The sequence below is a fragment of the Mytilus galloprovincialis genome, chromosome 14 (assembly GCF_965363235.1).
Source record: "Mytilus galloprovincialis chromosome 14, xbMytGall1.hap1.1, whole genome shotgun sequence".
NCBI classification, from domain to species: Eukaryota; Metazoa; Mollusca; class Bivalvia; order Mytilida; family Mytilidae; genus Mytilus; species Mytilus galloprovincialis.
In genome coordinates, this window is record NC_134851.1 from 3,591,037 (window position 1) to 3,663,125 (window position 72,089).

Genomic DNA, 72,089 nt, shown 5'->3' on the forward strand with positions numbered 1-72,089 from the left:
GTCTGTGGCACTTGTTTTTTTAATGTCACACCACTTAGCACTTCTGTGTGGGTTATTATGTTACTGAATAGGAGTAATAGTATATCTCTCTGTGTTATTACAGTAACAATGTATAAGTGTCGTTGACGTCTGTGGCACGTGTTTTATTAATGTCACACCACTTAGCACTTCTGTGTGGGTTATTATCTTACTGAATAGGCGTAATAGTATATCTCTCTGTGTTATTACAGTAACAATGTATAAGTGTCGTTGACGTCTGTGGCACGTGTTTTATTAATGTCACACCACTTAGCACTTCTGTGTGGGTTATTATGTTACTGAATAGGAGTAATAGTATATCTCTCTGTGTTATTACAGTAACAATGTATAAGTGTCGTTGACGTCTGTGGCACGTGTTTTATTAATGTCACACCACTTAGCACTTCTGTGTGGGTTATTATCTTACTGAATAGGTGTAATACTATATCTCTCTGTGTTATTACAGTAACAATGTATAAGTGTCGTTGACGTCTGTGGCACGTGTTTTATTAATGTCACACCACTTAGCACTTCTGTGTGGGTTATTATCTTACTGAATAGGAGTAATAGTATATCTCTCTGTGTTATTACAGTAACAATGTATAAGTGTCGTTGACGTCTGTGGCACGTGTTTTATTAATGTCACACCACTTAGCACTTCTGTGCGGGTTATCATCTTACTGAATAGGCGTAATACTATATCTCCCTGTGTTATTACAGTACCAATGTATAAGTGTGGGTTATTATCTTACTTAATAGGCGTAATAGTATATCTCTCTGTGTTATTACAGTAACAATGTATAAGTGTGGGTTATTATCTTACTTAATAGGCGTAATAGTATATCTCTCTGTGTTATTACAGTAACAATGTATAAGTGTCGTTGACGTCTGTGGCACGTGTTTTATTAATGTTACACCACTTCGCACTTCTGTGTGGGTTATTATGTTACTGAATAGGAGTAATAGTATATCTCTCTGTGTTATTACAGTAACAATGTATAAGTGTCGTTGAAGTCTGTGGCACGTGTTTTATTAATGTCATACCTCTTAGCACTTCTGTGTGGATTATTTTCTTACTGAATAGGCGTAATAGTATATCTCTCTGTGTTATTACAGTAACAATGTATAAGTGTCGTTGACATCTGTGGCACGTGTTTTATTAATGTCACACCACTTAGTACTTCTGTGTGGGTTATCTTCTTACTGAATAGGCGTAATACTATATCTCTCTGTGTTATTACAGTACCAATGTATAAGTGTGGGTTATTATCTTACTTAATAGGCGTAATAGTATATCTCTCTGTGTTATTACAGTAACAATGTATAAGTGTCGTTGACGTCTGTGGCACGTGTTTCATTAATGTCACACCACTTAGCACTTCTGTGTGGGTTATTATCTTACTGAATAGGCGTAATACTATATCTCTCTGTGTTATTACAGTAACAATGTATAAGTGTCGTTGACGTCTGTGGCACGTGTTTTATTAATGTCACACCACTTAGCACTTATGTGTGGGTTATCATCTTACTGAATAGGCGTAATACTATATCTCTCTGTGTTATTACAGTACCAATGTATAAGTGTGGGTTATTATCTTACTTAATAGGCGTAATAGTATATCTCTCTGTGTTATTACAGTAACAATGTATAAGTGTCGTTGACGTCTGTGGCACGTGTTTTATTAATGTCATACCTCTTAGCACTTCTGTGTGGGTTATTACAGTAACAATGTATAAGTGTGGGTTATTATCTTACTTAATAGGCGTAATAGTATATCTCTCTGTGTTATTACAGTAACAATGTATAAGTGTCGTTGACGTCTGTGGCACGTGTTTTTAATGTCACACCACTTAGCACTTCTGTGTGGGTTATTATCTTACTGAATAGGCGTAATACTATATATCTCTGTGTTATTACAGTAACAATGTATAAAAGAGGGACGAAAGATACCAAAGGGACAGTCAAATGTATAAGTGTGGGTTATTATCTTACTGAATAGGAGTAATAGTATATTTCTCTGTGTTATTACAGTAACAATGTATAAGTGTCGTTGACGTCTAAGAGGATTACTTTAGGTTTTTACTCATTTCAAACTTACACACAATGTATTGTCTCCTTTATCGTAATATTTGTTTGATCAAAAAGTTCTTTACATATTACATGTTATTCTCATGTTCTCGTGTTTACTATATTAATATGATTATAATATCTTGTGTTTAAAAGGTCAAAGGAAAATAAATGCAGAGAGTTGAAACTTAATACTAGATGAGTAAATTCCTTGATATGTATTCAGTCATCGTAAACATTTTTTGGGGGGTGGGGAGGGGACAAGGGGGGGGGGGGGGGGGCTTCTTCATGACTAATGTGGAACTACTGATGGTAATCTGTTATCATGATCATTTTTTATGAGGGGTGTATTCAAAAGAAATATGGAATTCTTAAATGAAATAAAATTAATCGAGAAAAAAAATTGTCGGGCAAAAATGATAAAATGACAAGTCATTATAAAAATCCAGAGGTTAACTAGAAATGGCCAAGCCCGGATTTCTGTAACTGAAGACCAAACAAACCATAATTCAGACTTACTCATAAAGCAATGATTAGTAGGCCAAGCTAAACATATCAACTACACGTCGTTTCAATTAACCTAAGAGGAGAAATGTGCTGTGTTACATTAAAATATATTGTTGATATATTCGATAAGCTGTCCCCTTTACGGATAATTATAATATTTTACGTATCACTTATTATAATTAAAATGTACATTTCTATTTATTATCAGAAACAATCGAAGTGTATTAAGTATAAGAAGCCCCGTCATACAGATGGTCATTTGCAATTAGAGATATCTTTTACAATATTCGTTCTGAGATTTTTCATGTTAGTAAACACTACAGTGGTTACATTTAAAATAATAAACTAAAAGTTTTACAGCAAAAGAGAAAATAAAAGAGTTGTTATTCCTACTTTTTATGCCCCCGCCGTAGCAAAAAAATTGCTGTATTTTTCGTTTCCGTTCTGTAGCTTTAGTTTGCCTCAAACAAATGTTATGAAACTTATACACAATGCTTATTTTCGAAAAATTCAGATCAGGTTTGAATTTTGATGGTGTCACTTTAACCGTTCTACAGTTAATATGCTCCTTTACAAATGGAAAAAATGCTGATTTTTTCGTTTCCGTTCTCTAACTTAAGTTAGCCTCAACCAAATGTAATGAAACTTATACACATTGCTTATTACCACAAAATACAGATCAAGGTTGAATTTTGGTGGTATCACTCTTACTGTTCCTAGAGTTATGCCCCTTTACAAATGGAAAAATAACTGAATTTTTCGTTTCCGTTCTCTAACTTAAGTTTGCCTCAACCAAATTTTATGAAACTTATACACAATACTTATTACCACAAAACTCAGATCAAGTACAAATTTGGGTTGCGTCACTTTTATAGTTCTTCAGTTATGTCCCTTTATAACTGTCTATGATATGCAAGCGGGGGCGTCATCTGTGTCCTATGGACACATTCCTCATTTTCATTTTTTTTTTTAAATTTTAACGAACATTACATAGTTTGTCCTATTGCAGAGAATCTTAGCGATAAAGGTTCATTGTTCAGCGTTCATCTCTTTTCATTCACATGTACACGTATATATAGCTAGTCCAAAATATGCACGAACTATTTGCCACTGGACGATAATCAGACTTTAATCATCCATTTATAAAGATCTGGGCGCGTATGCATAAAGCTGCTTAAGTTAAGATTTGTTCCAAACGGAGTTTTTTTTTCTACATGTCCGACGACAAATAAGTACTACGATTACTACGTATATTAACTTACGTAGTTTTATGCAAATCAGCCAATTAATGTACATGTAACACTTGTCGATACAATCAGTTTCGGTAAGGCGAAAAATGATTTAAACAAATCTATAGTTTTACATGCCTTGAAGAATTTCTAAAAGTTAATATCTAACTTAGTATTCTGTTGCGATTTAGATGATTTTGTTTTCCTCTTATGAAAGTTTAAATGAAGAACAGAAGAAGTCTGAATGTGCCTGTAGAAAACTTATTTCAAACGGAATAGTACATCTTAAATTAGAGTGATGTTGTTAACCGAGCCCGGAAATTAAGATACGATCTCGGTAAACTTATCAATCCTTTAAATAAACTTATTCTAAAGGGTTACCTATTCAACAATGCAATTAAACCTTTGAAAATTATTTTTATTTTTATAAATATTAAATTTTTTATCAGTAAATTAAAATCATACTTAATATTACAAAAATGTACTTTGACGGTACTAGATCTGTCGATACCTATATTTCATCATTGCATTAGGTCATGTTTCTTCTCTCACTGTCAATGACCTCTTTCAAATAAATCTGTTGGATATTGGATGTGTACTGATTAATATTTTAGTCTTAGATATATGATTCTTTTTATAATTTGTTATTGGCTTTGAACTAGCTGTCAGTAATGCAAGTACTCTCAGATCTGTACTTAGTGTCTTTTTTCTTGATAGGATGAGGGATGGATATATAGTATCTAAACACATTATTCTGATTAGTACTAGACCGACACGCAGACTATTAACGTGCTAGTTCACTAGGTAACAGTCTACTGGTAAACATGACATCCTATCTGAACACATTATACTGATTATTACTAGACCGACACACAGACTATGAACGTGCTAGTTCACTAGGTAACAGTGTGCTGGTAGACATGTCATCATATCTGGACACATGATACTGATTAGTACTAGACCGAGACGCAGACTATGAACGTGCTAGTTCACTAGGTAACAGTCTGCTGATAGACTTGTCATTCTATCTTGACACATGATACTGATTAGTACTAGACTGACACACAGACTATTAACGTGCTAGTTCACTAGGTAACAGTGTGCTGGTAGACATGTCATCCTATCTGGACACATGATACTGATTAGTACTAGACCGAGACGCAGAGTGTTAACGTTCTAGTTCACAAGGCAACAGTCTGCTGGTAGACATGCCTTCCTATCTGGACACATGATACTGATTAGTACTAGACCGACACACAGACTATTAACGTGCTAGTTCACTAGGTAACAGTGTGCTGGAAGGCATGTCATCCTATCTGGACACATGATACTGATTATTACTAAACCGACACACAGACCATTAACGTGCTAGTTCACTAGGTAACAGTGTGCTGATAGGCATGTCATCCTATCTGGACACATGGAACTGATTAGTACTAGACTAGAGGCAGACTGTTAACGTGCTAGTTCACTAGGTAACAGTCTGCTGATAGACATGTCATCCTATCTAGACACATGATACTGATTAGTACTAGACCGAGAGGCAGACTGTTAACGTTCTAGATCACAAGGTAACAGTCTGCTGGTAGACATGTCAACCTATCTGGACACATGATATTTATTAGTACTAGACCGAGACGCAGACCTTTAACGTGCTAGTTCACAGAGTAACAGTCTGCTGGTAGACATATCAACATATCTGGACACATGATACTGATTAGTACTAGACCGAGACGCAGACCTTTAACGTGCTAGTTCACAAGGTAACAATCTGTTGGTAGACATGTCAACCTATCTGGACACATGATACTTATTACTACTAGACCGAGACGCAGACTTTTAACATGCTAGTTCACAAGGTAACAGTGTGCTGGTAGACACGTCATCCTATCTGGACGCATGATACTCATTAGTACTAGACAGACACGTAGACTTTTAACGTGCTAGTTCACAAGGTAACACTCTACTGGTAGACATGTCAACCTATCTGGACACATGATACTCATTAGTACTAGACCGAGACGCAGACCTTTAGCGTTCTAGTTCACAAGGTAACAGTCTGTTGGTAGACATGTCATCCTATCTGGATACATGATACTGATTAGTACTAGACCGTGACGCAGACCTTTAACGTGCTAGTTCACTAGGTAACAAAAGTCTGTTGGTAGACATGTCATCCTATCTGGACACATGATACTGATTAGTACTAGACCGAGACGCAGACCTTTAACGTGCTAGTTCACAAGGTAACAGTCTGTTGGTAGACATGTCATCATATCTGGACACATGATACTTATTAGTACTAGACCGAGACGCAGACCTTTAGAATAGCGTGCTAGTTCACAAGGTAACACTCTACTGGTAGACATGTCATCATATCTGGACACATGATACTTATTAGTACTAGACCGAGACGCAGACATTTAACGTGCTAGTTCACAAGGTAACAGTCTGTTGGTAGACATGTCAACCTATCTGGACACATGATACTTATTAGTACTAGACCGAGAAGCAGACATTTAACGTGCTAGTTCACAAGATAACAGTCTGTTGGTAGACATGTCATCCTATCTGGACACATGAGACTTATTAGTACTAGACCGAGACGCAGACCTTTAACGTGCTAGTTCACAGAGTAACAGTATGTTGGTAGACATGTCAACCTATCTGGACACATGATACTTAATAATACTAGACCGACACACAGACCTTTAGCGTGCTAGTTAACAAGGTAACACTCTACTGGTAGACATGTCAACCTATCTGGTCACATGATATTTATTAGTACTAGACCGAGACGCAGACCTTTAGCGTGCTAGTTCACAAGCACTAGTAACCCGAATTTTACTTGATCGGACAAAAACGTGTTAACGCTATTTAAATGAGATTGATCGTTATTTGATAAAGATTGACAAAAATTAAAAATTATATTTAATTCATTTCAATTCATATCAATTCACTTTAACGCCAGTCAAATAGATTTCTCTGCAGTCGATCAATTGAAATCAAGTTAGTGGTTAGTTGCGTCAAACTAATAGGCCACGCCCCTGTTAAGCTATTTCAAACATGCATTAATTCGTTTTAAACATGGATAAGACCCGGGCTTTTTACAGGTAAATCACTCAAGCAAAACGACCTCGATGTATCTATCGTTTGGGCAGAATCAATTTGCGCCAATTGCAGTTTTTTGTTTCAAATTTTAAATGCGTACAGTCTTAGTAAAGTCGCATGTTTCACAATTTAAACAAGCGAATGAATAATAGGGCGCCCGAATAATACACGTGACATGTTCATATATAAGGAATTGAAATAAAACATTAAAATATATATGCACACGCGGTTTAAAAATGCAAAACTTGTGAATCTGTTGAAAATAAAATAGTTAGATATATAACATGATTTTGATTTGCTCAAATGCACTAGATCTTTATCGCATATATACATGCGTTTCAAAAATTGCCAAGTTCTATGAAAACTCGTGGCATGTAAGTTACGTGTGGTCCTTTGCAACTTTTTACAAAACTTTATGTATTCCTGTATATTTACCGTTTCTCTTTTTTCTGTTTTACTGTAATAATTCTTTATTCCGTAAGAAAATATACAGCTCATAGGATCAAATACATACACAAATTATACAGTTTACTATATTGTACTCGTATGTAAATGTATAACACGGAAAACTACACAGAAATTATTTATTGTGTACATAATTTAAAGTCATAAGAAACCTCAAATCAAAAAAAATAATGCATATGTTTATTTATAACTTAATGGATAGTTTTTATTATAAATCTTGTGTTCATATACTTTTTTCTGAAGCAAATTCTTTAATTTATTCATATTTAGAAGAAGTTTACTTTATTTTAATTGCTTCCTCAGGAGGCAATTCCCCCGACATATTTTCCGTATGCAAAGTGACCTCAGTGTGACACATCTCGTAAAAATCCGGTGATCACAATACGCATGGATGTCCTTAAAATAAACTATTATCTGAATTAAACATGTTAAACAAGTGCTTTTTTCTATGCTTTTTGTTGATTTTTTGCCGATTGTTGACAAACAGGTGACAATCGTTAAACTTCGGCTTCAAAACACGAACTTTAATTACCTGCTATATTTTCACAACAACACTGTCCAATTGAGAAAAAAATTGAGGATTATACGCAATTTACACAAACAAAATGATGAATTCGTGCACAGAAGACTTAAGTTTATTATGTTTGTATGCATTGGTTCATGAATTGGAAGAATATTATTTTTCACCGGTCACTCGTTTGTTATGACTTTAAATCGATGTATTTCATATTTTCGGTATTGACTGTAAAAAGTGCTTGAGTGCAGTATGAGTAAAATACAGAATTAACCGTCTACCTTTTTATATTTCTTTATTTTAGAGGTAAGCTGCTGGCCAAGTTTCACTTATTCTGTCGTAAATCATTTACTTCAATAACCAATCAATTGTATTCTGAAAGAAGTTGATTTGTTCTCTGTACGAATACATGAAATATTTCTCACTGAACGTTATGTTTGCAATCGATGATCAAATACAAATCTTCAGTATTTATATGAAAGAGACTTAATAATATATTTTTTTTATTATTATTCTACATATATTTGAAGGATCGAAATAATCAGTTCTACAAATGGATGTTATTTAAAGACTTGAAATTTTACAATTATCAAGTGCATCCATGAAATTTTTATCGACGCACCAAACTTTTCCCTTTCATCGTGCATAGCTCATTTTCCGATTCACTTAAGGTTTCTAACGATCTTCTTACTTGTTCATTGCATTCTAAAATTAAAACCCTACACAAATTGCAAAAACTTTTATTCTCCGGCTAGACTGCGTAAAAGATAAATATTGCTTTGTTTATGTATACACAATGTTTTGAAGGCCGATATCCAGTTTGGCTAAAAAAGAATAAATTTGCGCCACAAGCTAATTACGCGAATTCTTTTTTTTTGTATCACTTTATCATAAAAACTGCAACATTCATTTGGGCCAATAAATTTAAACACTCATTTAATTGTGCAAATATTATAGACTTGTTTTCAAATGTTTCTTCTTAGAGCACTGAGGAGGTCCTTTTCGGTATTTACATGTAGGTTCAGAATTCGCAAACTGAAAGGGCCTCCTTAGTGCACTTAGACTGACAAAAAAAGTGCACAATGGACCTGATGGAAAGATAGAATTGACACAAAAAACATGGCATACGGAAGGAGAAGTACATAATTTCGAATTTTAGTAATTATAAAGTTATTTAACAGTTGAAGTACGTATTATAATGTTACATGTACGTGTAAATATGTTAATAGTTTGGGCAGAGACATATAATACATGTATTATATGTCTCTGGTTTGGGCAATAGTTTCGAGGTAAATATGACACAATTAATAAAATTGAGAATGGAAATGGGGAATGTGTCAAGTTCCATTTGTTGGCGCAATTAATATTATAAAACAGAAGAGATGAGCGCTATTTAAACGTTTACAATATGACAAATTACACCTAACCGTTTTCACAAATCAGTATTTTTTTCGCCCGGGGATATACACCTGCCAGTAATCTACCTTCAGTAACTTTACAATACCCAGCCGTGTCATTTCCGTATATTGTACATGTAGATATCACGTGTTATACATGTATATACACCAGAAATACCCATGCAAGTGATTTTTAATTTCAGGAGAGCTCCATATCGGGTACATAAACATAAAATTACAATAATATGAAGAAAAAAAAATGTTGTTTTAGTAAATGCACCTATGTATGTATTTGTAAACTTTTGTTAATTCGCTATTTCATGTATCTTTTTTTTTTGCTTCAATTACTTTTTTTTTTATCTTATTGACTTATTCGTAAATCGAAAAAACGCACAAATCTGAAATGAATCGTATGCATGGCATTGAACATGTTGAATGATTTCTCTAACTCAAAACTAGTTATACATGTACATGTAGATGCCTCTGAAATTATATTTTTCTCGTTGGGTTGCTTGTCCATTAATTGACGTTTACGCTATATTCTTATGTTCGGTATTTGGGAAAACCGCTCATCTATCAATTTTACAAGAAATATAATACTTGTAAGTCATGAACATTAAAGTTTAACTTGCTATCATTTTTTCGTATACGCACAAACATAAAATAAAATGAAACACCTTAAAGCGGTTTAAATTATGCAGTGCATTTTGAAAATATAGTTTTGAAAAACCGGTTATTTTTTTTTCCACTTTTTTCTATCCCTTTTTTAAAAATTAAGACACGTGTCACTGGTTAATATAGAATAAATTAACGGTACAAATTTTCTTGCACCAGATGCGCATTTCGAAAAAACATGAAAGTGATTAGAATTTGAGCTGTTTTATAAGTATATATGATGGTGCCTCATTTTTAAGGGATTGGAATTCTTTAAAATAAATTTATCTAATTCATCCATAATTTTTTTCTGTTAGAATACACTATAATTTTTTTTCTTCAAATGACAACTTGTAATTACCGAGAGATTTGCAGATATTGACCCCCGTGCGTTTGGATTAGCATTTAAATGTTCCTGTATTTTTATAAGAAATACTTTATAACACAATCTTGGACTTGTACACGTATATATATGCATCTATAAGTCCAAGCATGTGCATACAATAATGTATGTATGTATACGCATGAGTTTCTCGCTACATTGAAGACCCGTAATATAGGCCGTCCTCTTTTGTCTGCTCTATAGTGGTTTTTGTCTCTTTTACACATTCCCCATTTCCATTCTGAATTTTGTAATATACGACGGTATATTGGGGAGCGTCTAAACACCACCTAGGCCGCCTTGGTGCACTAAGCTCAAGAAACTGCACTAAGCCCATGATGGGATGGTGCTATGAATGTAAAAAAGATACCATCGGACGCTGTTTTTCATGAAGATGATGTATCTGATTTTTTTAGTCATTAGAAATTGTAGTTAAGTTGTAATTTTGATTTTTTCTGTCATCAAAGGTTTTGTCCGACGACACGTGCCAGTAATTAACCAGGTAATAAAATCACTGATTCATGCAGAAATAAAGAAAGATAACAAACACACGGCTTCCACCTTTTTGTTTGCCGTGTTATATAATTGTTTGTTTTTGTAGGATTTAAAATAAAACTTTGTATTTCTTTCTTTTTTGTGTGTATTTTTTTTTATAGGTTAATTATTTTGACGTTATGATACTTTTTTGGGGTTTTTTAGTCCAACTTCATTGTAATTCGAAGTTGATGATTTTTGTAAAACGATTGTTTTAGGTGGTGTTTGTTTCGTTGTATTTGCAATTTGTATGCAAGATTGGTTTGTCCTATAATAGAATATGGAGCAGGTATATCATATTCCTGTATTAACTCTATACATTATAGGGCTTGTAGATTTTTTTCTCGGAGTACGAAAATATGCACCAAATGCTGCAGTTACTAGAGACTTAGGAATACCACCTATTTTTGATATAAACAGTGGAAAAGTATTATTCGTTTGTGGTGTAGATTAAATAACATGAGCTCAAATCGGTTAAATGCAAAAGTTCACAAGTGGGCTGATAGTGTGAGTATTAAGCATAAGTGTGTTAAAAACTGGATTTTCTTAGAAACAAAACCTTCTAGCTAAATTCAAGTCATTTATCGTGACCTGAAAATATGGACACTAACTTTGTAATTTTTTTTATGTCAAAATTGTTCCTGTAACAAATACCATGTACATGTACATATATGAGGCTATGAAAGTAAATAAATGGAGTTTACAGAAATAAAGATGATAATGGGATAAGCACTTCAAATTACAGAATAAAGAGATGAAAATATAAAGAATAGATTAAATGATTCATGGTTGCTTAACGACCAGTTACAAATATTACACCCTATACCCCTCCATGTTTTTGTCCATCTGATGAGTTAAGCCTATTTAAACTGATTCTTATAGTTCGTTTTTATGTTGTACATGTACTTTTATACCACTGACCGAGACTAGGGGGAGGATAGGGAGCCCGCTTACAATTTTAACCCCGCCACATTATTTATGTATGTGCCTGTCCCAAGTCATGAGCCTGCAATTCAGTAGTTGTCGTTTGTTTATGTGTTACATATTTATTTTTCGTTCATTTTTTTTGTTTGTTATATAAATAAGGCGGTTAGTTTTCTTGTTTGAATTGTTTTACATTGTCATATCGGGGCCTTTTATAGCTGACCATGCGGATTTGGCATTGCTCATTGTTGAAGGCCGTACGGTGACCTATATTTGTTAATGTCTCTGTCATTTTGGTCTCTTGTGGACTGTTGTCTAATTGGAAATCATACCACATCTTCTTTTTCATATTCCTGTGCTTTTAAAATGCCCATTATAGACATATCATGATACATTAAGCTTAAAATTTTAATCTATAAATATCAAATAGCGAACAATTTATATATTTATTCAATAACGACAATGTTGCTGCAATAGGTGCCAAAAACATCAACAATATTTTATTGAAAAGAAACGGCATTTTATTTCACTTGTTCTTAAAGAAAAAGATGTTTAATTTCATTTAGTATACGGACACTGTAAATTTTGAATTTAAATGAGTAAAAAATTGTTTATATTTATATATTGTGTCTTATACGGCTCTTATTTATCTTTTTAGATAGTTGTTTAGTTCTGTGATTCTCATTTTATGTTTGTATGTGGTGAGACTTTGAAATAATAATAATGATAAAATATTGAATCTAAAAATATTCAGAAACTATAAACTTTTCTTAAATTTATACTTGAGTCAGAAAATTAAAACCAGCAGTGTCAAAAATATTTTTTTAAGCTGACAAATATTTTACACTCAGCGGCATTCAATATCATTGACATACTATATAGCACTAATCGCAATATACATGTAAATATATTTTGGAAATCTTATTAGTAATCTCTCTATTGAAGATGTTGAAATCTATATGTATTATAATTATTCGCTTATTAGGCAAATTCATATTCTACAAAGATATTTTCAATCGTTTTAGTTGTGATAAATACCATTACAAATAACATATTTGTCTCAGTCTCCTGTGTGAGGATATTCGATTGATAAAAAAACAATAAACAATTTAAGGTCGTCAGGTAAATGTGGATTACAGATTAAGATGTTAGAATCAAATCAAATCAAATCAAATATTTTATTATAGTCTCACCTCTCTACATGTACAATACAAACATGAATACAATATATACAACATGTTTTAATTAAAAGTACAAAACAATCTTAAAAACATTCGAGAGCCACTCTCAAAAGAGTTATGAGAGACTTTTACATAAAAAGGACAGCTCGATAAAAATACAAAACATTTTTTATCTATATAAAACATTCTTCCTTTGAATTAAAATATCATTGCAGATTTTGGCAGAATAAAAGCACAAATTTTCATTTGTAAATAAAAATATAAATTTTTCATCATCATTTAAGTCTAAAAAATCAATATTAAAAGAAACTGCTCTAGTAAAAACCTCTTGTCTTGCATGTGAATATAAAGGGCATTTGAGTAAAACATGTTTCTCATCTTCAATGAGTTTCTGTTGCATACATGAATCATTAAAACAAAATCTATTTTCACTTAAAACCCCTTCATATCTGCCTGTTTCAATTCTTATTGGCGCCACACCACATCGAAATTTAGCAAAGGCGCTTTTATATTTTCCTGGCATATGAACACTTAAATAATGTTCTTTATAATATTCTTGTTTAAATAATCTATATGTACGCAGTTTACTGCGCTCATTTGTGTTTAAATCATTACACCATTTTCTCTTGTACATATTAAAAACATTACTTTCAATATTCTTAATATCATTTTTACTAAAAGTACAGTTTATATTACAAAAATTTTCAATATTAAGTTCTCTAAATTTACTATGAACTCTAAAATTCCAGTTTTTAATTTTACTGTTACATATTCTATTTGCCCATAAAAACACTTTTTTATTAAGTCTGGTATCATTCATTTTCAAAAATCTTGACCAATTTCTAAAAATACATGACCATTGTTTAATGTCAAACTTGAATTAACAAACTGAGGTGAATTTAACCCGAATATGTAGTTTCTCTTCAACAGTGTTTTAATTCCAAGTTCCTTATTTTCATTTAAACTAAATCAATTATATAGAATGATAGAAAGATTCGGAACTAAAGATAGTCACAACTAAAAATATGTATTTTGAAAAAAAGACAAAAACCGCCAGATCATATCTGATTTAAATCCAGGGTCCGTATATGCATCTTCTGACATCAGACTCAGACTTCTCTTGAACTGAATCTTAATGTGCGTATTGTTATGCATTCACGTTTCTACATTGGCTAGAGGTATAAAAGGGGGGGGGGGGGGTTGAGATCTCATAAACATGTTTAACCCCGTCGCATTTTTGCGCCAGTCACAAGTCAGGAGCCTCTGGCCTTTTTTAGTCTTGTATTATTTTAATTTTGGTTTATTGTGTACAATTTGGAAATTAGTATGGCGCTCATTATCACTGGACTATATATATATAGATAGTATATATTTGTTTAGGGGCCAGCTGAAGGACGCCTCCGGGTGCGGGAATTTCTCGATACATTGAAGACCTGTTGGTGACCTTCTGCTCAGTGTTGGGTTTTTTCTTTGGTCGGGTTGTTGTCTCTTTGACACATTCCCCATGTCCATTCTCAATATTACAATGGTACGTAAATTAAAATTTTATCCGAAAAGACGGATTTTTCTACATGTTCTACAAAAAATTTGTACAACAATTAAAAATATTGTAAATGTTTAATGCATAAATGTCCAGATCTAGATCGAACTTGCTTTGCTTCGTCGAAAGTACGAATATAGAAAAATCACAGATTTATATTACAACTAAAAGGTCCTAGAACAGTTGCAGAAATCATCAAAATTTGTTTATTGTTAGTTATTTGTACATGTGTAACTATAATGCGAACCCGAAGTTGTGAAAAAGCAACTAAGCGTGAATTCTTTGGAAAAGCGACGGTTCTATGAAAACCTATTGTCAATTTCAAGTTCAGTTTCGACATCATTATAATATAAGTAACTGGACGTAAAAATTTAATCCTTTATTTCGTCTTCGTCAAATAGTGCTGATGGTTTCTGCCGAAAAAAATCTTTCAAAAAGTTGTAACCTTTGGAATTTTTTCAGATAATTTGACCACATGACAAGAAATTATACAATAACCATTGGTCACGCACGATAGATTCTGATGTAATACACGTACCGTTACAATACCCAGTTTACACGCCTCAGCGCACACATGTTTGTCGAATAGGCCAGTTGATTGGAGGAAAGTTACCAAAAACCACGCCTACCTTTTACTATTATCCAATCAAACGCCTTTGACATAAACATAATTAATGCATGGGTAATATTACAGAGATTTTGAAAAAAGTTGAGACTCTAAATTCTAACTTAAAAGTATATATTAATGCTCGTAATGCAATTTCGCAATTTACATTAAATTTTAAACATACTTTCACCTATCTAGTGAGGGAAAAATACAAATTTAAAACAATTGCAAATTACAACTATTTTAAATTATAATGCACAGCAAGGACGTATATTAGTTATCCGTCCGTCTGCATAGTTTGTGATAAATGGGTGTCAAAATGTATTAAACAAAAACCCAAAGACCAGTTTCAAGAAGAATTCTTTGCTTTTATTGCAGAATCGCATAAAACATAATGTTGTCGTATTTTCAAAAAGAATTATCAATTTGAAAACTACTTTTCCTTTTTTCCTTTCTAAATTCATATATTACGCAGATATAGATGTGGTAGTTGCCGATTGAGTCTAGAAGGTGTCAGGATTTACACAGAGAAGACAGAAAATGCCGTATCTGTGACACAAACAACATTGATGACGAGTACCATTACATTATGAATTGTAAAACATTTAAACTATAGAAAAAGAAGGAAATGTTTAAGGAACTACTGTTAGTCAAACCCTTATATCTTTAAAGCTGTTCAACAGTTAAACTCATCAAATATTGTAATATTAGAAAAACTATGTAAAAGTTATAAATGTGAAAGTCAGTCCTCCAAGTTTATTTAATTGTATCGTTTACACATGCATGTAATAATTTTACTTTATAGTTATGTTTATGCATGTTCTTGATAACTAGCAATTGAAGTTTTATGAGAAATAAAGTATTCGTATTCCTTTAAACCATAAATTACAGTACACGAAGACCGCCTACGGGTAAAGTACAAGTGAATATATCACAAAGATCATCCGTACGCGTCCTTGTAAATGCAAAACTCTGGATTTTCTTTGATAATTACCCGAGAGGTTATAACAGATCTAGAAAAGACTTCAAAAGGTGTTTGCCAAAAATGAATTGAAATAAAAGATTTTTGTGTAGACGAGTTACAACATTGCATAAGCATGATTAGGAAATTTGAACAAAAAATGTAAGTGCACATCTTTCTAGTGGCGAAAAACACGCATATCGAGTTACGTAGACGAAAAAGAATAAGTACATTCATAATGATTATGATGTAAATTCACGAAATTATAAGGTTATAATTAGAAAACAATGTTAAACACGATTCGTCATTCCCCATGTATATAGATTAAAACAGAATTATAATTTTAATTCTTAAATTAAATTCTGAAATTCAAAAGGAATGTTTCTGATACTTGACAGTTCAGCGAACACTATTACATGAAATGCACGATGATATTGACCGAAAACAAAGGTGAAAGATTCAAATTGTAAAATCAGCCGCTGAACCGTAGAATTTCTATCAATCATTCAACGATAAAAAAAAAACAAAAAAAAAACCTATTGAGTGTAAAAGTATGATAGAAATACTTTTAATTTATTGAAATGCCTGTTAAATTTTTCCAGTCATTGGTTACTAGTAATTGTCAATCCATTTCGATATTTCATAGCACTTTTACAAATTCTGAAAAAAATAAAATAAAAATCTAATATTCCCATGGGAAAATATATCTTCCCATTAGAAGAAATTTGTCCCGCACAGTGTTCAACTCCCAAAAAAGGGAGTCTAACCAACAAATAAATGCTTTATCATCTGTAGATTGATTTTTATATATGAAACGATGTGTATTGATTTTACTTGGTTCAATGTTCAGTGGCAAGTATTTTATATATGCGCAGGTCCTGAGACTGAAAATCAAATTATTCATTCACTTATGGTCTTCAAAAATAACGATTGCGGGATGACGGACAGGAAGACTTCAAACGTAACAGTGTGAACTAGCTGTCAGAAACTTAAGTACTCTCAGATCCTTTCTTGCTATTGTCGTTTTGTTCTCCTGGTAAACAAGTGATTCTTTCATTGTTGAAGACTCTCTAGCGACTATAAAGATGAACAGGAATAAAACGCTGACCATTGATAATTTGTATTTTTGTTAAGCTCTGACTTTGTGTTCGATAAGGTCCCGTGGACTTTTACTCCATATTCCTTTATTTTCTATCTGTCTTGACAGTAAGTAGGCACGACTTAATACAAGTTAAACTCATAAATGTAAGACACCAGATGGAAATACTAAAAAAGGAGAGCCAGTTTGGTATTCTGTAATGTTAGAGTTCAATTCTTCATGAAGAAACGACTATATGTTTTCTGTATTCAGCATAAAATTATATCTTCTAAACTATATTTTTTTCGCACAATGTCTGGATATTGGTGGACATGCATCATTGCGAAACCAGACATTTACAAATGAAAATTATTACTTATACTATAGCCATTTAGTAGGAAAGTAAATGCACAAAAGACAAGTAATTCAGAAACATGCATGGACTCACGCAAAATTGTGCAAGGGCGACACCGGAGTAATGGGAGTTTGCTTCTTGCAAGACATTCGCCGTGAAAACAATTTGATAGGAAGACAAGCCTTTGTTTCAACTTTGTTTTAAAATTTCAAACATGAGGCTGTTACGGCCTAGGTCAATGTCCTTAAGCAACACATATTTTCCTTTCATTTTGTGGTTAGCTTTCTGAAATAAATTTTTACATATTATAGACTATTATGATTCTTTTTTTTCAATATCAGTTAAACACTATATCTGATTTGCTTTTAAATAAATTTTAACATGTTTAAATGTCTTTTTCTTTTTCTTCATCTTTTTGAAACCCTGGTTTTGTATTACCACTGACCAGTTCAGTAAAGAAACAGCTGTATCATGTTTGCATGCATGTGTTTGTAACCAATCTAACATGCTATTATTTCCTTATTTTTTATTCCGTGTCTATAGATAGTCTTCATCGGGGAGGCAAGATTTATTTTGTCTGTTGGTTGCTTGGCTAGCGTAAGCTAATCGATTTACCTCACATTTTGAAGTTGGATGGAGATTGTTTTTAAATAAATGCCGTACCTTTGTACTTTGGTTTCCTATGGGATTTTTCTCAATTTTAAATTGGAAAGTTTTATCATTAGTGATGCATAATTATTATTTTTGACTTGCAAATGAACGATTAATAAATCTAGTCCCATGTGTGCTAGCGACATGTCTTTAGTGTAATCTCGGAGTGTAATTTTTATTTCAACTTTTACGTTTGCATCAGGACGACCTAAAACACGAAAACCTTTTTTTTTTTAAGAATGACATTCGTTACTTCAAACAAAGATCGCTTTAATCTTCTTTTTTTTGCAGTAAAAGACCGGTTTCTTTCAAAAAACTTTCATACAATCGACTGAACGAAGTATAAGCTTCGGGAAGGTCAAGGATTATAACATATTTTTCGTAATTCTGAAAAATTCAATGGTCGAATTGAAGCTTAATACCTACAAAAAATCTCCATGAGCGAGAAGACTTTCATTTTAGTAATCTCTGGTGTATTTATGATGGCTTGGTTTGAAGCGAGAACAGACGAACTATGCTTACTAGTGCTGCATAAAATAACATGAGGATATGGTTTGTCCTTTATTACAAATTTGACTCCAATAAGGATAATTTTTGTCTCATAGAAAAATCGGTATTTTTTACCGATAATCTATTTTTCGATTTTTATCGGATATAATAGTTATTTTGAAAAATACAAACCGGATAATTATTTATTAAAGTTTCGTATGCATCATAAATCAAGCTCCGGCAACTTTTGACTTGTTCTAATATAAATAATAATGATTTTCATCGGAGAAAAAGATAGATATTTTTGTCGTGATTGGAAGAATCGTAAAAGTGTTATTTTTCTAAATTCTGTTTGTTTACTCGGACATCGTAGAGTTTTAATTTCATTTCTTTTTGCCGAACTGGACTTCATATTGTGTATTGATTTGAAACATGAACGCGGACCTCGATGAGAACACCTGGATTGAAAGTTTGCAAACGTTCCGACCAATGAAATTCATTTTAATATGTAACGAGAGCAACTAGATGAAATATTTTATCTATACTACAATCAGTTTTAACTTAGAAATTTCCGCTCAAATATATAGGAAATAAAAATATATGAAAGCAACAATGCAGAATGTTTCTTTTCCATTTTTTGTTTTTTTAACAATGTTTATGTTCATTTCAATTTGGTAAGTAGTCTAGACTTATATTAAATGCCCAACACGTAAATTTATGTTTTCTTTTAAAACATTAAAAACGTAAGAGTATGCCGACAAATAGCCTGTCAAGGTCGTTAAACTTAAATCAACTTACCCATCTTTATCGCAGACTAAAATTTATCTCATATATACAGAATACATGTTCATTTATTACAAGTACGTCAGGGTGCATGATAGCACAATAATCTTTTTACAGAATCGTAAGAACAATATTTTTGTTTGATATTTGTTTCTCTTCCACAATTAACGCCCGATTTGGCCAGTGACCGGTATTACAATTTAACACAGTTTTAAAGGTTCAGTGGGCTGCTACTTCATTTAGAATTTTGAGCATGCCTTTCTGTTTATCATATTCAACGTCAACAATATCTTCGTCAATTTTATTATTCAACAATATCTTGTTTTTCATTACAAGCTTTTCCAAATATCAATATACAGCAAGAGAATGAATATATGTTGCTTCCCGGAAATATAAGACACATCGATTTAAATTATGTACACAATAAATAATTTCTGTGTAGTTTTCCGTGTCTACATTTGATTTACGAGTACAATATAGTAAACAGAAAAAAAGAGAAACGGTAAATATACAGGAATACATAAAGTTTCGTAAATAGTTGCAAAGGACCACACGTTACTTACGATAGATACATCGAGGTCGTTTTGCTTGAGTGATTTACCTGTAAAAAGCCCGGGTCTTATCCATGTTTAAAACGAATTAATGCATGTTTGAAATAGCTTAACAGGGGCGTGGCCTATTAGTTTGACACAACTAACCACTAACTTGATTTCAATTGATCGACTGCAGAGAAATTTATTTGACTGGCGTTAAAATGAATTGATATGAATTGAAATGAATTAAATATAATTTTTAATTTTTGTCAATCTTTATCAAATAACGATCAATCTCATTTAAATAGCGTTAACACGTTTTTGTCCGATCAAGTTAAATTCGGGTTACTAGTGAAGGTAACAGTCTGTTGGTAGACATGTCAACCTATCTGGACACATGATACTTATTAGTACTAGACCGAGACGCAGACCTTTAACGTGCTAGTTCACAAGGTAACAGTCTGCTGGTAGACATGTATTCCTAACTTCATACATTATACTGATTAGTACTAGACCGACACAAAGACTGTTAACGTGCTAGTTCACAAGGAAACAGTCTGCTGCAGGTAGACATGTCATCCTATCTTGGTATATTATACTGATTAGTACTAGACCGAGACGCAGACCTTTAACGTGCTAGTTCACAAGGAAACAGTCTGCTGGTAGACATGTCATCCTATCTTGGTATATTATACTGATTAGCACTAGACCGACACAAAGACTGTTAATGTGGTGGTTCACAAGGAAACAGTCTACTGGTAGACATGTCATCCTATCTTGGTATATTATACTGATTAGTACAAGACCGACACAAAGACTGTTAACGTGCTAGTTTACAAGGAAACAGTCTACTGGCAGACATGTCATCCTATCTTGGTATATTATACTGATTAGCACTAGACCGACACAAAGACTGTTAATGAGGAAACAGTCTACTGGTAGACATGTCATCCTATCTTGGTATATTATACTGATTAGTACTAGACCGACACAAAGACTGTTAATGTGCTAGTTTACAAGGAAACAGTCTGCTGGTAGACATGTCATCCTATCTTGGTATATTATACTGATTAGCACTAGACCGACACAAAGACTGTTAATGTGGTGGTTCACAAGGAAACAGTCTGCTGGTAGACATGTCATCCTAACTTGGTATATTATACTGATTAGTACTAGACCGACACAAAGACTGTTAATGTGGTGGTTCACAAGGAAACAGTCTACTGGTAGACATGTCATCCTATCTTGGTATATTATACTGATTAGTACTAGACCGACACACAGACTTTTAACGTGCTAGTTCACAAGGAAACAGTCTTCTTCTTCTTCTTCTTCTTCTTCTTCTTCTTCTTCTTCTTCTTCTTCTTCTTCTTCTCCTTCTTCTTCTCCTCCTCCTCCTCCTCCTCCTCCTCCTCCTCCTCCTCCTCCTCCTCCTCCTCCTCCTCCTTCTTCTTCTTCTTCTTCTTCTTCTTCTTCTTCTTCTTCTTCTTCTTCTTCTTCTTCCAATACAGTGCAGTCCTCTAGTTGAGTATTATCGCACTATTGCCCATGCTGGGTGTGACAACAAAGGTGCAAGAAAATATTTACAGGTGCAAGTTAAAAACAGTCTGATGGTGCGATTAAGGGATACTGCAGCTCAGTACCCCCTGCTTTAAAGCATCTAGTCAGGTACTGTCCACCAAAGGTTGTGGGAGGCTGTTCCATATCCTTATGCTGTCTGGGAAGAAGGAATGCCTGTAAGTTGAAGTTCTGGCCTACGGTACGAGAAATCGTGTTGTGTGTCCTCTTGCTACGGATGATGTAGTGTGTAGCTCTTGCTTTGGTATTGCTACGAGGCCATTTACTATCCTGTACATCATTACTGCTTTGCAGTGTGCCCTCCTCTCGGCTAGTGGTTGCCACTGTAGAGTTTTTAGCATTGATGTTACACTGCTGGTTTGTTGGTAGTTGTTCAATACAAACCGGGCTGATCTTCTTTGCACACTTTCTAATTTCTGTATGTTAAGGTTGGTGAACGGGTCCCAGACTGAGCATGCATACTCAAGCAATGGTCTTACTAGCGTTGTGTAGCATACAGCTTTTGTTTTTTGGGGACAGTGCTGAAGATTTCTTTGGATGAAGGCCCTGGTTGAATTAGCCTTTTTAGCTATACTCTCTATGTGGGTGTTCCAATTAATAGTTTTGTGGATTGTGACGCCTAGATATTTTGCTGAGTCAACCAGTTCTAAATTGTGCCCATGAATGTTGTAGCTTGTTAGAAGTGGTTTGCGCTTGTTGGTAACGCGTAGCAGTTGGCATTTGCTGGGATGGAATTCCATTTGCCAATCAGATACCCATCTGAGCAAGTTGTTCATGTCTTCTTGTAGTAGCTTCGAGTCTGCATCATTTTGGACCCTTCTGTAAAGTACGCAGTCATCAGCAAATAGACGGACTGTTGATGACTGAACATAGTCTGGTAGGTCGTTGATGAATAGAAGGAACATGAGTGGTCCAAGTACGCTCCCCTGTGGTACCCCTGATTGGACTGGTGCAGTGTGGGATGTTTTACCATCCACAACGACTCTCTGATTTCTGGAGCTTAGGAAGTCCCTGATCCATTGGAGTGTTGGCCCGCTTATACCATAGTACTCTGCTTTGTACAAAAGTCTCTCGTGAGGGACTTTATCGAATGCCTTTGAAAAATCAAGCAAGATAAGGTCAATTTGTTCACCGAGATCTATGTTTTTAGCCAGGTCCTGTATTGTAAGGATAAGTTGTGACTCGCAGGAACGGTTCTTTCTGAATCCATGTTGAGCGTCGTTTAGTATGCCGTGGATATCAAGATGTTTTGCAATACTACTGCATATTATGTGCTCTAGGATCTTGCATGTGACAACAGTCAATGAAACTGGGCGGTAGTTACTGGCACGTGATTTATCTCCTTTCTTAAAAATTGGAACCACAAAGGCTTCTTTCCATTCAGGTGGTATGGTGCCTTGATTTACTGATGCTTGAAAGAAAGTGGTAAATGTTTCTGCTAGGTATGGTGCAAGCTCTTTGAGTAGTCTTGTCGGGATCTCATCTGGACCAGCTGCTTTGTGGATGTTCAAGTTGCTTAGCAGTTTTTGTACGCCATTTTCAGTTACATGTATTCTGTTCATTGTTGGATGTGGACTCTTTCCTTTATTCGGTATGGTTTTGATATCCTCACTGGTGTTGAATACAGATGAAAATTGGTCATTCAGAATGTTTGCCTTCTTTTCGCTTTCTGAGTAAGTGAGTCCATCTGTATCTTTGAGAGGCGAAACTCCAACAGATTCGCATTTCCTACTTTTAATAAATCCCCAGAATCTTTTAGGGTTTGCTGATAATTCAGGATTAATGATGTCGTTAATGTAGTCTCTATAAGCCTTTCTACATTCTTTCTGTGTTGAGGCTTTTAATCGATGGTATCTGTCAAAATCAGATTTTCTTTTGGTCTTTCTTGCTTTTTCAAAGCTCCTCTTTTTCTGTCTTGTAAATTTTTTAATTTTCTGGTTGATCCAGGGTTGATTGAATCTTGAGGATGACATTTTTGATGGTACTGTTTGTTCAAGTATGGTAAGTAAGCTGGTTTTGATAAATTCCCACATTGCAGTTATAGGACTCTCCAGGTTAAATTTCTCCTTAAAGTCTGCATTTAATTTCATAGCCTTTTCAACTTGCTCCTTGGCATCTGCCTTTTTCCAAATAAATATTTTTCTCTTTACAGGTTTGTTGATTTTAGCTGTTATATCAGTGTCGATGTATACAATGTCATGGTCACCAATGCCTGGTAATGGTTCGCATCGATTCACTAATGAAGGCCGATTTGTTAGAAATAGGTCTAACGTGTGGTTTTTTCTTGTTGGAAAAGTGACTATCTGTTCCAGGTGGTTGTCTTGTACTATAGGTCGAGGAAAGTACTGTTTATTCGTATTGGATTTTGATGGTCCGTGATAGATTGTGTTTTCCAGCATATATCGGGTAGATTTATATCACCCCCAAGCCAAACAACTGATGATTTGTTTTTTCTTATCAAGTTGTCTACTGTATGTTTATTTTCTCCATGTAGTTAATGTCACTACTAGGTGGTCTGTAAATACTACCAATGATGAGCGATTTGTTATTGTAACGTTTGTGGGTCACTTTAATTGGTTCATTTATTTATTTCATTATTACTATTTTTAATTATTTTTCCAGAAAGATTGCTTTTTATTATGTTATTACTTTCCGATTTTTATTTCATTCATTAAATTTTAGTGACGTAACGAACCTCGCATTAGCATTAAAAATGTTTTCCCTTCTCAACCAATCAGAGAGCTCGATTGAATTCCCGGGGAAAATTTAGCTCGTGCAGATATTGTCTGCTAGAAATCATTCTCAGCCCAGACTTCCAGGTGTATAGATGTAAGGTAAAAAGGGGAATTTTCAACCATGTGCGCGATATTTTTGGAAGTGGTCTCGGTAGGAATCACGCGCTATTTTATATACTATAATTAGTGTATTGAAGAAAATGTGTTTTACAGTATTTTTAGGTAAGAAGTTCCCCCTCCTATGATTTTCATGTACATATTTTGAGTGACTAAAACTGGCTGGTTTTTGATCACGGTTTGCATTGGAGATTTAGCGGAAAACTTTGATTATTTACGTGTTGAGGCGTGAATTATTTAGAAAGCGGTTCGCTGGTTAAATTATGAGTTGAGTTTTTGAAAAGTTCTTTGAACTGAATAAAAGTTGTCAGTTGGCGAATAACGAGATTCGGTTAACTGTTCAGCTGTTCAGTTGTTAAGGTTAAAGTTAGTTATAACTTGTGGGTTAAAGCAAGTAAAAGTTCGGAGTCATTATTTGTGGGCATTTACGTGAGTGACTCAAATCTATGACTTGAACTTAAGGACGGTAAATTTAAGTATTAAAGTGTTAACAAGCGAAATCCATATGCAAGCCCTGATCAGAACGGCAGAGTGAGTCGTTAAAGAAAGTTAGATACTGAAAGAATTTATTTTCTTGGTCTAAGAAATCTTGTTATAGACTGCAGAAATAGACCATTGACTCGCAAAACTGTAACTTATTAAATGTGCAGCTGATTCATATGCGTGTTGTTTAATAAAAGTTGTATCTTACTGAATTATTTTATTGCAGAGAAACGCCTTGTCCCTTGCCTGAATTGATCCTTCGATTAAAACTCATCCTGATTACTTCCCTTGGTATTGGTAACAACCTAGATTTTGAACCTCCCATGAGTCTGCGTTTCATGGTTTGCTGATTACAGATTATTTAAGTGAAAGCATATTCAGGACAGAACGAGTCTTATGTTGTCTTGTCTTCCCTTTGGATATTTATTTTCTGGTATTTGCTTGTGTATTTGGTATATAAATCCAACTACGGGTTTGGAAATTCTGAAATAGATTTGTTTTAAAAGTCTGTTAATTTTGTGGTGTCGTACTTGAAACGACCACACTTGTTGGGTCGGGCTATTTACATTTGGTCCGTCTGTCTGTCTGCCCCTTTATTTATTGTTTACCTTTAGGTTTATGGGAAATGTTTTAGTTTTACTCCAACCCATACAGATCTATAATATAGAATTAGTGTAGGACGGTACTTCATACTTGAGCAATAAAAATACCTAGACATATTTTTAGAGGTGCAGTAGATTACTCGGCTATTACCCTAACTGTAGTGTTAGGACTGATTTCTCTGGTAAACTGGTATTGCCAGATCCTATATTTGGTAACAGTCCAGATTGTCATTTCAGTTGTTCATTAAGTTCTACACTAGGATAGCACGACTGCGGTCAAGGTCAAATGTTACGATCTGGTTGGCCCTCTGAGTAGACTAGATCTTCTTTGTTAACCTTTGGTAATAGAATCCAGAAGTCACACTTAACTGAGACTTGGAGAGTACTGAACATCAGAGACATCTTGTTCCATAACACATATTTAAATGAATTATAAACTGGTGGCATAGACCGGTAAAAATTATACCTAATAAAACTCTTTAATATATTCTAGTCGGGCATCACTATAATAGAAGTCCTAGAGCGAAAGCATAGGCCGAACCTACCCTCGAGATAGATTAAATGAAAAGTTGGGTTGCTGTCTAGTTTATAGAAAGTATAGGTTAAGGTCGCATAGACAGTATCCCAGTTTCGTTTCACTGGCGCCCACGTAGGGACCCTCTCATATATAATGTGTACTTGATAAATTTATTTATAAAAACTAAGTAAGTTAAAACACTTTAAAAAAAATTTATAAATTTAAAATTAAATAAAAGAATTCAAGGGTTAGTTATGGATACTCAAAAGATTAAAAAGGAGTTGCGAGAAATGAAACTAAAGATTGAAGAGAATGAATTGTATCTCGCTGAGGTTGAGTCTCGGGCTAAATTCCATGACTTGGGTACAGGTCCACCTAGTTCTCCTGTACACAAGATGGACTATGCAGGTGCTATACCTCGGAGAAGGCTTATTCCTGAGATGGATGAGTTTAAGAGAGTTACCTTCCCGCCTAAACCTGATCGGGTTGAGAAATATAGCTCTACTCCGAAGCGGCTTCCATCACCACATAGTCCCATTAAAAAGGCCCCTATTCCTAGGTACGAGAGTACCTATCTGGGAGATCAGTATGACACACCAGAGGTAACGAGAGCTTGGGATGCTTTTGTGATAGTCCGGGATAAAAATAAAGGGAGTTCCCAAACACGCTTGTCTTCACCACCGAGACCACTTCCGCGCGCATTTAAACCCGCGGACGACAAAGTCACACACTCGGGCAAATTGCCGAATAAGCCGATTGTAACTCCTATTTGCTTTGATGGTAAACAGATGGAGATAAGAGATTGGTTAAGTCAATTTGAAAATTGTCGTGCCATTAATTTGTGGACTGATGATCAGTGTGTAAAAATACTGCCGACATTTTTGAGAGCTCAAGCTTTGCAGTTGTACAATGATATGACTTTGATTGAAAAGGAAGACTATGGTTCACTTATTAAATTTCGTATTCAAAAGTTTGATCCTATTCAGGATCCCGGAGTTTATTTAAGTCAATTACATAGTATGACTCGTTCATATAAGAGCTTATTGCAGCTTTCATCTGCTGTATTTAGGTTAGTATGCAAAGCATATCCCAGTATAGACTCGGACTCTAAACAAAAGATGTCGATTCAGTATTTTATTGATGCTTTGTCAGACAGTGAGGTACAGAAACAAGTACGTCGTTTAAGTCCTAAGACATTGGCCGAGGTTTTTAGTAAGCAATTGGAGGAATTGCGCGAGTGTGTGGCGAAGTTGTCCGTGGGAAAATTTTCCGCTGATCGCGTGAGGGGGCCGCCGTCGCGCCAGCGCCAATTCAGATACCTGCGGGGAATGCCCCAAACTTTGGTAATAGGGGTGGATATGGTAACAGGTATAGAGGAAGAGGGAGAGGAAATTATGGTAGAGGTGCCCAGAGGGGGGGATATAATTCTCCTGGCCAATTCAATGGTCAAAACCAAAATGGAGGGTATTTTAATTATCCTGACCAAAATACTGGATTTACAGGTCAGTCCCAGGGAAATGCACCAACCTTTTATGGAGGTAGAGATAATTTTTCTCAGAGGGGGTCTTCGAATTGTGGGGACTTGAACCATTTTAAGAGAGATTGTCCAAACGGGTATGGGTAGATGGTGGGGCCACCCGTCTGCCTGAAGAACACACCCTGGCCATTAGTCAGCTTGCTGTTTTATACTTGAATACCATGATAGAAAAAGAAAATGTAAGATTTTTGGTTGATACTGGTTCTACTATCTCTTTATTAAATTTAGAAATGTATAGTAGCATTACAGAAGGAAAACCTGGGTTATATCCTTTGTCTAAAAATAACTTGCAGTTTGAAACTGTAAGTGGAGAAATAATCACTTCACTTGGTACCACCTCTGTTGATATTAAAGTCGGTGTACATGTTTTTACTCAGCAAGTTGTTGTTGCTGATATTCCAGAGTCGGGGATATTGGGGGTTGATTTCCTAGATAAATTTGGGGCCCAGATGGATTTTAAGAAGAAAATTATATATATTGATGGCAATGTCTTCCACCTTTCTTCAGATACAAGAAAACTTTGTTGTAAAGTTTCATTATCTAAAGACACTTATATACCACCCAATTCAGAGATTATCACGACTGGTAAAATAAGGTTCAAAGGTGACTGGTTCCCTGAAGGTCAGATAGAACCACTTGGCTCTTTGCTAAGACAGAATTATTCTGTTCTTATGGCTCGCACATTGGTCAATACTGTTGGCAATTGTGTTCCAATAAGACTGATGAATATTTCAGATGAACCTTGTACTATTCCTAGGGGTATGGGAGTAGGACTAGTACATACAGTCCAGATCTGTCAACAAATGAATAGATCATCTGATACACCTCGTGATCCTTTATTACAATCTCTATTGGAGGAGGCATGTGTCGATTTAGATGATGAGCAAAAACAAAAAGTTGAAAATTTGTTAGACAAATATTCTGACATTTTTCTTGATAAGGATGGCAAATTGGGCCGCACTGATATATTACAACATGTAATCGATACTGGGGACTCTCCCCCTATAAAGTTGAGACCTTACCGTCTTCCCATTCATAAAAGGGATGAAATTGATAGACAAGTCCAAGATATGTTGAAGCAAGGGGTAATCAGTCCTTCTAACAGCCCCTATAGCTTTCCCATACTACTTACCATGAAGCCAGATAACTCATATCGCTTCGTTATTGATTATCGTCTACTGAACGCTGTGACAAAAGGCGATAGCTACCCGATTGCTCGAATAGACGACAGTCTAGATGCCTTGTCCGGTTCCCTGTATATGAGTACCGTTGATATGGCTAGTGGTTACTGGCAAGCCGAGGTACACCTAGATAGTAGAGAGAAAATTGCTTTTAGTACGGGCAAAGGTCTGTACGAATTTAATACCCTGCCATTTGGGCTGACAAATGCTCCTAGTTTCTTTCAGCGCCTAATGGAAAAGATCCTAGCGGGTTTACAGTGGGACATTTGCCTAATCTACCTGGACGATGTCATTATTTTTTCAAAAACATTTGATAAACATGTTCAGGATTTAGATAGGGTATTTGATAAATTTCAAAAGGCTGGTCTCAAATTAAAACCTCAAAAGTGTCACTTGTTTCAATCAGAGGTTAAATATTTGGGACATTATGTGTCTCGGGATGGGATAAAGTGTGACCCTAAAAAGGTAGCTAAAGTTCAGGATTGGCCTATTCCGAAAAGATTGAGGGAAGTCCGGTCATTTTTGGGGTTGGCATCATATTACAGGAGATTTATTAAAGATTTTTCAAAAATTGCTGCTCCTCTTTTTAATTTGACCAAAAAGAATAGCAGATTTCTTTGGGATGAAACATGTCAGATTGCTTTTGATCAGTTAAAGCATTGTTTGATAGATTCAGCTGTTCTGAACTACCCAGATTTTTCTAAACCCTTTATTTTAGACACGGATGCTAGTGACACTGCAGTGGGGGCAGTTTTATCTCAGCTTTGTGAGGATGGGTTAGAGCGAGTGGTTGCATTTTATAGCACAACTCATTCTCCCCAAGAGATTAATTATAGTACAACTCGTAAGGAACTACTTGCTGTGATTAAGTCCATTAAACATTTTAAGCATTATCTATATGGTCAAAAATTTATCGTTAGAACTGACCATGGATCCCTTACCTGGTTGCGAAACTTTAGGGAACCTCATGGTCAGGTAGCTAGGTGGATAGAATTTTTAGCAAGCTATGATATTCAATTTGAATACAGACCTGTGGTCAAACATCAGAATGCTGATGCCCTCGCTATATATCCTAAAGTTTCTAGTATTCAAATACAAGGATTCACTACACAGGAAGTCCTTGAGGCCCAAAGTGCAGATTCTGAACTGAAATTTGTTATAGCTATGCGTAAGTCTCATATGGAGAAGCCTCCCTTTTCTCATGTCTCGGGACAAAGTAGCGTTGTTAAAACCTACTGGAATATGTGGGAACAGCTTGAATTGGTTGATGATGTTCTCTATAGAAAGTGGTTTAGATTAGAGACAGATGAAATATCTCGTCTAGTGATTGCCCCTAAGGAGTTGAGACAGAAAATTCTGACTCTAGCGCAGGTGGTCACTTGGGTATAACCAAAACTGTCCAGAAAGTACGTCAACGATTTTATTTGGTTAATTTGCAAAGTGATGTAACTGATTGGATAAAAAGTTGCCCAATTTGTTGTGCTAGGAAAAACCCTCCAAGGAAAAATAGGGCAGAAATGGAGAATATTAGGGTAGGGGAACCTTTGGAAAGAGTAGCTATGGATATTATATTACGGGTCCTTTTCCCATTACAAAGTTTAAAAATAGGTATGTGTTGGTACTCATGGACTATTTTACTAAGTGGGTCGAAGCTTATCCAATTCCAGACATGGGGAGTTGCACAGTTGCTAGATATTTTTGTAAAGAATTTATTTCACGCTTTGGTGTGCCCAGAATTTTTCTGAGTGATCAAGGACCTTGTTTTGAGGCAAGGCTTTTTCACCAATTATGTGACCTGTTTTGGTATCCATAAGACTCGTACCAGTTCATATCACCCAATGACAGATGGTCTAGTGGAGAAAATGAACCATACATTAAAAAATGTTATTTCTTCATATATTGATGAAGGTCAAACAGATTGGGATGAGTGGTTACCAATTGCCCTAATGGCAATACGCTCCAGTGTTCAAGAAACTACTGGAATGACCCCAAACAAACTTATGTTTGGTAGGGAAATTAATATTCCCCTGACCCTTTTACATGAACATTTACCCTCAAGTCCACCCTCCAATATAGAATATATAGGGAAATTACAGGACAACATCAATAAAGCGTATGATATTGTCAGAGGTCATATGAAGACCCAACAGAAAAGGCAGAAAGTCAATTATGACCTGAAGCAGTCCGGGAAACCCTACAAGGAAAATGATCTGGTTTGGTTATTTACACCTCGTAAAAAGAAGGGACTGTCCCCAAAGTTACAAAAATTTTGGGTAGGACCATATCGCATAGTTAAGAAATTGTCTGATGCAAATTATATGATCCAACTTGAAGGTTCTCTTGCTAAACGAATAGTCCATTTTAACAGGTTAAAGATCTATGTTACTCCTCACCCTGATAGGACGTTGGTTAAAAAGCCTATTATTAGCCCTCCTCAAAGACCACTTTCTTTGGACGAGGGTTCAGAAACTGAAGATATGAGTAATGATGAGAGTGGGAATGAAGAGGGTGTGTTCGATCAGCAACCCCAAACCCCACCATCTATACCCGGCAGACGTAGGCGACTTCCTCCTAGGCGATTTAGAGATTATGTCTTTTATTAAACTGAATATACTGAGCTGGACTGGGAATCCTGTCTTGTAGTTGTCTTGTCAGCTGTTTTTATGTGTATATATTTGTTTTTATTTTCTTAGCCACCGCTGCCACACCACTAAGTTTTGTAAACTCCACATAATTATAGATATTAACATAAGATAAGGTTTATGTCTGGTTGGAATGAAAGAAAAATTTAATTCCTCCTGTGATCTTGAATTGGAGAATAGTAGAAGGAATTCTTTTGAGATGATGTATTAACTAAAAATTGGTTGTATGTATTGATGTCGTATGGTCAAAAATTGCCTGATGTCCATGCCAACACCCAATTATTTTTTTTAATTTTTTTTTCTAAAATTGAGAAATAAAATCCATTCCAAGCCAGACGAGTAATACAGGTATTAGTGTAATGATATCGATGATGTATTTTTTTTATTTTTGTTAATACGATAGTACCGAAAGAAGGTTTCAACTGGAAAATTTGATGTTCTCTTTTTCTTGCTCGGATTCTATGACTGAATCCTATTAAAAGCCAATTTTATAATTCAGATTTACTACAGTTTAATTCTTGTTAATAATATAAATTCAAATAGTTGGAACTTTCATTTATTATATATATTTAATTATAAGTAATGAGGGATAAGGGTTCAACATCTGTTCGTGGTTTACAACGCTGGATAAATGGTGGATCGTGGTGTCTCCATAAACACGTCTGTGCGTCCTATCCAACACTTCCATCGTTTAATATCAAATCAATGAAAGATACAAGTTAATTTTTGTGCGAAATATACCAGTTAGTGCCTATAATTCAACCGATATTCATACAATATTGTTGCTATAAGCTATTAAAAAGGAAATTGTGTTTGAAAATGTCTGAATCTATGTTTAACCAGGATTAATATCACGGTAAAATTCTATGGTGGAAATTCACTCAATTGGTATGACTGATATTTATGTATCGCAAGAAAACTAACCAACAGTTAGGTGTTGGAGGAGGTAATTACCACAGATAGATTTTATGAGGTGTTACCCAGCCTACTCCATGCAGCATGTCCTATTTAGAATTGAACTGTATCCAAGTTTTTGAAAATTAATTGCTTTGTACAACAAAATACGTATTATCAATCGTTTCAGTCTCAAACTGAGGCGATTGTATAAAAGACATTTATACAAAGTATCCAAACTTTCAATACCAAGACGTATAGAAATATCTAAACTTGCAATACCAAGTCGTCTAGAAATATCTAAACTTACAACATCAAAACGTATAGAAGTATCTTAAGAAATGGCTTCAGTTATATATCCAGTAGAGAAGAACATTCGGAATCAGGTTGATAACTTTATTACGGTCTAAAACCATGATAATTGCTACATTTTGCAGTCGTAAAACCATCAAATTCCCTGGGACGAAACATGCAGTCTTGGAGAAAAACTCGTTTGCTGATGGTATACAGAACATTCGATTATCATCAAAGGGAAATATATCCATTGTTTATCCGTAAACTCATCAAAGGAGAATATATCCATTGTTTATCCGTAAACTTGTGTCATTGGTTTGAAAAAAAATACCTACAAATCTTGGAAGTGCGTCAGATCTTTATCATTATTCAACACTTATACTGATTTCGTGTGGTGGAGATGAACTTTTTTCGCTAGGAATCAGGTGTTGAACAAGAACTTTCGTTTCTTTTATTTTAAGAAAAACATAATGTAATTATAAATAGATTTTATTTCGATTAATCATGACTAATTCAATATTAATATCACCTTACAATTTATTTTTCAGGGTTAAAGTTCAGAAACCAAAAGTAAAGATATATTAAAATTATATTGGGAAAATATATTCAAAGATTAAAAATGAATCCCACTGTACTTACTTTGGGACATAGTTATATTCGAAGATTATCTAATTATTGTAAAATGAAAAGGATGTCAACCAACTTTGGTATTACTTATATTAATGGTATTATGTATGGTAAAGGTGGTACAAATTGTGCAATATGATACAAGATCATGTCTTTCAAATATTGATCACTAATTTTTCTCCTACAATAGTAGTATTACAAATTGGAGGTAATGACATAGATAACCATAATTTCAAGGTTAATACTTTTATAGAGACTTTTAAAAAGTGTTTGAGACATTTGAAGTCTAAAAATGTAAAGAAGGTGGTTACAGTTCAATTGTTTCATAGGTTGAAAACTAGAGTTTCAAGGTCTGTATATGCAGGCAGAAGAGCCCAGATTAATCTGGAACTTGTAAATTTGACAAAAAGGGAGTTTAAAGGTTTTCTAGTGTATTGGACACCAAAGAGGTTGACATCAAAATTTCTATTGACAACAGATGGTGTCCATTTGAATAAAACCAAAATGAGGACTTATTAGTATTCCTTAAAGAGGGCTGTTAAGCTCTCTCTTAGAAAATAAAAATCAATAATGCCATTTGTTGTCACTTATTATAGATATATACATAATAATGTGGAGTGGTTGGTGGTGGCTGAGATATATTTTTTCGTAATAATGTGGAGTAAAAATATTTTTCAGCTTGTATAATTATTTGTATATTTCAGGAGGGGAGATGTTTTAATCTTAATTGAAAATTCTGATTTCTTGCACCCGAGACCACCAGCTTTGCATAGCAGCGCGCGTTAACTAGCACATGGATTTTGCCAGATATGCGGACATATCTGTTCTGTGGGAAAGGGGGTAATGTAACGTTTGTGGGTCACTTTAATTGGTTCATTTATTTATTTCATTATTACTATTTTTAATAATTTTTCCAGAAAGTTTGCTTTTTATTATTTTATTACTTTCCGATTTTTATTTCATTCATTAAATTTTAGTGACGTAACGAACCTCGCATTAGCATTAAAAATGTTTTCCCTTCTCAACCAATCAGAGAGCTCGATTGAGTTCCCGGGGAAAATTTAGCTCGTGCAGATATTGTCTGCTAGAAATCATTCTCAGCCCAGACTTCCAGGTGTATAGATGTAAGGTAAAAAGGGGAATTTTCAACCATGTGCGCGATATTTTTGGAAGTGGTCTCGGTAGGAATCACGCGCTATTTTATATACTATAATTAGTGTATTGAAGAAAATGTGTTTTACAGTATTTTTAGGTAAGAAGTTCCCCCTTCTATGATTTTCATGTACATATTTTGAGTGACTAAAACTGGCTGGTTTTTGATCACGGTTTGCATTGGAGATTTAGCGGAAAACTTTGAATATTTACGTGTTGAGGCGTGAATTATTTAGAAAGCGGTTCGCTGGTTAAATTATGAGTTGAGTTTTTGAAAAGTTCTTTGAACTGAATAAAAGTTGTCAGTTGGCGAATAACGAGATTCGGTTAACTGTTCAGCTGTTCAGTTGTTAAGGTTAAAGTTAGTTATAACTTGTGGGTTAAAGCAAGTAAAAGTTCGGAGTCATTATTTGTGGGCATTTACGTGAGTGACTCAGAACGGCAGAGTTAGTCGTTAAAGAAAGTTAGATACTGAAAGAATTTATTTTCTTGGTCTAAGAAATCTTGTTATAGACTGCAGAAATAGACCATTGACTCGCAAAACTGTAACTTATTAAATGTGCAGCTGATTCATATGCGTGTTTATGAAGTGAGATTTTAACAAATATCGACTCAGTGTCATTTTCTATGTCTACAAGCTAGCTGATGTAGTCTGATTTTACTGCTACAAGAACTCCCCCATAGCCATCCCATCTATCCTTCCTGTATACAGTGTACCCGTCAGGGAAGATCTCAGAGCTACTGATGTCATTACGTAGCCAAGTCTCTGTTCCTATCAGTATATTTGGATTTGCTGAGTCTAGTAAGTTGCAAAGTTCTTCTTTTTTGTTTTTAATACTCTGGAAGTTGACAACTAGTATTTTTGTGTTCTTTGGTTTTTGGTAGTTGTTCCTATCTGTTTTATTTGTTTTTATTGGAGACGAAGTGTATACTGGTGGACCTGGACTCGCGGTTACATTTGAGTCAGATAAATGTTCAAAACTGTTTGATGTGTTCACCATAAAGGACTCAAATAAGCTGGATGAAAAATTAGGCTGGTAGACATATCATCCTATCTAGACACATGATACTGTAACGCTTTTCGTTTATTGCATGCATCAGTGGGTTTTATTATCGTGGTATAATCAGATTTCTTATTCTCATTAACCGTTATAAAGTAACTCATTACGATCTATTTTTATCGCCTTCAATAAGAGTGTACATGTTAAATGTCAAACCAATCATGTTAATCAGCTGGTGCCCCCGTTGCTTTGTTTATACTGGTGCCTCGGTTGACCTCAGCTCCGGGCTCCGGGCTCCTGTAATATAGCTCCTGTAGAATAGTTCTTTGTTCAGAGTCATTTAACCATATTGTAATCAGGTTACTAGAGTAGTATAAAAGAGAGAAATATGTAGTTAGAGGGAAACGATATACGAGAGACGATTTTGTGTACGAGAGGTGCATACGTATGATACGGTGCTTTTTGTCCGCAATTCGCTTTTTGTCCGCTTTTGCTTTTTGTCCGATATAAAATGTGTATATTTTTGGCAGGTTTCATTTTGAACTTCAAAATACCATGTCCTTTTAGGAGTTAAATACAGACCATACTCACATTATAAATGATTTGTACATGAAATTTCATGTCTTTTACAATATATCGCATTACCTCTAAAATGGCTCGAAGCACTAATATCCTAGACCCGTAGGTGTTGGTCAACAGAGGGCAAGGGGAATACCCTTGTATATCCCTAAGTCTAAAAAACAACTATTGAAAGCTGGCTAAACTTATGCTATAGACCCGAACGAGTTTGTCAACAATGAGTTAAAAGGGGGATGAATTAGCCCGGTATATAACGAAGTTGAAATAAACTGTTGCCCGCTGGCTAAACTAAGAAATTATCCACGCGGGCCATAATATGAGAGGTAGAGGAAGAGATTGCCTCTATAAAATGACCATGAGCACGTATGACCTAGACCCGCACGAGTTAGTCAGCAAAGTGTAAGGTTGGTACCCTAGTATATAATAAAGTCGAACTAAACTATTGCTGGATGGCTAAGAGATTCTCCGCGTGGGCCATGATACCAGAGGTAGAGGTTGTCATTGCCTCTAAAATGGCCTAAATCACTTATTCCCTAGAGAAGTACGCGGTATCAACAAAGGGTTTAAAAGGGAGTTGGAACCTCTGTTTACAAAGAAGTCGAAATAAATTATTGCCGGCTTGCTTAAGTACGAGATTCTCCAAGTTGGCCATTAATCCTAGGTTAAATGTGTGCATTGCCTTTTAAATGGCTGATAAAACTAACGCCCTAGACCTGTACGAGTTTGTCAGCAAAAGGTTAAAGGGGGGATGCGATGCCTCTTTTTACAACGAAAATATAAATTAAGCCGACTGGCCTAATTAAGAGATTCTATACGCGGGGTATTATATCAGAGGATGAGGTAGGCATTACCTCTAACATATCCATAACACGTATGTCCCAGACCCGTGTAAGTTAATCAGCAAAGGGTAAGGGGGGTACCTAAGTATATCACAAAGTCGAAATAAACTATTGCTGGCTGGCTAAACGAAGAGATTCTCCACATGGGCCATGATACCAGAGGTAGAAGTGGCCATAGCCTCAAAAATGGCCACTTATGCCGTAGACCCGTACCAGTGCTTCAGCAAAGTGTTAAAAGGGGGAGGTGGTATCTATGTTTACAACGAAGTCGAAATGAATTATTGCCGGCTGGCCAAACAAAGAAATTCTCCACATAGGCCATTATAACAAAGGTAGTTGCATCTAAAATGGCCCATACTTCTTATTCCATTGATCTGTACGAGTTTGTCAGCAAAGGGTAAGGAGGGTACCCTGGTATATAACAAAGTCGAAATAAACTATTGCCGGATGGCCAAAAATAAAAGATGATCCACGTTTATCATGATACCAGAGGTAGAGGTGGGCCTTGCCTTTAAAATGGTTTATAGCACTTATGCCAGCAAAAGGAAAGGAGGGTATTCTAGTATATCGCAAAGTCGTTATGAAATATTGCCGGCTGTTCAAACTACGAGATTCACCACTTGGGCCATGCTACCAGAGGTATAGGTGGTCATTGCCTTTAAAATAGCCTATAGCACTTATATGGCATATACCCGTACGAGTTTGTCAGTAAAGAGCTAAAATGAGGAGGTGGTACCTCTGTTCACATTAAAGTCAAAATAACTGTAGCCGGTAGGCCAAACTCCGGGATTCTCTACGTGGATCATTATACCAGAGGTAGAGGTTTATTTCGACTTCGTTGTAAACAAAGGTAACACCTTTTATTTTTAACTCCTTGCAGGCAAAATCGTACAGGTCTTTGGAATTAGTGTTATATGCCATTTTAAAGGCAATTACCATATCTATCTCTGGTAAAATGGCCTACGTGGAGAACCTTTTAGTTTGGCCAGCCGGCAATACTTTATTTCGACTTTGTTGTAAACAGAGGTACCATCTCCCCCTTTTAATTCATTATTGTCAAACTCGTACGGGTCTAGGGCATAAGTGCTATAAGAAATTTGTATGGCAATGCCCTCCTCTATCTCTGGTAAAATGGCCTACGTGGAGAATCTTTTAGTTTGGCCAGCCGGCAATTATTAAAGTGTATTTCGACTTCGTTGCAAACAGAGGTACCACCTTACCCTTTTAATTCATTGTTGTCAAACTCGTACGGGTCTTGGGCCTAAGTGATCTGTGCCTTTTTTAAGGCAATGCCTACTTCTACCTCTGGCATCATACCCCACGTGGAGAATCTCTTGGCCAGCCGGCAATTGTTTATTTCGACTTTTTTATATACCAAGGTACTTCCCTAACCCTTTGCTGACTTACTCGCTGGCTTATCCCTTATTGTAAGTAAGTAAGTTAAATAAATATAAGACTATATGCCAGGTCTTTCTGACAACCAATTACAAACAAATTGGGGTTTATCTAATGAGGCTTTTCCCAGGATGCAATTGCTCGTAGACTGTATACAGTTGACCAAATAATCCACAAATTCCGCAAAAGGATCTTTTAATTATAGGCCATGTCCATTTAGACATTAAGCAACAAAAGCCCAGCATGACCGATGCATTTGTCTTTAACATCTCCGATATTGATTCCGCGTGGCCTTCCAATTGACATGAGTGTCCATTGGTGTTCATTGTTAAACCTTTGGAGCTATATCAGTTTGTGTGGAAATTAAGAGCACGATGACCTTCCCTTGGTGATAACAACATGACCAACAACCATATCGTGTGTTACCAAAAGCCGTCAGCGATAGTCACACCGACAATTTGCTACCTTCGTGGACAAAAGCCTGGCTTTTCGCTGGATCCTAATTAACATCTAGTGTTGTCACTACCATTTGCTGTAGAGATTTAGTTGCACAACATAACAGAAACATTCTTTGTAAATACTCTATGTTGATATTTTGACATTTGGATGGTTCATATACCAATTGTAGCCGAAAAATGATAATGAAACATTTCTGTTTAATATCGATCTATTGTTGGAATTGTAAATTTTCATATTCAATTTTTGTTTGTTTAAAGATGACCATTTTAAATAAAGATTTTAATTTTTTTAAAAGCAAGTGTTAGACTTGTGCTTTTATTGCCACTCAGTTCATATAACCTGTCATTTTAGTCGAGCCTGTAACTTTTGTTGCAGAAAGCTCGACATATGAATAGTGATCCGGCGGCGGCGTAAGTTAACTTCTGAAAAGCTTAATATTTTAGAAGGTGGAAGAATTGGATGCTTCATACTCATAGATGCCTCATGTTACGAAGTTTCTGTCAGTCACATGTCCAATGTCCTTGACCTCATTTTCATGGTTCAGTGATCACTTGAAAAAAAAGTTCAGAATTTTTGTAATGTTGAATTCTCTCTTATTATAAGTAATAGGATAACTATATTTGGTATGTGCGTACCTTGCAAGGTACTCATGCCCGTCAGACAGTTTTCACTTGACCTCGACTTCATTTCGTGGATCAGTGAACAAAGGTTAGAATAAGTTTTGGTGGTCAAGTCCACATCTCAGATACTATAAGCAACAGGGATAGTATATTCGGTGTATGGAAGGACTGTAAGGTGTACATGTCCAACTAATAGGTGTCATCTGACCTTGACCTCATTTTCACGGTTCAGTGGTTATAGTTAAATTTTTCTGTCTTGGTCTGTTTTTCTCATACTTTATGCAATGAGTCTACAATAGTTGTTGTATGGAATGATTGTAAGGTGTACATGTCTAGCGGGACGATATCATCTGACCTTGACCTCATTTTCATGGTTCAGTGGTCAAAGTTCAGTTTTTTAGTTTTGGTCTTTTTATCTAATATTATATGCCAAAGGTCACTATATTTGGTGCATGAAAATATCTTATGATCTATATATAAGTCTCCCAGGTTTTATTTGACCATGACCTCAATTTCACGGTTCATTGCACAGTGTTAAGTTTTTGTGTTTTGGTCTGTTTTTCTTAAACTATAAGTAATAGGTCAAGTATATTTGTTGTATCGAAGAATTGTTAGCTGTTCATGTCTGCCTGGTATGGTTCGTCTGACCTTTACCTCATTTTCATAATTCATTTGGTCTTTGTTTAGCTATCTTGGTTAATGTTAAGTTTATGTGGCAGTTGTAATAAATCTTTATACTTAGGGCTATCAACATAATATTAATGATGAGTAAAGTAGGCGAGACATTTCAGTGTGTGCACTCTTGTTTAAATGTGCTTATTTATCCGAGTCCTGGACTGCATTCCAGTGGCTTTCATTCGTTTACTTTTGTGTAAATTTTATACAGATCAGTATTTTTTCAAATGTTTTACCAATATTTTAGCTGCATGTAACATCTTGAACACTCAGAACAGCAAAACAAAATTTAGATTTCAGAAATAAATAGCCTTTAGTCATCGACGAATAGCCGATGATTTCAAGAGTTGTTTCCGTTAAAGGATGATTCCTTTTTTTGTGTGCAATACTTGCTCTTTCGGAGGCTCGAGGGTAATTTCAGCAAAAATTTTATCATTTTTGTTTTCATTACAAATTTTATTTATTACACTATTAGTTATAACTTTATGAATTGGCTCAAAAATCAACCCAAAAAATCGAATGATTTTGGCCTCAGATTTATTTCTCAAATGTTTATATCACTGTAAAAGCTCCAAATTGTCTCCCTTTAGTGCAATAGTGACATTTTGTTTTGGCATTAGAATTAAAATGTCTTTTTCAACTCATCGGTGACCTATAGATATTTTTCAAATATGCTTTACGTAAACTAAACAGTTGTAAAATTAAATCGATTTCTGTAATTTAGTTCTTTTTTATTTCGATATATATATCTCTCTATTTCTCCTATTAGTTCAACTTAAAAAAAGTACCTGAACAAAAATGGTTGCTTCTTTCGAGGGCAGATTGTGAGCTTAAGTGAACGATAACCCCATGTTTTTATTTGATTTTTCTATTTAGTATACGATAAAAGTTCATCTATAGAAAAACAAGCAAAATCCTACATGTATATTTAAAAAATAATGGATTAATACCCTCCAGTCCCCTTAACGACAAAAAAAATAAATAGAACATTACGTTTAAGTATCACCTACAGTATTTTACAACCTCCATTGGTGATACATTATATGTATTTCTGCTGTTGTTTTATATAAGTTATTGTCCTGAATAAACATCTTTATGCGTTTTTGCGTTTTTGCGTTTCAGTTTTTATTGTGAAATTTCTTCAATCAGCCAAGACAAACTTTAAATTTCGCCTTAACGATGTTTTTGCGAGAAATCCATGTATTATTATCGAATTACTACATTTAATCATTGTCTAGTGCCCTAAAATGAGATTTTCCGAGACGCTGGGTTTGAAATGGGATACCCTATTTAATTTAAACAATATTTGCAATCTTTTCAAAAAGATGCAGATGGGAATTTTCGTTCCTTATGAAAGTGTTCGCAAGGAGTTAAATTATAAACTCCTTATAAATTATCAAAAAGCAACTATTAAGGACCCCCTTGGAATAAAGATCTTCCAAGACAACGTGTTCGAGAGTTTGAGTTTAATACATGACTTTTTAAAACTTAATGGACGGAGCAGGATTATCTTACTCTTCCAGTTAACCATACATCATCACAGTTGCATTGGTTCTTGTTGCTCAGATTTTAAATTTAAATGATTTCGTCCGAGACCACAATTGTCGTCCCTTGATTTTCGTTATTAGTCCCTAGTGATAACAGTGGGTTACTTGCCAATAATTTTTATACCCCTTCCAAATTTATTTCTCCTTGTTTAATGCCTCACATTGTAAGTAGGGGGGGGGGGGGATTACACTGTAAAAAAATTTGGGTCCAGAATTTTACAGGAAAGTAGTGATTTGGTCCAGCTGAAAAAGGTTAAAAATTAGCACTTCGGAAGCTGTCAAAAGATTTCAAGACACCCTAAACACAAAATTTTCCATATTTTGAGTTAGACGCGATGAAGTTTTCTATAATTTTGATATAATTTGTCCCAAAATTAGTACAACACACTGTAAAGGTTTCATTGAGAAATCGCAGGTGGGATTTTTTTAATTTTCATTTATGTTCTAAAAGAAATGCACTACGAATTAATTGTGTTCTCGGACCATTTGTTTTGTGGACTGTTGTGTATCTTGTTGTTTTTCATTCAGCTGCGGCTTTGTTGGTTTGTTTCAACCCTTTTTAGTGTGATTATCCTTTGGTACACTTTGCCTCTCTCTTATATATGATATCGCAATAATTATATATATGTAAGCGTTCATATACATTTATATGGATACAATATTGAATTAAAATAGACATAATAATTAGATGAGTGAAAAAAAGAAAATGAAGTAATAATTGTACGTGTGAGGAGTTGGCATTCTTATAAAAAAGAAGATGTGGTATTATTGCAAATGAGACAACTATCCACAAAAGACCAAAATGACACAGACATTAACAGCATTAGGTCACCGTACGGCCTTCAACAATGAGGAAAGCCCATACAGCATAGTCAGCTATAAAAGGCCCCGATAAGACAATGTAAAACAATTCAAACGAGAAAACTAACGGCCTTATTTATGTCAAAAAAAATAAATGATCAACAAATATGTAACACATAAACAAACGACAACCACTGAATATACAGGCTCCTGACTTAGTACAGGCACATACATAAATAATGTGGCGAGGTTAAAGTCTTTTACACTAGAAATATTTTAGATCTTGTTATATAGACTAATTCTTATTTATTCTGGTCGTAAGTTAGTCTGTCATCCTCAAACGTGTGAGCAATGGTGTACGTACACCAATTTGTAGAATACATGGGATATTCAAAGACTTAAACGAACGTTAAGTCTCAGAGGCATGACTTTTTATTAGTTGTTAGTGGCTTTGAAATAGCTGTCAGATAACTGCGAGTACTCTCAGATCTGTTCATTGTGACTTTTTGTGTCGGGATGTATAAGTACCCGGCCACGTCCACTTGTATTTGTGTCTATCTGATGAGTTAAGCCTTTTTCAACTGATTTTTATAGTTCGTTCTTATGTTGTACTGTTATACCACTGTCCCAGGTTAGGGGGAGGGTTGGGATCCCGCTAATATGTTTAACTCCGGCACATTATTTAAATCTGTGCCTGTCCCAAGTCAGGAGCCTGTAATTCAGTGGTTGTCGTTTGTTTATGTGTTACATATTTGTTTTTCGGTCATTTTTTTACTTAAATAAGGCCATTAGTTTTCTCGTTTGAATTGTTTTACATTGTCTTATCGGGGCCTTTATAGCTGACTATGCGGTATGGGCTTTGCTCATTGTTGAAGGTCGTACGGTGACCTATAGTTGTTAATGTTTGTGTCATTTTGGTCTTTTGTGGATAGTTGTCTCATTGGCAATCATACCACATCTTCTTTTTTATATGCTCGAAACTTTAGAATAGTTTAGAAATTTATCAAATCAAATAATCCTTGAGTGATGGTTTCGTTATTGAAATTCTAAATTGATGTTTAACCGCGCTAAATATTATATATGATAATCATACGAATAAGTCAGGAACGGAGTTTCAATCTGTAATTCAATAGTTGTTGTTTGTTTCTGTATTTGATTGTCGTATAGTGTTTTGTAAATCAATGGTTTTCTCGTTTGAATAGTTTTATCATTATGTTAAATGGTGTCGGCGTTTGCTACATGTGGAAGTGCACACATTTACGACATGTTATTGCTTAAACGCACAGTTTCTTCTTCCCGCTGATAATATATAGTCACCATTTGCACTTATATGCGAATGGCCGATTGACAGTCGCTCCAAAATATTTTGCAACATTTCAGTTAAAAAAAAAACTTTTTTAAGTCTGGTAATATTTTCGTCATATTTCCAACAACTTTATTTTTCTTAAACATTACAAATATTACAAATATAACAAACAAACAAACTTCATTTTTGGAACACTATCACAAAGTTTACGTAATACATGTGTAGCTATTTATTTAGATAAACTGTATTAATCCATACATTTCGGAATTATTTAGCAACTATATCCAAATGACGAGGAAGTTCGAGGTTATTCAAGTAACTTTGGTTAACACAACAGCATTTTCAACAAAGTAGTTTATTTTTGTTTGACAAACTCGAAAAGAGGGGGAAAAGTAATAAAATGGTTACTTAAGCATTTACTTAATTTCTATCACGAAATAAATGCGTTTAATATTTTAGATACAGATACAATATAGTGCATTCGTAAATGTAAAACACTTTTTAATAGAAAATTTAAAAGAGATACATCAACAGTGTTTATTTTAGAATTGCTCAAGTCTGTAGGGCTTATTCTCGATTGTCCCACTTTTTTTAAAATTAAGAGCTCATATTGTCCCACATGAAAAGTTCTGACTGGTCCACATTATTTTATGAGGCGAAATGTTCTTATCCCTTGTTAGATTGTCTCTATGGTTTTGTTTCAGATATATAAGCCAAAATCTACATTTTATGCGATGCTCTTCATTTAGACATTGCGGCCATCTTAATTATTGGGCGGGGTCATCGGGTACCTTTTTAAAACTAAATACCCTAAGGATGATTTTGGCCATGTTTGCTTTAATTTTGCCAGTAGTTTCAGAAGAGAAGATTTTTGTAAAAATTAATGACGACGACGAATAATGAGAAAATGAGAAAAGCTCACTTAGTCCTATGGTCCAGGTGAGCTAAAAAGCAAAACGGACAAAAAGCAAAAGTGTCAGACAAAAAGCAAAATTATCGGACAAAAAGCAAAACGGACAAAAAGCAACGGACAAAAAGCAAAAGTATCGGACAAAAAGCAAAATTATCGGACAAAAAGCAAAACGGACAAAAAGCAACGGACAAAAAGCAAAAGTATCGGACAAAAAGCAAAATAATCGGACAAAAAGCAAAAGCGGACAAAAAGCAAATCGCGGACAAAAAGCACCGTATCAATCGCATCCCCCCTTTAACCTTTTGCTGACAAACTCGTACAGGTCTAGGGCGTTAGTTTTATCAGCCATTTAAAAGGCAATGCACACATTTAACCTAGGATTTATGGCCAACTTGGAGAATCTCGTACTTAAGCAAGCCGGCATCATGGCCCACGCGGAGAATCTCTTAGCCATCCAGCAATAGTTTAGTTCGACTTTATTATATACTAGGGTACCAACCTTACACTTTGCTGACTAACTCTTACGGGTCTAGGTCATACCTGCTCATGGTTATTTTATAGAGGCAATCCCTTCCTCTACCTCTCATATTATGGCCCGCGTGGATAATTTCTTAGTTTAGCCAGCGGACAACAGTTTATTTCAACTTCGTTATATACCGGGCTAATTCATCCCCCTTTTAACTCATTGTTGACAAACTCGTTCGGGTCTATAGCATAAGTGCTATGGGCCATTCTTAAGAGAATGACTACTCCAACATCTAGTATAAGGGCGCACCTAAAAATGTCTTAGTTTGGGCAGCCGTCACTATTTTTGGTGGACTGTGTGATATACTAGAGTATTCCCCTTACCCTCTTCTGACCAACTCGTACGGGTCGAGGACATAAGTGCCATGGCCCATGGACCATTTAAGAGGCACTGCCTACCTATACCTCTGGTATAATGACCAACTTGGAGAATCTCTTAGTTTGAAGAGCTGGCAATAATGAGGTTTATTTTTACTTCGTGATATACCGGCGAAACTCATGCCCCTTTTAATTCGTTGCTGATAAACTCGTGTAGATCCAGGACATAAGTGCTATAAGCCATTTATAAGGGTTTGACTACCTCTACTTCTGGTATAATGGCCTACCTGGAGTATGTCTTAGTTTAGCCAGCTTTCAATAGTTGTTTTTTAGACTTAGGGATATACAAGAGTATTCCCCTTGCCCTCTGTTGACCAACACCTACGGGTCTAGGATATTAGTGCTTCGAGCCATTTTAGAGGTAATGCGATATATTGTAAAAGACATGAAATTTCATGTACAAATCATTTATAATGTGAGTATGGTCTGTATTTAACTCCTAAAAGGACATGGTATTTTGAAGTTCAAAATGAAACCTGCCAAAAATATACACATTTTATATCGGACATAAAGCAAAATTATCGGACAAAAAGCAAAACGGACAAAAAGCAACGGACAAAAAGCAAAAGTTTCGGACAAAAAGCAAAATAATCGGACAAAAGGCAAAACGGACAAAAAGCAACGGACAAAAAGCAAAAGTTTCGGACAAAAAGCAAAATAATCGGACAAAAGGCAAAACGGACAAAAAGCAACGGACAAAAAGCAAAAGTTTCGGACAAAAAGCAAAATTATCGGACAAAAAGCAAAAGCGGACAAAAAGCGAATTGCGGACAAAAAGCACCGTATCAACCGTCTTAAGGTCATTTCGAATCAAAATATAGCTATTGTGTCACGGTCAATTTTTTCTATATTTTTTTCACTATTCACCGCTTCAATTTGAATAATGAAACATAAACCATTTCATTATTCATTATTCATTTTTCAATAGTGAATAGTGAATAGTGAACTATTTCATTATTCATTATTGAATAATGAATAATGAACTATGAATAATGGACGTACTTCAGCGCGGTCCGAGCCCGTTAAAAAAAGAACAAACTGAAACTACAGTTGCTGACTTCACTACCTTAAAAAAAAGGGCACAGTTTGGAAGTCCCATATACTGAAATGTGACCAACAAAAATACTTATAGATTTTGTTAACACTGCCATGTATGTAAATATTTCTTCGCCTTTTTTACGAACACAAAATTCAAGGATTCCACATTTGCCTTTAATTATCTATACGAACATTGCTGTACTCTTGAATATCAGCACCGGCTGCATTTTATCGACGGCTTACTTTACACCAGTAAGTTTGTCTTATGGGTAATTGTGTTTTTTTCGCTGTTGTTTCGTTGCTTCTGGTTGACAAATACATGAAATCTCTGTGCCATCATCAAACATGTTATAGTGTGTGATAACATTGTGTGAGGGAATTCGACGTTTGATGTACCACTGTTCACTCCAGTGCAATTTATGACAATACCACTGCATCAATCAGAATTATTTTTTTTGCAGTGTTTTAAGAAATGATTTTGCTTTGTTGTCGCGTATTATTTGTGAAACATTCATGTTTTAAAAAGGCGAATTTTCTTTATAAAGTCAATGATTATGTTGACTTTTGAAGGCCAAACTTTCTACAGCCTTAAATAAGCTAATGAAAGATCCAAAAACTATACCAATACATAACGACATGTTTATGAAATTATAACAAATCTATTGATTAACAAATTTTTACTCGTTATTGCAAAATAACGAACTTAATATATCTGACATTTTCTCCCTACCCAGTTTACCCCTATACATTTTATGATGTGGACTGGTCATTGTTATTGAATCGTAGGCAATTTGATTGGATTAAGTTGTTATTAGTTTACCTTCAAACTTGTTTATGCTTTTCATACATGACTATTGATTAATTAGAACGTGCATGAATGTGTACGGTAACTAAAATGACCTTCAAACTGGACACTGGACGAGTCAATATTATGTTTTATCAATGAAAGTTAAGGTATGAACGGTTTAGAATTGCCACTTATTCGATTTTCACAAAATTTTTGGAATATACAGTTGAAAGGTTATTTTTTAAAAGCCTATTGTGAAGAGTAAAGAGAAAGTTTACAAATAATACGTTTTGTTCCATTAAACAAGTCATTTTCGTAAGAGAAATACCGAAATATATTTTACGCACGACTACGGCAGGTAAAATTATTATTTATCATAATAAAAAAAAGCATTTTTCAGTCTCATTGGAATATGTTGATTACAATTAATCCCAAACTTAAGAAGTAAGTAACTAAAGTCAAAATATGTCCGATCTGCCTATTTCTGCACATCAAAAGTCAATACGATCGTTTTAAAGTCAATTTCGTCTACATCACAAAATCTTGTTAGGCACTATAATGGCTATATATCGGGTATTTCAAACCCTTTTTTCTTCGCATAGAAACAACTCTTCGTTAATCTGAGCATGGAAGTAATACTTTATATCACGATCGAACTATAAATGAGGATACACAAAATGAAAAACTAAGCGAAATTGTGAATCCCGCATTGCACGAAAAAATGTGTTGTATTTCAGTAAATAACACGTGTTCTTGGTTGATTGTAAACACGTAGTAGTCCATCATGCATTGTGACTCATTTAGTGGATTGGTCAAAAACCTAGGTAAAAATAAATTGCGTCACATGTAAATGAACAATTACATGTGATAAAACATAAGTATGCTAATTTATGCATTTCCATATAAGGTAGTGGTCCCGACCTGTATAAGGAGTTTATAATTTAACTCCTTGCGAACACTTTCATAAGGAACGAAAATTCCCATCTGCATCTTTTTGAAAAGATTGCAAATATTGTTTAAATTAAATAGGGTATCCCATTTCAAACCCAGCGTCTCGGAAAATCTCATTTTAGGGCACTAGACAATGATTAAATTTGTAGTAATTCGATAATAATACATGGATTTCTCGCGAAAACATCGTTAAGGCGAATTTTAAAGTTTGCCTTGGCTGATTGAAGAAATTTCACAATAAAAACTGAAACGCAAAAACCAGTGTATATAAAGTGCGAATCCAGCTAGTTCATTTTTACTGTTATATGCGGGTATGTCTATTGTAGAATAAAGGATCATGGGAAAACTGTATTTGTTTACGTTTTGAAAATATCAAATTAAAGGATTTTAAGTTAAGTTTTAACATATTTTCTTGTGATATGTCTTTATAATATACAAACATAGCATTAAAGTGCAAATAAGTGTTATAAAAGCATCATAATATAGCATATCGATCATTGAAAGCGATCCATTTTAACTATAGATGCGATGAATTATCACTGTTAGTGCAGGCATTATTAATGTAGAATTTTCAAAGATGCGAGGAATTTTTATTGTAGAATTATGTGATAAATGCACTTGCAACAAATGAAAAAAAAACCTTAGTTGATGACTTTAGGATTTATGATACATGTATTTTCAAATTGAAATACAAACTCCTCATGCATTCTTCATCAAATATATAGCTTTTCAAACTTGTAACAAAAGCGATTCTCAAAATGTCATATTGTTTTCTTCAGATTACGTTTCTCCTTGATTTTAACTTGTAACTATAGGGAATCACTGGAGCGTGACAGCAGCGGGCCCTCTTAGGCAGTCAGTGGGCCCCTACATATGAAAAATTCTAGATCTGCGAATGGATACTACCGCAAAGGTAAAACCATGCACAATTAGGTTATTGTACACGAAATGCATGCTACAATTCATTTTTGTTGATTTTAGACCCTTTGGAACTCTATATGGGCTATTTCAGTAACTAGGCAAAAAATCCCCAAACTAGATACACGGTTAGATTCAGCATGTCAACGAATTCCAAATATCTATATTAAAGGACTTTTGTCTATAAATTTGGACCCCACAAAAAGGGACCAAAAATATTAAAAAAATACATGCATCGGATACATTTGTTATTGAAGGCATGACTGTACATAACAATAGGATGAATATACAAAAATATCTTATTCTGGGGCTCATTGGGGGGTTCTGATCCCGGATCCCGCTTACTGTTTTGGCAGATTCCCGTATTCCGCTTATTGTTTTGTCAGATTCCCGTATTCCGCTTATACTGTGCAGTTCTAATTTTTTGTAATTATCCGTGTCCCGCCAGACTTCTAATGGATTACATTTGAAATAAATGTTATTTCTATTGAATTTATAAGAGTGTTTTAAAACCAAAATTTGCTCCGTAAGTTAAATTTTATCAAATCTTTCTCTTCTTTATCTATTGTTTGAGCAAGTCGGCTAAATTAAGGCTTTACAGCTAATGTCCTAATGCATGTAAAGCAAAACTTTTGTTGGCTTCCTTGCTTTGTTTGTATAATTGTTTATACAAATTTTGTAAATAAGATTGACATTTTTAAACAATATGAATAGGCATAGTTTAACCTGTATTTTTAATATTTGAATTAAATTTGGTGTTATCATAATGATTATCCAATAAAAAAAAAAGCAAGCAAATCATCTAAAGTCTTGCTCTACATGCGTAAATAAATGAGTTGTAATAGATTAAAAAAAATATACAGTGAAAATGCACCGCATATACAATACTAATGATTCGCTCCACAGTGAAAATGAAAGAATAGTATCATTATTTGACAGTAAACATGACTAGCATTACGAAATCATCATAGTGGAATTTAGTTGAATATGAAGAAACTGAATGACAAAACTTATTCTACGTTATACCACTTTAATAATTGTATTAAAATAAATATTTTTTACTGCAACAAAATCTTACTTGTTAGTTATAAAGCACCTGCACGATCTGTTCGTGAAATGTCCTAAATATTCACCTATTTTGGTATATATATATTTCACAGCTGGATGGCTTTAGGCGCGATAAAACCCCGCTCGCATCTCATACTTTGTTTTATTAGTATTATGTATTTCTGAACAAATTTTCTTCATTTTCTTCAAAAATTAAAAAAAGTTCGTCTGTTTATTTATTATTCTACATTAGAAATTTATGGCATATACAGTAAAAATGATATTTTAGGATCCGCACTTTACACATGTTACATACACTGAAAACGCAAAAATGCATAAAGATGTTTATTCAGGACAATAACTTATATAAAACAACAGCAGAAATACATATATTGTATCACCAATGGAGGTTGTAAAATACTGTAGGTGATACATGTACTTAAACGTAATGTTCTATTTATTTTTTTGTCGTTAAGGGACTGGAGGGTATTAATCCATTATTTTTTAAATATACATGTAGGATTTTGCTTGTTTTCTATAGATGAACTTTTATCATATACTAAATAGAAAAATCAAATAAAAACATGGGGTTATCGTTCACTTAAGCTCACAATCTGCCCTCGAAAGAAGCAACCATTTTTGTTAAGGTACTTTTTTAAAGTTGAACTAATAGGAGAAATAGAGAGATATATATATCGAAATAAAAAAAGAACTAAATTACAGAAATCGATTTAGTTTTACAACTGTTTAGTTTACGTAAAGCATATTTGAAATATATCTATAGGTCACCGATGAGTTGAAAAAGACATTTTAATTCTAATGCCAAAACAAAATGTCATTAATGCACTAAAGGGAGAGACAATTTGGAGCTTTTACAGTGATATAAACATTTGAAAAATAAATCTGAGGCCAAAATCATTCGATTTTTTGGGTTGATTTTTGAGCCAATTCATAAAGTTATAACTAATAGTGTAATAAATAAAATTTGTATTGAAAACAAAAATGATAAAATTTTTGCTGAAATTACCCTCGAGCCTCCGAAAGAGCAAGTATTGCACAAAAAAAAGGAATCATCCTTTAACGGAAACAACTCTTGAAATCATCGGCTATTCGTCGATGACTGAAGGCTATTTATTTTTGAAATCTAAATTTTGTTTTGCTGTTCTGAGTGTTCAAGATGTTACATGCAGCTAAAATATTGGTAAAACATTTGAAAAAATACTGATCTGTATAAAATTTACACAAAAGTAAACGAATGAAAGCCACTGGAATGCAGTCCAGGACTCGGATAAATAAGCACATTTAAACAAGAGTGCACACACTGAAATGTCTCGCCTACTTTACTCATCATTAATATTATGTTGATAGCACTAAGTATAAAGATTTATTACAACTGCCACATAAACTTAACATTAACCAAGATAGATAAACAAAGACCAAATGAATTATGAAAATGAGGTAAAGGTCAGACGAACCATACCAGGCAGACATGAACAGCTAACAATTCTTCGATACAACAAATATACTTGACCTATTACTTATAGTTTAAGAAAAACAGACCAAAACACAAAAACTTAACACTGTGCAATGAACCGTGAAATTGAGGTCATGATCAAATAAAACCTGGGAGACTTATATATAGATCATAAGATATTTTCATGCACCAAATAAAGTGACATTTGGCATATAATATTAGATAAAAAGACCAAAACTCAAAAACTGAACCATGAAAATGAGGTCAAGGTCAGATGATATCTTCCCGCTAGACATGTACACCTTACAATCATTCCATACAACAAATATTGTAGACTCATTGCATAAAGTATGAGAAAAACAGACCAAGACAGAAAAATTTAACTATAACCACTGAACCGTGAAAATGAGGTCAAGGTCAGATGACACCTGCCAGTTGGACATGTACACCTTACAGTCCTTCCATACACCGAATATACTAGCCCTGTTGCTTATAGTATCTGAGATGTGGACTTGACCACCAAAACTTATTCTAACCTTTGTTCACTGATCCACGAAATGAAGTCGAGGTCGAGTGAAAACTGTCTGACGGGCATGAGTACCTTGCAAGGTACGCACATAACAAATATAGTTATCCTATTACTTATAATAAGAGAGAATTCAACATTACAAAAATTCTGAACTTTTTTTTCAAGTGATCACTGAACCATGAAAATGAGATCAAGGACATTGGACATGTGACTGACAGAAACTTCGTAACATGAGGCATCTATATACAGAGTATGAAGCATCCAATTCTTCCACCTTCTAAAATATTAAGCTTTTCAGAAGTTAACTTACGCCGCCGTCGCCGCCGGATCACTATTCATATGTCGAGCTTTCTGCAACAAAAGTTACAGGGTCGACTAAAATGACAGGTTATATGAACTGAGTGGCAATAAAAGCACAAGTCTAACACTTGCTTTTTAAAAAAATAAAATCTTTATTTAAAATGGTAATTTTTAAACAAACAAAAATTGAATATGAAAATTTACCATTCCAACAATAGATCGATATTAAACAGAAATGTTTCATTATCATTTTTCGGCTACAATTGGTATATGAACCATCCAAATGTCAAAATATCAACATAGAGTATGTACAAAGAATGTTTCTGTTATGTTGTGCAACTAAATCTCTACAGCAAATGGTAGTGACAACACTAGATGTTAATTAGGATCCAGCGAAAAGCCAGGCTTTTGTCCACGAAGGTAGCAAATTGTCGGTGTGACTATCGCTGACGGCTTTTGGTAACACACGATATGGTTGTTGGTCATGTCGTTATCACCAAGGGAAGGTCATCGTGCTCTTAATTTCCACACAAACTGATATAGCTCCAAAGGTTTAACAATGAACACCAATGGACACTCATGTCAATTGGAAGGCCACGCGGAATCAATATCGGAGATGTTAAAGACAAATGCATCGGTCAAGCTGGGCTTTTGTTGCTTAATGTCTAAATGGACATGGCCTATAATTAAAAGATCCTTTTGCGGACTTTGTGGATTATTTGGTCAACTGTATACAGTCTACGAGCAATTGCATCCTGGGAAAAGCCTCATTAGATAAACCCCAATTTGTTTGTAATAAGTTGTCAGAAAGACCTGGCATATAGTCTTATATTTATTGAACTTACTTACTTACAATAAGGGATAAGCCAGCGAGTAAGTCAGCAAAGGGTTAGGGAAGTACCTTGGTATATAAAAAAGTCGAAATAAACAATTGCCGGCTGGCCAAGAGATTCTCCACGTGGGGTATGATGCCATAGGTAGAAGTAGGCATTGCCTTAAAAAAGGCACAGATCACTTATGCCCAAGACCCGTACGAGATTGACAACAATGAATTAAAAGGGTAAGGTGGTACCTCTGTTTGCAACGAAGTCGAAATACACTTTAATAATTGCCGGCTTGCCAAACTAAAAGATTCTCCACGTAGGCCATTTTTCAAGAGATAGAGGAGGGCATTGCCATACAAATTTCTTATAGCACTTATGCCCGAGACCCGTACGAGTTTGACAATAATGAATCAAAAGGGGGAGATGTTACCTCTTTTTACAACCAAGTCGAAATAAAGTATTGCCGGCTGGCCAAACTAAGATGTTCTCCACGTAGGCCATTTTACCAGAGATAGATATGGTAATTGCCTTTAAAATGGCATATAACACTAATTACAAAGACCTGTACGATTTTGCCTGCAAGGGGTTAAAAATAAAAGGTGTTACCTTTGTTTACAACGAAGTCGAAATAAACCTCTACCTCTGGTATAATGATCCACGTAGAGAATCCCGGAGTTTGGCCTACCGGCTACAGTTATTTTGACTTTAATGTGAACAGAGGTACCACCTCCTCATTTTAGCACTTTACTGACAAACTCATACGGGTATATGCCATATAAGTGATATAGGCTATTCTAAAGGCAATGACCACCTATACCTCTGGTAGCATGGCCCATGTGGTGAATCTCGTAGTTTGAACAGCCGGCAATATTTCATAACGACTTTGCTGGCATAAGTGCTATAAACCATTTTAAAGGCAAGGCCCACCTCTACCTCTGGTATCATGATAAACGTGGATCATCTTTTAATTTTGGCCATCCGGCAATAGTTTATTTCGACTTTGTTATATACCAGGGTACCCTCCTTACCCTTTGCTGACAAACTCGTACAGCTCAATGGAATAAGAAGTATGGGCCATTTTAGATGCAATGTCCACCACTACCTTTGTTATAATGGCCTATGTGGAGAATTTCTTTGTTTGGCCAGCCGGCAATAATTCATTTCGACTTCGTTGTAAACATAGATACCACCTCCCCCTTTTAACACTTTGCTGAAGAACTGGTACGGGTCTACGGCATAAGTGGCCATTTTTTAGGCTATGGCCACTTCTACCTCTGGTATCATGGCCCATGTGGAGAATCTCTTCGTTTAGCCAGCCAGCAATAGTTTATTTCGACTTTGTTATATACTTAGGTACCCCCATTACCCTTTGCTGATTAACTTACACGGGTCTGGGACATACGTGTTATGGCTATGTTAGAGGTAATGCCTACCTCATCCTCTGATATAATACCCCGCGTATAGAATCTCTTAGTTAGGCCAGTCGGCTTAATTTATATTTTCGTTGTAAAAAGAGGCATCGCATTCCCCCTTTAACCTTTTGCTGACAAACTCGTACAGGTCTAGGGCGTTAGTTTTATCAGCCATTTAAAAGGCAATGCACACATTTAACCTAGGATTTATGGCCAACTTGGAGAATCTCGTACTTAAGCAAGCCGGCATCATGGCCCACGCGGAGAATCTCTTAGCCATCCAGCAATAGTTTAGTTCGACTTTATTATATACTAGGGTACCAACCTTACACTTTGCTGACTAACTCTTACGGGTCTAGGTCATACCTGCTCATGGTTATTTTATAGAGGCAATCCCTTCCTCTACCTCTCATATTATGGCCCGCGTGGATAATTTCTTAGTTTAGCCAGCGGACAACAGTTTATTTCAACTTCGTTATATACCGGGCTAATTCATCCCCCTTTTAACTCATTGTTGACAAACTCGTTCGGGTCTATAGCATAAGTGCTATGGGCCATTCTTAAGAGAATGACTACTCCAACATCTAGTATAAGGGCGCACCTAAAAATGTCTTAGTTTGGGCAGCCGTCACTATTTTTGGTGGACTGTGTGATATACTAGAGTATTCCCCTTACCCTCTTCTGACCAACTCGTACGGGTCGAGGACATAAGTGCCATGGCCCATGGACCATTTAAGAGGCACTGCCTACCTATACCTCTGGTATAATGACCAACTTGGAGAATCTCTTAGTTTGAAGAGCTGGCAATAATGAGGTTTATTTTTACTTCGTGATATACCGGCGAAACTCATGCCCCTTTTAATTCGTTGCTGATAAACTCGTGTAGATCCAGGACATAAGTGCTATAAGCCATTTATAAGGGTTTGACTACCTCTACTTCTGGTATAATGGCCTACCTGGAGTATGTCTTAGTTTAGCCAGCTTTCAATAGTTGTTTTTTAGACTTAGGGATATACAAGAGTATTCCCCTTGCCCTCTGTTGACCAACACCTACGGGTCTAGGATATTAGTGCTTCGAGCCATTTTAGAGGTAATGCGATATATTGTAAAAGACATGAAATTTCATGTACAAATCATTTATAATGTGAGTATGGTCTGTATTTAACTCCTAAAAGGACATGGTATTTTGAAGTTCAAAATGAAACCTGCCAAAAATATACACATTTTATATCGGACATAAAGCAAAATTATCGGACAAAAAGCAAAACGGACAAAAAGCAACGGACAAAAAGCAAAAGTTTCGGACAAAAAGCAAAATAATCGGACAAAAGGCAAAACGGACAAAAAGCAACGGACAAAAAGCAAAAGTTTCGGACAAAAAGCAAAATAATCGGACAAAAGGCAAAACGGACAAAAAGCAACGGACAAAAAGCAAAAGTTTCGGACAAAAAGCAAAATTATCGGACAAAAAGCAAAAGCGGACAAAACGCGAATTGCGGACAAAAAGCACCGTATCAGACGGTTTACGGAGGACCTAAATGCCACAAAATGTATAAAAATGAGGAAATATAAAAAAGAAGATGTGGTATGATTGCCAATGAGACAAATATCCAGAAAGACCACAATGACACAGACATTAACAACTATAGCTCACAGTACAGCCTTCAACAATGAGCAAAGCCCATACCGCATAGTCAGCTATTAAAGGTTCCGCAACGAATATTAGAAGTCCTAAATGCCGAAATACACGTGAAAATCAAGAAATAATTTTGAATAATGAAATGGATATTTTGAATAATGGAATGGAGTGCGGCGACCCTTTAGCCCCTATTATAGATAAACCTTATACCTCATTCGAAAGGTGATTACAAGACGAACAAAATGTATATAATCAATATGTTCCGCAACGAATATTTGAAGACCTAAATGCCGAAATACGCATGAAAATTAAGAAATAGCCAATTTTGAATAATGAAATGGATATTTCGAATAATGAAATGGACTGCAGCGACCTTTTAGCCCCTAATTATAGATAAATCGTTTACCTCATTTGAATGCTGATTACAAGACGAACAAAATGTATATAGTCAACATGTTCCGCAACGAATATTTGAAGACCTAAATGCCGAAATACGCGTGAAAATTAAGAAATAGCCAATTTTGAATAATGAAATGGATATTTTGAATAATTGAATGGACTGTGGCGACCCTTTAGCCCCTACTTATAGATAAACCTTATACCTCATTCGAAAGCTGATTACAAGACGAACAAAATGTATATAGTCAATATGTTCCGCAACGAATATTAGAAGACCTAAATGCCAAAATACGCATGAAAATTAAGAAATAGCCAATTTTGAATAATGAAATGGATATTTTGAATAATGTAATGGAGTGCGGCGACCCTTTAGACCCTAATTATAGATAAACCTTATACCTCATTCGAAAGCTGATTACAAGATGAACAAAATTTATATAGTCAATATGTTCCGCAACGAATATTAGAAGACCTAAATGCCAAAATACGCGTGAAGATTAAGAAACAGCCAATTTTGAATAATGAAATGGATATTTTGAATAATGGAATGGACTGTGGCGACCCTTTAGCCCTATTATAGATAAACCTTATATCTCATTCGAAAGCTGATTACAAGACGAACAAAATGTATATAGTCAATATGTTCCGCAACGAATATTAGAAGACCTAAATGCCTAATTACGCGTGAAAATTAAGAAATAGTCAATTTTGAATTATGAAATGGATATTTTGAATAATGGAATGGAGTGCGGTGACCCTTTAGACCCTAATTATAGATAAACCTTATACCTCATTCGAAAGGTGATTACAAGAAAAACAAAATGTATATAGTCAATATGTTCCGCAATGAATATTAGAAGACCTAAATACCAAATTACGCGTGAAGATTAAGAAACAGTCAATTTTGAATAATGAAATGCATATTTTGAATAATGGAATGGACTGTGGCGACCCTTTAGCCCCTATTATAGATAAACCTTATACCTCATTCGAAAGCCGATTACAAGACGAACAAAATGTATATAGTCAATATGTTCCGCAACGAATATTAGAAGACCTAAATGCCTAATTACGTGTGAAAATTAAGAAATAGTCAATTTTGAATAATGAAATGGATATTTTGAATAATGGAATGGACTGTGACGACCCTTTAGCCCCTAATTATAGATAAACCTTATACCTCATTCGAAAGGTGATTACAAGACGAACAAAATGTATATAGTCAATATGTTCCGCAACGAATATTTGAAGACCTAAATGCCGAAATACGCGTGAAAATTAAGAAATAGCCAATTTTGAATAATGAAATGGATATTTTGAATAATGGAATGGACTGTGGCGACCCTTTAGCCCCTATTATAGATAAACCTTATACCTCATTCGAAAGCTGATTACAAGACGAACAAAATGTATATAGTCAATATGTTCCGCAACGAATATTAGAAGACCTAAATGCCAAAATACGCGTGAAGATTAAGAAACAGCCAATTTTGAATAATGAAATGGATATTTCGAATAATGGAATGGACTGCGGCGACCTTTTAGCCCCTAATTATAGATAAATCTTTTACCTCATTCGAAAGCTGATTACAAGACGAACAAAATATATATAGTCAACATGTTCCGTAACGAATATTAGAAATCCTAAATGCCGAAATACGCGTGAAAATCAAGAAATAATTTTGAATAATGTAATGGATATTTTGAATAATGGAATGGAGTGCGGCGACCCTTTAACCCCCAATTATAGATAAACTTTATACCTCATTCGAAAGCTGATTACAAGACGAACAAAATGTATATAGTCAATATGTTCCGCAACGAATATTTGAAGACCTAAATGCCGAAATACGCATGAAAATTAAGAAATAGCCAATTTTGAATAATGAAATGGATATTTCGAATAATGGAATGGACTGCGGCGACCTTTTAGCCCCTAATTATAGATAAATCTTTTACCTCATTCGAAAGCTGATTACAAGACGAACAAAATGTATATAGTCAACATGTTCCGCAACGAATATTTGAAGACCTAAATGCCGAAATACGCGTGAAAATTAAGAAATAGCCAATTTTGAATAATGAAATGGATATTTTGAATAATGGAATGGACTGTGGCGACCCTTTAGCCCCTAATTATAGATAAACCTTATACCTCATTCGAAAGCTGATTACAAGACGAACAAAATGTATATAGTCAATATGTTCCGCAACGAATATTCGAAGACCCAAATGCCGAAATACGCATGGAAATTAAGAAATAGCCAATTTTGAATAATGAAATGGATATTTTGAATAATGGAATGGACTGTGGCGACCCTTTAGCCCTTAATTATAGATAAACCTTATACCTCATTCGAAAGCTGATTACAAGACGAACAAAATGTATATAGTCAATATGTTCCGCAACGAATATTAGAAGACCTAAATGCCTAATTACCCGTGAAAATTAAGAAATAGTCAATTTTGAATAATGAAATGGATATTTTGAATAATGGAATGGAGTGCGGCGACCCTTTAGACCCTAATTATAGATAAACCTTATACCTCATTCGAAAGGTGATTACAACAGGAACAACATGCTTATCGTCAAAATGTTCCGCAACGAATATTAGAAGACTTAAATGCCAAAATACGCGTGAAAATTAAGAAATAGCCAATTTTGAATAATGAAATGCATATTTTGAATAATGGAATGGACTGCGGCGACCCTTAAGCCCCTATTATCGATAAACCTTATACCTCATTCGAAAGCTGATTACAAGACGAACAAAATGTATATAGTCAATATGTTCCGCAACCAATATTAGAAGATCTAAATGCCTAAGTCAATTTTGAATAATGAAATGGATATTTTGAATAATGGAATGGAGTGCGGCGACCCTTTAGACCCTAATTATAGATAAACCTTATACCTCATTCGAAAGGTGATTACAAGCTAAGAGGAACAGCATGCTTATAGTCAACATGTTCCGCAACGAATATTAGAAGACTTAATTGCAAAAATACGCGTCAAGATTAAGAAGCAGCCAATTTTGAATAATGAAATGGATATTTTGAATAATGGAATGGACTGTGGCGACCCTTTAGCCCCTATTATAGATAAAACCTTATACCTCATTCGAAAGCTGATTACAAGACGAACAAAATGTATATAGTCAATATGTTCCGCAACGAATATTAGAAGACCTAAATGCCTAATTACGCGTGAAAATTAAGAAAGTCAATTTTGAATAATGAAATGGATATTTTGAATAATGGAATGGACTGTGGCGACCCTTTAGCCCCTAATTATAGATAAACCTTATACCTCATTCGAAAGCTGATTACATGACGAACAAAATGTATATAGTCAATATGTTCCGCAACGAATATTAGAAGACCTAAATGCCAAAATACGCATGAAAATTAAGAAATAGTCAATTTTGAATAATGAAATGGATATTTTGAATAATGGAATGGAGTGCGGCGACCCTTTAGACCCTAATTATAGATAAACCTTCTACCTCATTCGAAAGCTGATTACAAGAGGAACAACATGCTTATAGTCAACATGTTCCGCAACGAATATTTGAAGACCTAAATGCCGAAATACGCGTGAAAATTAAGAAATAGTCAATTTTGAATAATGGAATGGACTGTGACGACCCTTTAGCCCCTAATTATAGATAAACCTTATACCTCATTCGAAAGCTGATTACAAGACGAACAAAATGTATATAGTCAATATGTTCCGCAACGAATATTAGAAGACCTAAATACCAAATTACGCGTGAAGATTAAGAAACAGCCAATTTTGAATAATGAAATGCATATTTTGAATAATGGAATGGACTGTGGCGACCCTTTAGCCCCTATTATAGATAAACCTTATACCTCATTCGAAAGCCGATTACAAGACGAACAAAATGTATATAGTCAATATGTTCCGCAACGAATATTAGAAGACCTAAATGCCTAATTACGTGTGAAAATTAAGAAATAGTCAATTTTGAATAATGAAATGGATATTTTGAATATTGGAATGGACTGTGACGACCCTTTAGCCCCTAATTATAGATAAATCTTATACCTCATTCGAAAGGTGATTACAAGACGAACAAAATGTATATAGTCAATATGTTCCGCAACGAATATTTGAAGACCTAAATGCCGAAATACGCGTGAAAATTAAGAAATAGCCAATTTTGAATAATGAAATGGATATTTTGAATAATGGAATGGACTGTGGCGACCCTTTAGCCCCTATTATAGATAAACCTTATACCTCATTCGAAAGCTGATTACAAGACGAACAAAATGTATATAGTCAATATGTTCCGCAACGAATATTAGAAGACCTAAATGCCAAAATACGCGTGAAGATTAAGAAACAGCCAATTTTGAATAATGAAATGGATATTTCGAATAATGGAATGGACTGCGGCGACCTTTTAGCCCCTAATTATAGATAAATCTTTTACCTCATTCGAAAGCTGATTACAAGACGAACAAAATATATATAGTCAACATGTTCCGTAACGAATATTAGAAATCCTAAATGCCGAAATACGCGTGAAAATCAAGAAATAATTTTGAATAATGTAATGGATATTTTGAATAATGGAATGGAGTGCGGCGACCCTTTAGCCCCCAATTATAGATAAACTTTATACCTCATTCGAAAGCTGATTACAAGACGAACAAAATGTATATAGTCAATATGTTCCGCAACGAATATTTGAAGACCTAAATGCCAAAATACGCGTGAAGATTAAGAAACAGCCAATTTTGAATAATGAAATGGATATTTCGAATAATGGAATGGACTGCGGCGACCTTTTAGCCCCTAATTATTGATAAATCTTTTACCTCATTCGAAAGCTGATTACAAGACGAACAAAATATATATAGTCAACATGTTCCGTAACGAATATTTGAAATCCTAAATGCCGAAATACGCGTGAAAATCAAGAAATAATTTTGAATAATGTAATGGATATTTTGAATAATGGAATGGACTGCGGCGACCCTTTAGCCCCCAATTATAGATAAACTTTATACCTCATTCGAAAGCTGATTACAAGACGAACAAAATGTATATAGTCAATATGTTCCGCAACCAATATTAGAAGATCTAAATGCCTAAGTCAATTTTGAATAATGAAATGGATATTTTGAATAATGGAATGGAGTGCGGCGACCCTTTAGACCCTAATTATAGATAAACCTTATACCTCATTCGAAAGGTGATTACAAGCTAAGAGGAACAACATGCTTATAGTCAACATGTTCCGCAACGAATATTAGAAGACTTAATTGCAAAAATACGCGTCAAGATTAAGAAGCAGCCAATTTTGAATAATGAAATGGATATTTTGAATAATGGAATGGACTGTGGCGACCCTTTAGCCCCTATTATAGATAAAACCTTATACCTCATTCGAAAGCTGATTACAAGACGAACAAAATGTATATAGTCAATATGTTCCGCAACGAATATTAGAAGACCTAAATGCCTAATTACGCGTGAAAATTAAGAAAGTCAATTTTGAATAATGAAATGGATATTTTGAATAATGGAATGGAGTGCGGCGACCCTTTAGACCCTAATTATAGATAAACCTTCTACCTCATTCGAAAGCTGATTACAAGAGGAACAACATGCTTATAGTCAACATGTTCCGCAACGAATATTAGAAGACTTAATTGCAAAAATACGCGTCAAGATTAAGAAGCAGCCAATTTTGAATAATGAAATGGATATTTTGAATAATGGAATGGACTGTGGCGACCCTTTAGCCCCTAATTATAGATAAACCTTATACCTCATTCGAAAGCTGATTACATGACGAACAAAATGTATATAGTCAATATGTTCCGCAACGAATATTAGAAGACCTAAATGCCAAAATACGCATGAAAATTAAGAAATAGCCAATTTTGAATAATGAAATGGATATTTTGAATAATGGAATGGAGTGCGGCGACCCTTTAGACCCTAATTATAGATAAACCTTCTACCTCATTCGAAAGCTGATTACAAGAGGAACAACATGCTTATAGTCAACATGTTCCGCAACGAATATTTGAAGACCTAAATGCCGAAATACGCGTGAAAATTAAGAAATAGTCAATTTTGAATAATGGAATGGACTGTGACGACCCTTTAACCCCTAATTATAGATAAACCTTATACCTCATTCGAAAGCTGATTACAAGACGAACAAAATGTATATAGTCAATATGTTCCGCAACGAATATTAGAAGACCTAAATACCAAATTACGCGTGAAGATTAAGAAACAGCCAATTTTGAATAATGAAATGCATATTTTGAATAATGGAATGGACTGTGGCGACCCTTTAGCCCCTATTATAGATAAACCTTATACCTCATTCGAAAGCCGATTACAAGACGAACAAAATGTATATAGTCAATATGTTCCGCAACGAATATTAGAAGACCTAAATGCCTAATTACGTGTGAAAATTAAGAAATAGTCAATTTTGAATAATGAAATGGATATTTTGAATAATGGAATGGACTGTGACGACCCTTTAGCCCCTAATTATAGATAAATCTTATACCTCATTCGAAAGGTGATTACAAGACGAACAAAATGTATATAGTCAATATGTTCCGCAACGAATATTTGAAGACCTAAATGCCGAAATACGCGTGAAAATTAAGAAATAGCCAATTTTGAATAATGAAATGGATATTTTGAATAATGGAATGGACTGTGGCGACCCTTTAGCCCCTATTATAGATAAACCTTATACCTCATTCGAAAGCTGATTACAAGACGAACAAAATGTATATAGTCAATATGTTCCGCAACGAATATTAGAAGACCTAAATGCCAAAATACGCGTGAAGATTAAGAAACAGCCAATTTTGAATAATGAAATGGATATTTCGAATAATGGAATGGACTGCGGCGACCTTTTAGCCCCTAATTATAGATAAATCTTTTACCTCATTCGAAAGCTGATTACAAGACGAACAAAATATATATAGTCAACATGTTCCGTAACGAATATTAGAAATCCTAAATGCCGAAATACGCGTGAAAATCAAGAAATAATTTTGAATAATGTAATGGATATTTTGAATAATGGAATGGAGTGCGGCGACCCTTTAGCCCCCAATTATAGATAAACTTTATACCTCATTCGAAAGCTGATTACAAGACGAACAAAATGTATATAGTCAATATGTTCCGCAACGAATATTTGAAGACCTAAATGCCAAAATACGCGTGAAGATTAAGAAACAGCCAATTTTGAATAATGAAATGGATATTTCGAATAATGGAATGGACTGCGGCGACCTTTTAGCCCCTAATTATTGATAAATCTTTTACCTCATTCGAAAGCTGATTACAAGACGAACAAAATATATATAGTCAACATGTTCCGTAACGAATATTTGAAATCCTAAATGCCGAAATACGCGTGAAAATCAAGAAATAATTTTGAATAATGTAATGGATATTTTGAATAATGGAATGGACTGCGGCGACCCTTTAGCCCCCAATTATAGATAAACTTTATACCTCATTCGAAAGCTGATTACAAGACGAACAAAATGTATATAGTCAATATGTTCCGCAACCAATATTAGAAGATCTAAATGCCTAAGTCAATTTTGAATAATGAAATGGATATTTTGAATAATGGAATGGAGTGCGGCGACCCTTTAGACCCTAATTATAGATAAACCTTATACCTCATTCGAAAGGTGATTACAAGCTAAGAGGAACAACATGCTTATAGTCAACATGTTCCGCAACGAATATTAGAAGACTTAATTGCAAAAATACGCGTCAAGATTAAGAAGCAGCCAATTTTGAATAATGAAATGGATATTTTGAATAATGGAATGGACTGTGGCGACCCTTTAGCCCCTATTATAGATAAAACCTTATACCTCATTCGAAAGCTGATTACAAGACGAACAAAATGTATATAGTCAATATGTTCCGCAACGAATATTAGAAGACCTAAATGCCTAATTACGCGTGAAAATTAAGAAAGTCAATTTTGAATAATGAAATGGATATTTTGAATAATGGAATGGACTGTGGCGACCCTTTAGCCCCTAATTATAGATAAACCTTATACCTCATTCGAAAGCTGATTACATGACGAACAAAATGTATATAGTCAATATGTTCCGCAACGAATATTAGAAGACCTAAATGCCAAAATACGCATGAAAATTAAGAAATAGCCAATTTTGAATAATGAAATGGATATTTTGAATAATGGAATGGAGTGCGGCGACCCTTTAGACCCTAATTATAGATAAACCTTCTACCTCATTCGAAAGCTGATTACAAGAGGAACAACATGCTTATAGTCAACATGTTCCGCAACGAATATTTGAAGACCTAAATGCCGAAATACGCGTGAAAATTAAGAAATAGTCAATTTTGAATAATGGAATGGACTGTGACGACCCTTTAGCCCCTAATTATAGATAAACCTTATACCTCATTCGAAAGCTGATTACAAGACGAACAAAATGTATATAGTCAATATGTTCCGCAACGAATATTAGAAGACCTAAATACCAAATTACGCGTGAAGATTAAGAAACAGCCAATTTTGAATAATGAAATGCATATTTTGAATAATGGAATGGACTGTGGCGACCCTTTAGCCCCTATTATAGATAAACCTTATACCTCATTCGAAAGCCGATTACAAGACGAACAAAATGTATATAGTCAATATGTTCCGCAACGAATATTAGAAGACCTAAATGCCTAATTACGTGTGAAAATTAAGAAATAGTCAATTTTGAATAATGAAATGGATATTTTGAATAATGGAATGGACTGTGACGACCCTTTAGCCCCTAATTATAGATAAATCTTATACCTCATTCGAAAGGTGATTACAAGACGAACAAAATGTATATAGTCAATATGTTCCGCAACGAATATTTGAAGACCTAAATGCCGAAATACGCGTGAAAATTAAGAAATAGCCAATTTTGAATAATGAAATGGATATTTTGAATAATGGAATGGACTGTGGCGACCCTTTAGCCCCTATTATAGATAAACCTTATACCTCATTCGAAAGCTGATTACAAGACGAACAAAATGTATATAGTCAATATGTTCCGCAACGAATATTAGAAGACCTAAATGCCAAAATACGCGTGAAGATTAAGAAACAGCCAATTTTGAATAATGAAATGGATATTTCGAATAATGGAATGGACTGCGGCGACCTTTTAGCCCCTAATTATAGATAAATCTTTTACCTCATTCGAAAGCTGATTACAAGACGAACAAAATATATATAGTCAACATGTTCCGTAACGAATATTAGAAATCCTAAATGCCGAAATACGCGTGAAAATCAAGAAATAATTTTGAATAATGTAATGGATATTTTGAATAATGGAATGGAGTTCGGCGACCCTTTAGCCCCCAATTATAGATAAACTTTATACCTCATTCGAAAGCTGATTACAAGACGAACAAAATGTATATAGTCAATATGTTCCGCAACGAATATTTGAAGACCTAAATGCCAAAATACGCGTGAAGATTAAGAAACAGCCAATTTTGAATAATGAAATGGATATTTCGAATAATGGAATGGACTGCGGCGACCTTTTAGCCCCTAATTATTGACAAATCTTTTACCTCATTCGAAAGCTGATTACAAGACGAACAAAATATATATAGTCAACATGTTCCGTAACGAATATTAGAAATCCTAAATGCCGAAATACGCGTGAAAATCAAGAAATAATTTTGAATAATGTAATGGATATTTTGAATAATGGAATGGACTGCGGCGACCCTTTAGCCCCCAATTATAGATAAACTTTATACCTCATTCGAAAGCTGATTACAAGACGAACAAAATGTATATAGTCAATATGTTCCGCAACGAATATTTGAAGACCTAAATGCCGAAATACGCATGAAAATTAAGAAATAGCCAATTTTGAATAATGAAATGGATATTTCGAATAATGGAATGGACTGCGGCGACCTTTTAGCCCCTAATTCTAGATAAATCTTTTACCTCATTCGAAAGCTGATTACAAGACGAACAAAATGTATATAGTCAACATGTTCCGCAACGAATATTAGAAGACCTAAATGCCAAAATACGCGTGAAGATTAAGAAACAGCCAATTTTGAATAATGAAATGGATATTTCGAATAATGGAATGGACTGCGGCGACCTTTTAGCCCCTAATTATAGATAAATCTTTTACCTCATTCGAAAGCTGATTACAAGACGAACAAAATATATATAGTCAACATGTTCCGTAACGAATATTAGAAATCCTAAATGCCGAAATACGCGTGAAAATCAAGAAATAATTTTGAATAATGTAATGGATATTTTGAATAATGGAATGGAGTGCGGCGACCCTTTAGCCCCCAATTATAGATAAACTTTATACCTCATTCGAAAGCTGATTACAAGACGAACAAAATGTATATAGTCAATATGTTCCGCAACGAATATTTGAAGACCTAAATGCCAAAATACGCGTGAAGATTAAGAAACAGCCAATTTTGAATAATGAAATGGATATTTCGAATAATGGAATGGACTGCGGCGACCTTTTAGCCCCTAATTATTGATAAATCTTTTACCTCATTCGAAAGCTGATTACAAGACGAACAAAATATATATAGTCAACATGTTCCGTAACGAATATTAGAAATCCTAAATGCCGAAATACGCGTGAAAATCAAGAAATAATTTTGAATAATGTAATGGATATTTTGAATAATGGAATGGACTGCGGCGACCCTTTAGCCCCCAATTATAGATAAACTTTATACCTCATTCGAAAGCTGATTACAAGACGAACAAAATGTATATAGTCAATATGTTCCGCAACGAATATTTGAAGACCTAAATGCCGAAATACGCATGAAAATTAAGAAATAGCCAATTTTGAATAATGAAATGGATATTTCGAATAATGGAATGGACTGCGGCGACCTTTTAGCCCCTAATTCTAGATAAATCTTTTACCTCATTCGAAAGCTGATTACAAGACGAACAAAATGTATATAGTCAACATGTTCCGCAACGAATATTTGAAGACCTAAATGCCGAAATACGCGTGAAAATTAAGAAATAGCCAATTTTGAATAATGAAATGGATATTTTGAATAATGGAATGGACTGTGGCGACCCTTTAGCCCCTAATTATAGATAAACCTTATACCTCATTCGAAAGCTGATTACAAGACGAACAAAATGTATATAGTCAATATGTTCCGCAACGAATATTTGAAGACCCAAATGCCGAAATACGCATGAAAATTAAGAAATAGCCAATTTTGAATAATGAAATGGATATTTCGAATAATGGAATGGACTGCGGCGACCTTTTAGCCCCTAATTATAGATAAATCTTTTACCTCATTCGAAAGCTGATTACAAGACGAACAAAATGTATATAGTCAACATGTTCCGCAACGAATATTAGAAGTCCTAAATGCCGAAATACGCGTGAAAATCAAGAAATAATTTTGAATAATGAAATGGATATTTTGAATAATGGAATGGAGTGCGGCGACCCTTTAGCCCCCAATTATAGATAAACCTTATACCTCATTCGAAAGCTGATTACAAGACGAACAAAATGTATATAGTCAATATGTTCCGCAACGAATATTTGAAGACCTAAATGCCGAAATACGCATGAAAATTAAGAAATAGCCAATTTTGAATAATGAAATGGATATTTCGAATAATGGAATGGACTGCGGCGACCTTTTAGCCCCTTATTATAGATAAATCTTTTACCTTATTCGAAAGCTGATTACAAGACGAACAAAATGTATATAGTCAATATGTTCCGCAACCAATATTAGAAGACCTTAATGCCTAAGTCAATTTTGAATAATGAAATGGATATTTTGAATAATGGAATGGAATGCGGCGACCCTTTAGACCCTAATTATAGATAAACCTTATACCTCATTCGAAAGGTGATTACAAGAGGAACAACATGCTTAAAGTCAACATGTTCCGCAACGAATATTAGAAGACTTAATTGCAAAAATACGCGTCAAGATTAAGAAGCAGCCAATTTTGAATAATGAAATGGATATTTTGAATAATGGAATGGACTGTGGCGACCATTTAGCCCCTATTATAGATAAAACCTTATACCTCATTCGAAAGCTGATTACAAGACGAACAAAATGTATATAGTCAATATATTCCGCAACGAATATTAGAAGACCTAAATGCCTAATTACGCGTGAAAATTAAGAAAGTCAATTTTGAATAATGAAATGGATATTTTGAATAATGGAATGGACTGTGGCGACCCTTTAGCCCCTAATTATAGATAAACCTTATACCTCATTCGAAAGCTGATTACATGACGAACAAAATGTATATAGTCAATATGTTCCGCAACGAATATTAGAAGACCTAAATGCCAAAATACGCATGAAAATTAAGAAATAGCCAATTTTGAATAATGAAATGGATATTTTGAATAATGGAATGGACTGTGGCGACCCTTTAGCCCCTAATTATAGATAAACCTTATACCTCATTCGAAAGCTGATTACATGACGAACAAAATGTATATAGTCAATATGTTCCGCAACGAATATCAGAAGACCTAAATGCCGAAATACGCATGAAAATTAAGAAATAGCTAATTTTGAATAATGAAATGGATATTTTGAATAATGAAATGGATATTTTGAATAATGGAATGGAGTGCGGCGACCCTTTAGACCCTAATTATAGATAAACCTTATACCTCATTCGAAAGGTGATTACAAGAGGAAGAACATGCTTATAGTCAACATGTTCCGCAACGAATATTAGAAGACTTAATTGCCAAAATACGCGTCAAGATTAAGAAACAGCTAATTTTGAATAATGAAATGGATATTTTGAATAATGGAATGGACTGTGGCGACCCTTTAGCCCTATTATAGATAAACCTTATACCTCATTCGAAAGCTGATTACAAGACGAACAAAATGTATATAGTCAATATGTTCCGCAACGAATATTAGAAGACCTAAATGCCTAATTACCCGTGAAAATTAAGAAATAGTCAATTTTGAATAATTAAATGGATATTTTGAATAATGGAATGGACTTTCAGCCCCTAATTACAGATATATATATTATACCTCAATCGAAAGCTTATTCAGAGAGGAACAAAAGGTATATAGTCAATATGTTCCGCAACGCATATTAGAGGAGTGACGACGGACTTAAATATCGAAATACACCTGAACATTGAGAAATAGCCAATTTTGAATAATGAAATGGGTATTTTGAATATTGGAATGGACTGGCAGGACCCTTCAACCCCTAATTACAGATATATATTATACCTCAATCGAAAGCTTATTAAAAGAGGAACAAAAGGTATATAGTCAATTTGTTCCGCAACGCATATTAGAGGAGTAACGAAGGACTTAAAGATCGAATTACGCGTGAACATTGAGAAATAGCCAATTTTGAATAATGAAATGGATATTTTGAATAATGGAATGGACTGCTGCAACCCGTCACCTCTTATTCATGAATTTTTTTACACCAAATTAAAGCTGATTAATAGAAGAATAAACTGAGAATAAACATTATGTGCCGCAATGACCATTACAGGGATTACAGAGGACATAAATGCCAAATTACGCTTGAAAATTAAGAAATAGCAAATTTTGAATAATGATTAGGTATTTTGAATAATGGAATGGAATGCTGCAACCATTTATCCCCTAATTATAGATATACTTTATACCTCATTCAAAAGCTTATTACGAGAGGAACAAAAGGTATATAGTCAATATGTTTGGCAACGCATATTAGAGGAGTAACGACGGACTTAATAATAGATGAATAAATTGAGAAAAAAAAACGTACCGCAATGACCATATGAGGGGTTACGGGGGACTTAAATGCCAAAATTCGTGTGAAAAATAAGAAATAGTCAATTTTGAATAATGAAATGGATATTTTGAATAATGGAATGGAATACTGTGACCCTTCAGCTCTTTATTACAGATCTACCTTATAGCTCATTCGGAAGCTTATATAGAGAGGAACAAATGGTATATAGTCAATTTATTCCGCGGAGTAACGAAGGACCTAAATATTGAAATATGCGTGAACATTTTGAGGGGAATTTCTGCTGGGACCGAACCGAAAAATTCGAAAATCTTGCACGCTCGTTGACGAGGTTAAGACGGAAAAAAGTGGGGGTTGGAGTCGTGGGAAAATGTATCTTTGTGGAAGAAAAAAAAACACACCAAGAAAAATCCACAGATAATAAACAGAATGGATTGTAAGATTACAAATATGTCTGATCAGAGAGAGAATATGGCGCAAGAGGTAGAAATCTTGGAAAATACTGCTGAGGAAACTCTCAAATGGCGAGAAGTTAGTCAGTACTCACCCTGGATTGCCAAAGACATTAAAGATGTTGACACGAAGTTGACACGAAATGTGGGTTCGCAAAAATCATAACCTTGTGCTGGAAAGGGTAAAATATCCGCACTTGGGGATGTGACAGACTAAACAAACAGCTGACCACCGTCGGGGCAAAGAGAGAGACCGATGGAGCAGTGCAAATCGTGAGCTATGGGATGGAAAAAAAAACAGGCGCACCGGCTATGATTACCACGGCTTTTATATTTTTGATAAGGACGGTATGATTGGAAGTGTTAGGATATGTTGTTTAAGCCTGAAAATCGGGTCTAAAACCATTGAATTGAGTTTTTGAGGCAGGTGACGACTTTCCCAAACTCGGCATCATAGTTCATCATTAGCTAAAGCAGAGCTAATACATTGCTCAACCAAGGATTTTTTGGACTGGGCAATCGCAAGGTATCGTGGTGTTTCTTTTTTTTTTTGTTACATGCCTAGAAATTAGTGTGAGATCCATTGAGGTGGTAGCATTCAAGCAAGCTAGAAACCCCAGAGGAAGGGTGGCTATAAGACCTGTACCGGTCAAAGCTGAACCCAGGGTACTGCTGGTTAACACCAAACTAACCACAGAACAAGCACCCAGTGCTACAGATACAGCTTTTTCCAGACGTTTACAGGCATTCAAGGTAGTTTGATACCTTCAAATTTCTGCATCGAGTTGATTCGACACACATTGTCGGTACCAAGAATCTAAATCGTTCATTTATTTTATAGGAGCATACCGAGGAGGGGAATGTTTTTGAAGGGACTGTAAGCATCTAAATATAAGATCAGAACGGCTCCGTCGTGGAATTGCTGACCACGCTCCAAGTAGAGTCCATACCCATAGGTAATCCGGGCGTTTGGGGATTTGAGGTAGAGACCGTTGCCACTGGGATTCACTGTGTAAACGCAAGAAGATGGAAACGGATAGTGAAATGTTCACCTCTGAGATCGATGAGCC

The 72,089-nt window shown here is 34.8% G+C and overlaps 1 pseudogene; it reads right to left on the minus strand.

Annotated features, from left to right (window-relative positions):
* Positions 1-14,669: 14,669 nt before the first annotated feature.
* On the minus strand, positions 14,670-41,857 carry LOC143059335 (uncharacterized; annotated as a pseudogene).
* Between the last annotated feature and the right edge of the window lie 30,232 nt (positions 41,858-72,089).